The sequence below is a fragment of the Medicago truncatula genome, chromosome 6 (assembly GCF_003473485.1).
Source record: "Medicago truncatula cultivar Jemalong A17 chromosome 6, MtrunA17r5.0-ANR, whole genome shotgun sequence".
NCBI lineage: Eukaryota > Viridiplantae > Streptophyta > Magnoliopsida > Fabales > Fabaceae > Medicago > Medicago truncatula.
The window spans coordinates 4,153,076-4,220,981 of NC_053047.1; the positions used below are offsets into that span (position 1 = coordinate 4,153,076).

Sequence of the window (67,906 nt, forward strand, 5' to 3'; positions counted from 1 at the left end):
ATTTTTTTAATAAAAAAACGGAAATAACTAAAGCATACACATATTTAATTTATTTTCAATTTTATACACAGTTCATAGCATCCCTATATATTACTCTTATACACATTTCTTCTCTTTTTTTTTTCTTTGAAAAAAGCACCGTTTCCTAAATGCTATTTTATAATTTTAAAATTTTGTCAAAAACTTCTCTCAATTTGGTTAACTAACTTCAATGCTTTATTCAATTTCTACAAAACAGCACATGTATCACATTAATTATATTTGTTGGGTTCAAATCATGTTTTAAAGGCAAATCATTAACATGATCAATCTATTTAAAATGCAATCAAACTGTACTTCATTTGTTCCGTCGTACTAAACAAGTCAATTTAAAATACAGATCAATTGTACTTGCATTATGAACCATATTTTATAGACCAACATCCTATATACAGGCTTGATGTTTTAGTGTAATTCATCATCTGAATGTCAGGTTGATATACATTCAAAGCATATTGTTGGCCCTGATTTTTAATTTTTAATTTGAATAAGAACAATTACTGGTTTTATTTTCGATGTGTACATTCATTTCTATTCTTGCTTCTGTGGTTTTCAGAGATTCCCATGTAAATTAATTTGAGGGGATAAAGTTAGGATTCATGGAACAAAATATATGCTAATTTTATGCTATTGTTTGGTGTCATTATTCATGAAACATTGAAAGGTCCATTTCTTTTCCAATACTACTTGATCAGTAAGAAGTTACCTTGCACATCCATCATCTACGCCAATTATTGAGAATGATTCTCATCTACCACTGCTCATAATGATTTTATTTTTTTTTAGAAATATTCATAATGAACTTGTGGACAATTGTCATGTGTAGACATTCAAGGATTTATTAGTAAATCATATGTATATTGGCCACAATAATATGGTGTATACCATTCTTATCGTGTTGTGTTGTTGGTGTAAATATTTATTCTTTGGAAAAGCATTTTAAGAATCTCAAGTTCTATATATGGTCTTCGTTGTTCACCATCAAACAATAATGATTTGTTTTCAAACTGATGAAGAAATACAAATATTCAAAAGGACCATAAAAAAAACTAATGATATTAATGTAATAAAAAATTTCTAAATCATTAATCACATTTTAATATTTTAAATGAATGTTAGTTTTAATGAAGATGTTCTCCTTAGTGAGAGGGCTGTGTTGCAAGATAATATATATATATGCTTATGAAAGTAATAGTTTCCTATAAGGGAAATGTTAACCGGTGCCCCCGGGGCACTGGTTAAGAGTATGAAAAAGGAAATTATATAATAGTTAATGCATTGAAATTGTGTAATTAATTTATAATAATGTCAAAAACAGTTTCCTTTTATGGTAATAATTTCCTTTTATGGTATGCTTAACCAGTGCCCCGGGGGCATCGGTTAGCAGGACCCTTCTTATAATTATAGAGAATTAAATTTTTGCTTATATGCTTTAGCAAATTTAGGTCTGACTCTTGATGATTATACTAACTACAATAGCATCTCTTCCCAAATTAATGAGTATTTTGTTGGAAACAAGTTTGGTTTATCAAACTTTAGATTCTTAAATTTCTGAGAGAGTTTTGGTTTGGTCTCTCCTCTTTTTCTATTGTATGTATTTTTTATTTAATATATTTTGGTGAGGTGATACTCTAATTGCCCACTTTTGGTTTAAAAATAAAAATTATTGAAGACGGTATAAATCCCATTAATATTCTTGATATACTAAATAACATATTTCATTTTTCAAACAATGTATAAAAAATACAGCCTAGCAAAATCAATGCAAATATTTTGCTACCACAATATAGCCGTTTAAAATTGGTCTTCCAACTATCAATGATAATTTTCGATAAACCATCATACGCATAAACGACCCATGGTTTGGGCAAAATGTATGTTTTTTGTATCATCTTCATTTTGAGATGTAATATGGACCTCTAAAGATGATGTGTGGATAAAGAAGTCAGCACAAGAGAGTATGATCCATTTTGGATCATGGAATATAGGCACTCTTATAGAAAAATATATTGAAATAGTTGATATACTATGTTATCATGGTTTTTGGGTGCCAAGCCATTAATTGGACTTGAACCTTTTGACCGTTGATATCTCTCTTTTTTCTTGGGAAGGGTAAAAGGAGAAAAACCCTTGATTTTCCGAATTCGGGGGTCGTTTTCGCTACGGGAAGGTGTTAGGCACCCGGAGCGATTATGGTATTCCATAAGAACCGTTCTCCTATGTTTATTTCTACGCTTTATTTTTAGAGACTATTTGTAAAAAGATGAAGGTGTGATTAGTGAAGAATGGGGGTGAGAAGAAGTAGAATTTGATTTTATTTCGGCTTGGAGGGGTTAAAGTCCCTTGCCTACGTACCGTTTTACGGGATCAAAACCGGCGTAGTTCTTGCTAAAAAGACTTGTTGTTTTTGTGTTTTAATTGTTTGATTTTAAATTTTGAAAATGATTTGAAGAAGGGGATTGAGAGGCTTCATGAGCATTAGAGTATGAAAAAGTGAGGGTTTGTTTAGTGATTTTGCAAAAAAGTCTAAATGATTAGATTTATTTGAGAATTTTATTAAGAAAATAAAAGGTGAAAAATTGTTGGAGTTTTGACTCCATTTTTATGAAAAATATTTGAAGCGAACTTGTTTGCATATTTTTTGGAAAAAATTGGATTTTCTCTAAGTGTTTAAACCTAAGCATTCATCTAACCATGCAATCCTAGCCATACATCTACACATGCAATCCTAGGCATACATCTAGGGTGAGTGTGTGCGTGCCGGTGCGCCATAGTGTCCATAGTCCATATTACAAAAATTGCCTAAATACATTCTATGGCCTCTTTGCCAAGCTACAAACCAATGATAACAAATTACATCACCGAATGAATTAAAATTTGCAAAAATAAATGCTAAGCTAAAGAAAGTGGAGGAGATAGTGAAATGCTATGAGTGAAGTCACATAAGGAACAAAATGTTAGTGAAACAAGGAAAAATATAATGGAAATGATGAAAAATGCACCAAATGAATATGCAATAAAAAGGGGTAAAAACATGAGAATTTATCAATCACAATATGTAAAAATGCATCAAGAACATATATGGAATTTTAATGAGCAAAAATTAAAGAACGAAGTAAAGGAAATAAATGCAAAAATAAGCAAATAAATTCTAATACTTAGAGGAAAAATTAAAATGATAGGGAAATATTTTTAGAAAATTTTTTAGAAGCATAAAACACCAAGAAAGTGTAAAAAAGGTATTTTAAACGCAGTTAAAAAAAAAAAACTCAGCAGGATTTAATCTGGACCGTTGGATGAATCCAGAGGTCCAGATCAAGCCCTCAAGATCACATCACAGCCATTTGATCAAAGATCAAAGGGTCCAGAAAAAAGCATAAAAGATAGTGTAAAATGCAGAAAGCACAGTGATCGTTAGATCAAAGATCTAACGGTTCAAACAGAAGATATACCATATTTCACACAAAAAGTCATGTATAGGATTCAAAATCAAACACACAGCAGCCATCAGATCTTGGAACAATCCAGATCTGATGGTTCACAGAGCGAGGGAACACAACAATAGCACGCACGCGCGCGCGTGGGATCGGAGGGAGTATAAAAAGGATTTTCTTCACAAAAAAATCACAAAACCTTTTCCTCTTCTCTCTCTAAGTTAAACTTAGAGAGAGAAGCTCTCCCTTCTCTCTAAAATACGGCGGCCGGAGTTGATGGTGGTGGGGGCGGCCGGAGCTTTTCCGGCGCGGTGGCCGGCCGGTTTCCGGCGGCGGCGCCACCGCGTCGGAATTTTTTTTCTTTTTTCTTTTTCAAAATTTTTATACCAAAAGCTTCGTCTCCTCCTCCTCTACTCAAATCCGGTGCTAGTTTTAAAAAGGGGTGAGAGATTCGTCGTAGATCTACGTTTGAACTTTCGGAATTTTTCACTCTTTTTGTAAAAAAGCTTACGGATCTAGATATCCTTTTCGCTCTAGAGTCCGAATCCGGCCTCAAAATTTCAAAAATCCGAACGTACAAGCTTAGATCTACAAATCTTGATTCGTAACAAACTTTTCACATGTGTATATGCGCGAAAACGAGGGAAAAAAGTGTTACCGTCGTCGTGAAACGGAAGAAAAATCCGAGCCTCCTCTTCTCTCCGCCGTGCGCGCGCGCGTTATGCTCCGGTGGTGCCGCTTTTGCTCGAAAATCCGGTACGGATTTGGTGTTGGTGTGGTGGTTCGCGGTGGTTTTGAATGATTCCGGTTCGGATTTGTTGATTTTGTGATGATTTGAGTTGGTTTTGAGTGAATCCGGTTCGGATTTGTTGATTTTGTGAAGATTTGTTCTTGGTGTTCTTGGAGAATTTTTGGTGATTTTCTGTTTTGGATCTAACTGATTTTGGAGAGAGAAAGAAATTTCTGTTTTTGTGATGTGACTGATTCTTTTTTTTTTTATTTGGATCTGACACATCTATTTATAGCCTGCCATGTGTATTTGTGGGCCAATGAGGAAATGCCATCTGGACTGGGACTGAAGTGTGCGAAAATTCTGGACAAAAATGCCCCTTGGACCTTTTCTGCAAAAAAAATAATAAAAAAGGACTGGACAGCAATTAAAAATGGACAAAAATGAAAATTAAAAAGTTTTGGACTAAATTGTGATTTAAAAATAAAATTGAACTAAAAAAAGTAATTTTGACAAACGTAAAGTGAAACTAAAATTAAAATCAACAAAAGGACTAAAACGAACCAATTACTGACATGAGGTATTTTAAAATACCTCCCTGTCGAAATTTTGTGTGAAATGACCAAAATGCCCCTAGGGCTAAAAATGACCTAAACAGATTCAAATTGACTTGACACTGACTCAGATGCAAGTTTGAAATGAATTTAACAAGGTTTACTGATGAAATGTTAAAAATCAATTTGAAAAGACTCAGAGACAGTCACAAGGATGAAAATGGATCCCACTGCAGGAAATGACCAAAATACCCTTCTGTACGACTTTTGCAAATTTTGAAATAAACTGTAGAAAAAAGCAATGTAATGATTCAGAGACACTTTTGAATGACTTACAAGACAAGTAAAGACATTTCGAAAGGTTTTATGCAAGAAAAACATAGGTAAAATTGTGATTGAAAATACTGCGAGGCAGAGACAATTTGAACTGTGCAGTTGAAATTTGATAATTGACAAAGTTTGAAATGAAATTGGGCCCAGTATTTTTAGGTCCAAAAACAGGGTATAACATACTAGAAGGAAGATTATTGTAGGTGCCTATAGGAAATTAAGTGGGTGGATTAAAGGGTGAAAGAATTAGATAGTTCAAGGTTTAAGAATTGGTACACTAACAAAGTTAGATTGAGAAATTAATGAGGTAGACATTATAGTGAATACGAAATCAAAGAAGGATATTGTATATGTAAAAAGGATAGGATATCATATCATATCTATACAATTTATAGTGTAACAATACGTCTTTAGTGTTATAAGTTAGACAGACAAATAGGGTAGACATTATTGTTGATGAGGAATGAAATAAGGATATTATAGATGTGAAAAGGATAGGAGATCATATCATATTCCTAAAAATTGTTGTGGAACAATACATCTTTAATATCATGAAATTAAGTGGGTGGATGAAAGGGCGAAAGAATTAGATAGTTCAAGGTTTAAAAATTGGTACACTAACAAAGTTAGAATGAGAAATGAGGTAGATATCATAGTGAATACGGAATCAAAGAAGGATATTTAGGGTCAATTTCCATTGACGCTTTGTTTTGCAATGACAATAAAAAAAAGTTAGGGTCAATCTTTATCTCGAGTGGGAGTTTATCTTCCTAAGCTCGTGTTCACGCATGGACAACTCTATGTCGCTGTCTCTCGAGTTACTTCTATAAAAGGTTTGAAGCTGCTCATCTTGGATGAAGATAATGATAATGTTTGCAAGTAGACCATAAATGTTGTGTATCGTGAAGTTTTTCAAAAAGTATGATCATTGGTACGGGTGTGGGGGAAATTTGGAGTTTTAGTACAGGGGGCGGGGGCGGGTGTGGGGGATGCTTACCCCCACCCCGCACCCGCTTTTTAAAACTTTCTTTCTTAAATTTTATAATCTTATTTCCATAAGCACCAACCTATTTTAATATATTAGAAAAAATGAAAACGTTCTTTCTTAAATTTTATGAAAAAAAGAAAAAATATGCATTTTTTAAATATTAATAATGTTTTCGCGGGTGGGGGTGGTGGTGGAGCCGGGAGACCCGTCCCCATTGAGGGCGGGGGTTGGGTGTTCAATTTTTACCCCCGATGTGGTTTGGGGACGGGGGCGGGTGCATGGAAGCGGAGACGGGACGGGGATACTCAAACCTGCCTCCGGTCCGCCCCGTTGCCATGTCTACGTATTGGTCATTACAAGACATGCAATTTCTATATAAGCAGATCCTCCTGCCATTGACTTTTAATTGATGCACTTTTTAGGTATAACAGTACGCGAAACTTTTTTTTTTACATCATTGTTACCCCAAAATACAATATTTACATTAGACCATTGGTTTTGTAAAAAATAAAAACAAATAACAATCGACGTTTCTGTAGCCCAAACTATATTTATACACACCCGTAAAACGTTTGCATTCACAGACTAGGTGTATACATCTGACACTTACTATTATATAAAAAAATACAAAATTTTTAGTTTTTATGATTAATAAAATACATTATGTCAACAAATAATAATATACAGTATGTCGGAGTATTTTTGCAAAAATATTACATATGCTAAGTTTAACAATGAGTACATTTTATACTACAAATAATTAGTATAAGTATAAATACAAATACTTTAATCGTTATGTGCAATGTTTAGATATTTCAAAATATATACAAAATTAACAAAACTAAGATGATATTTTTTTCCATATCAAATTTAAATTATAACCACACTTATAACTTTAAGATAACATAATATAAAATCTATACATTTGATCAAAAAAGTATTTTATTTCCCGTGCTAATGTCACTATACTAGTTGTTGTTAATTTTCTCAATGACACGTGCTTTTTTGTGATTTATGTTGCCGCATATATGTGGAGCAAACTCAGCAGTAAATCAAGTGATAATTATTCAAGAAGATTGCTTTTCTAACCTTCAAAATGTCATATTGACACATGAAAATGACGTTTTTACTCCAGCGGTAGTTAGTTGCCGCTAGATTTATCCGGCGGTAGTTAACTATCGTTTTAAGTATACAACACAAAAAAAAAAAAATTTGCTCCAGCGGCACTTAACTGCATCTGGCTTTGCTGCACTTAAGTGCAGTTCTACTTGTGATTTTACGCGTTTCGATCGAAAAATCAAAATAAATCGAAACTTATTCAGAATTCTACGAAACTTTACAGACCCTCTCTATATATTTTATTAGAGCTGTCCGCAAAAAACCAACTCAAAATTCAATTTCTTGGTCCACGTTTTGATGTTTTGGTTTCTTGAGTTATTGGCGCATTAAAAATCCATATTTAATCCATCCGTTGTTGAAAAATTCTAATTTTTTGCGGGAAATGTTTTTTTTATGTTCTTAATATGTGTGAAAAAAATAATGAAAAAATTCAACCTCTATATAACTTTTTTGGGCGCGCTGTTGGAAAAATATTGCAATTTTACACGTTTCAGTAAAAAATTCAAAATAAATTGAGGATTATCAAAATACTACGAAAATTTTCAAATCCTCTATATGTATTTTTATAGATGCGTCTACAAACAAACAGCTCAAAATTCAATTTTTAGGTTGATGTTTTTGTGTCTTAAATTTTAGGCGCGTTAAAAATTCATATTTAATCTGTCCATTGTCAAAAAATTCAAAAAATTTGTGGGAGATGTTATGTTTTGGTTCTAAACATGATTGCAAAAAATCGTGAAAAAGTTCAACCTCTAGGAAACTCTTTCGGACTCGCACTTGGAAAGAAATTGCGATTTTGCATGGTTCGGTCGAAAAATCAAAATAAATCGAGACTTAGTCGAAATGGTACAAAACTTTATAGACACCTCTATAAAAATACATATATGATGTGCAAAGTTTCTTAACATTCCGAATAAGTGTCGATTTTTTTATAGAGGTGTCTGTAAAGTTTCATAGAATTCTGAATAAGTTTCGATTTATTTTGATTTTTCGACCGAAACGTGTAAAATCACAACTGAAACTGCACTTAAGTGCAGCAAAGTCAGAGGCAGTTAACTACCACTGGAGCAATTTCTTTTTTTGTGCTGTATACTTGAAACGGTAGTTAACTACCTCCAGATAAATCCCACGGCAGTTAACTACCGCTGGGGTAAAAACGTCATTTTCATGTGTCAATATGACGTTTTGAAGGTCAGAAAGCGATCTTCATTATGCAATGGTTGTTCTATAATGTGTATAAAATTTGAATTCAATCACAACAATAATGGTAGTTCTCGCCATTATAATTAAAATAACTAAAAAGATAGTAAATACTATAATTCATATCAAAATAAATTATACAATGTTTATCGCAATGAATTAACTGATGATAACAGTATAATAAATAAAATAACACTGGGGCATCAGCCCTCTTTTATTACCAAAAATAAATAAATAACCCTACAAAATTATAAGTTGGCATTGTTCATCTACTTCATCTGTAAGCACCTCATGAATAAGGTTACGATCATAGCAACAATATTTTGAGGTTTTAGTCCATCTTTCGGCACCTATATAGAATTTGTCACAAGAACTGAAAGTAATTTGCTTGAGCGAATTCACATTCCTCAATAGATGACTGGCTAACTCAATCACGTCCATGGTGCAAACACAACCACGTAACTCGACATATTTCAAATAATTATGAAAAAACTTTCCATGTTCTCTTCTTTGCCTATGAGATCCATCCACATGTGAATTTCTAATCTGAAAATTGAAAATACAGATATCATGATTTTACATATATAAATTTTTTAAAATACCATCAGACATATACCAACTCTTAGAAATCGTGGTTGGGCCTAACACAACCCCACAAAACTGGATTGTGTGGTGAAGATTCCCCCCGACTTAGAAACACATGTTCAGGTCATCGTTTATCCGAAGTAGAACTCTTTAAAGTAAATAAGTTTTAATTTGTAAATTTCTTGATATATGTAAACACCACATTGTGAACATTAAATAAGGTAAACAAAATTTATAATTTCATAATATTTAGATATAACTATTGAAAAAAACTAATATCCATCAAAAAATAGGTTATAACTTTTTATAAAATGAAAATCCTAAAAAATAAAAGGTTGAATAACTTACTGTCAGAGAAAGTTTTCTGAGATGCTGAGAAGCCATTATAATATCTAAAATCCAAAAGTAGTCCATATTAGGATCACATGCTCCCTCGATTAATAACTCCAATTGTTGAAGGTTTTGAAATTGAACCAAGACCTTCGTTAAGTTCGCTATCTGTTTACACCAGTAATATTTAAAGTAAATTAAAAATAAAAATAAAAACTAATGAGACGATTAATTAAAAGAAACCAAGGCAACCAATAGCAGGAAAAAAAAAAAAAAAAAGCTTGTGGCGAAAGTTGCAACATGACTTCTGAGTGTGTTGAATGCAATGCAATGAAAACAAGAGAAAACTAAGAACGCGAATAAAAGAGCATTAGAGCATTAGAAGAAACATAAAAACAAAAACACATCATTCTCTTAAAACCCAGTATCATCGCCCTAGACATTGCCACTCGGTTGTATTGCCATGTTGGGATTGAGAATTTCAGTTCTCACCAAAATCCATCACTTTGTTGCAGCAATGAAACAGTAATGTGAAGCCTCATTGCAAGACCCAAATTTGAAGGGGAAAAAAAAAATTCTAAAAAAACTCAACTCCAGACTTCCGATTCTCTCTTTCCCTGTGTGTTTGTTAGGCGTTTGTAGGTAATGGATGCATCACTACAATCAAAACAATTTCATCATGAATCAATTCTTATCCACAACCAGAAGAATATTATTCCAAAAAATTTGCATCTGGATTGGGGGTTTAGGTTTGTGTTTTTTCAGATTTAGTTTTTTTTAGGTTCAAGAGAAGTTGATATAAATTTGTGGGTTTCAAAAAAAATTATGGGTTTTTATAATTATGGAGGACTAAAACTTCTTTTATATTTTTACAAAAAAAAAAAAAAAAACAAGGATTCCAAAAGAGCATTAAAACATGTATGTTTGGATAAACAGTATGCAGCTTATAGCACAGGCACTTATCATGATAAACACTTACACATAAGCTATTTTTATAGAAATAGATAAAATAAAGTTAAATTGTTTGTGTATATGTTATAAGCTATTTTTATAAGTTATATTAAAGAAAGCTCATAAAAATTGTCATAAGTTGTTTTCATAGGTTCTCACGAACAGTCTCGTAAAACTTATGCCAGTAGATAAGCTCAAATAAGCCAATCCAAACATGCCTATATTTTCGAATGGCAGCAGTGCCACAATGCAATATACCACTATGTCGATTTTGGGACAAAATGTTACGCGCCACTATCAAAGGTTGACAACATACATATAAATAAACATCATAATTAGGTTTTGACTGACTCACCTGTGAAGGCATCATGATCATAGCTAAATTCTGAACATGACGTGATCTTGGAATTGCACCAAAGAGATGATGTGGATATCTCTCTTCCTTAGTTGCATTCCAAAAAACCTTCAATAACCTTGGAGCTTTAACATGAAGTTCCCTTGTGTAGCCACTATATTCAAAGGATGAGAGATTCAATGCAACAACAGTTATCTCATCTGGAGTGAGATGTTTATAGCCACAGTCAATTATTTTCAAATGACGCAGCTTTCGGCTTGTAATAGTCAAATCATACATGATACGACAATTCTTGAAGGTGACATCCTCAAGTTGGCAACATTTAGAAAACAACTTAGGCACGATGAATTCACATAAACATTCAAGAAGTCCATCCAACACAATAGTTGTCACATTTTTTAATCCAGAAAATCCAACTGGTTTAAAAATTCTAAATATTTCACCACCGGTGAAGCTAAACTTGGACAACATATGAGCCTCAATTTTTATTGGGTGTACTTGACAATCAATACAAGAAGAATACTGAAAAGATGAGAGATTTGGCGCAGAGATGTCTATTTTCTTCCTCTCTTGAATGCTAATCCCACAGTTAACAATGTTCAAATGAAACAATGTTGAACTGGTTATTTGTATGTCAGAGATGAAGTTACAGTTATCAAGGGTGAAGTCTACAAGATGGATGCAGTTGGAAAATAGGCCCCGAAACATATCTTGACTCACATCAATTATATGCAACACAAGAGTTCTCAAATTCTTGAATCCAGAGAAGTCCATTGGTGCTACTAGGAGGCATTTCTCTAGGTGCAGATGTGTGAGAGAGTATGTGTCAGATAAGAGAGTAAAGGGAAATTTGTATGGCTCCCCTTCAAAAATAAAATCAGTAGTATAATTAGTTTCGTTCGAGAATAGCAGTTCAATACGTTTGGCACCCTTAGCAATTCCTTTGGAAATCAATTTGTCAATGACATCCCTATGTTGGTCACCTAATGGAAAATTTACTCGGATTGAATGGATCATGGCACCTTGGTAATGCATCATGAATTGATCCAATATTGTGGCAAATTGAGATTGGAGAAGTGGAAAGTTTTTTGGCAACTCTTGAATTGTATTATAGTGAAACATGTTTTGGAGATCAAAGTTGAGGTCTGTACGGAAACCCCATTCGTGAAGCCATTGTTTCGACAATGTGCTAGTTTTTACCAAATCTTTCATACTTAACTTGGAAAAGATGTAAGATACAATACAATCAGGCAACTTGCTCTTGAGATTTTCACACCTCTTCATTGCTGCTGCACACGAAGCACAAGCATTAGAATTAGAATTAATAGCATTTGAAAAGGATTACAAAACAACAGATCCAGGCACTTACCAGGTAGATGAACGGACTTTAGAGAAAACGCTGATTGTGAAGTGAAGCTTCGTTCTGAGACGGCTTTGGATGGAGAGTTAGGTTTTCTTTCTTCTATATTTGTCGTCAGAGAGAGGCGATTGTACAATCTATTTGAGATTTCACATGTGTTTTTTTTAAAACACAAGGAAAATACATTTTTGTCCCCAATGATAGTTAACCGGTTGGCTCAACTGAACTTGAGTGTAGTTTCCAAGCATCAATTGTGATTTTTTGCATTTCAATCGAAAAATCAAAATAATTTTAAGCTTATTCAGAATGTTACGGAACTTGATCCACTATATGTATTTGAGATTAATTATAATGGACTGACAATGACAATGTAAACCAACTTTACACTATCATCCAATTAAAATCGTTTAATTAGACACATCAGCTTAATTAAAAATAGAAAAAATCAAATAAAATATTTCTCAATAAATACATTCTACCCATGTTTCTTATTTTCGACATTTCATGTAGCTGAAGAAGAAAAAATAATGTCCTGAGCATCTCTCTCTTCCCAAACCACCCGCTCCATTACATAAGGGAAATGTCTCTTCGTTAGAAAACCAAATTATAGACAATGAACTTGGAGACTTTCACCAATATATGTCCATCATTGGTTCTATGTTCAATTTTACACATTCTTACGGTTTTATTTGGATTTATCATATTTGGTGGCTCAATTCTTAATGATGTACTTGCCAACTTTGATACTGATCCGGTCATCCTGGCATACCTTATAGAAATCTACTCTACATCATTGTTTGAATCAGCTACACCTTTTATCTCATGTTTGTTTTCCCGGTTATCATCAACATGGGTAAAAGGCATTTATTGACAAAGATTTTATTTGATTTTACATCAACATGTGTTGTTTTTGTAAGAGATGAATTGTTGTTGTTGAAAACTTTGGTGTTTTAAGAAAACCTTTTCAATTATTTCAAAAACTATTTTCAAGTGTCGGAAAGTGAGGGTATTCGACGTGTTTGAGCCTCGAGTTGAGCCTCTAATAATTTTGGATTAATAGGAAACTTAATTGGATGTTTTTGGGCGAAAAGTGGCGAAACCCATGGCCGGAAAACACGCGAAAACGCGCATTTTCGCGGCGCTGCGTCTGAGGTAGGGCGCTGGGCGCCCACTCACAGAGCCAACACTGCACTTTTGGCGTCCTGGACAGGACAACATGCTTGTTGTTACGTGTTCGGGTGCGTCGGGGCCGGTGTGTAGGGGTCTTATGCGCTTGTTTAAGTGTGTTCTTTTGCTGTTTTCATAGACATTGCTACTGGAACATATCTAGCTCTTTCAAACTTTGGATTTTATAAATGGTTTGAAACTTGGATTTGTGTTGTTTCGGTTTTCGGAAATAATTGGAAAAGGGACTTTTTGTGAACAAAGATGATTACATACTTGTTCTACAGTTCCAGTGGACTTAGGAGGAGTATGTAAGGTTGGTGCAAAACAATGGTTGTTTTGGAGCTTGATTTCGGTAATATGGTGGCATAGACGAACTTAGGATTTTTCTTAAGTGAACTTGAGACTCCATAATTTGTAAGTAGACTATGTTTATGATTATACGACTCTTTAAAATTAGTTGTGAGTGGTCTTAATGAGTTTTTAACTTGTTTTGCTTTGAAAATGGAATTCTTTGTGAAAAAGGATAATGAGAGACGAACTTTGAGATTTTTAGAAATTCGACATAGTTGGCCGGTGATACGCACATGTATACTTAACTACACTCATAAGTGATCTAAGATATACAAAGTTGAGGCACTTAACTTGGTTTATTTAGTTTTGGTTCAATTGTCTCAATTGTGTTAAAGTTGTAAAATGATAGACGAACTTTGTCGAAAATGATCTTTAAGACCGAATATCTTGCAAATCTTTTGTGAATAGTTTGACATGATTATATGAATATGTATGAATGATTGATAGGTGTTGAATATGATGTTTATCATAGTATAATAAATTTATCATTTACTTGGATTGTGAGAATTGTATGAAATTGTTGAGTTGTAAGATGTAATTATTGTTGGTGAATGCATATATGTTAAATGATGGTGATATTGTTGGTGAATGCATATACGTTAATTATGATGATGATGATGTTGATGTTTTTTGATAATTGTGATGATGATTATGTTGATGATAATACGGTGATGACTCTTATTTGAATTGTGACTTGTTGATTGTGTGTACGTAAATAGTTGATAATGCAATTGTTGGTGAACTAATCAATGTAAAATGATGTGTACTTTTACATTGTTGTTGGTGAATGTATATGTGAGGTGATTTTGCATTGTTGATACTTGTATGTCCATGCATCATAGTCATATTGAGTCATATGAGAAGTGTAAAAGGAGGTGTACTTTTACATAGGTGAATTGTAAGAGGAGGTGTACTCTTACATATGATGTTCTATTGGCATCACGGGGTGACGGCCTAGACGTTGTTGGTGTCGGTACAGCATGCATCTAGAAGTGTCTAGAATATTGCATGCATTTAAATAGTTAATGAGTTGTGTCATAATTGAATATGTGACTTGGTGAATTTGGTGAATGTTGTGATTATGTAGATTGGTGTATATGTGCATTGGTGGATTTTGTTGATGGTTGTGAATAATTGAACTAGCTCTAATTGCATGTCTTACTTGCTTGTGCTTATACACTTGGTGAATCTATTTGATGAATATTATTTTGGTAACAATAATGAGGTGAGAATTGTATATGTTTATGTATATGATGTGGTGACTCCTTTGATGATGATTATTTTGGTAATAGTAATGAGGTGAGAATTGTATATGTTTATGTATATGATGTGGTGACTCCTTCGATGATGATGATTACTTGCTTATAACTTTGAAATGATGAATTGTACTTGTTGAGTTAAGTATGCTAAATGAAGAATAAGGTGAGTAGGGTTGGGAATAGGCCAGGCCGGCCTACATGGGCCTACGGCCTGGCCTGTTTTGGCCTGGCCTGACCTGGATTGTTTAGTAGATAGGCCTAGGCTTAGGCTTTTTAGAAAGCCTGTTTAGTTAAATAGGTCAAGCTTAGGCTTCAAAAAAATACTGTTAAGCCTAATAGGCCGACCTATTAATACTTATTTATTAAAAAAAAAATTATATTAAAATAATTGCATATATTAAAAATATAAACATCTCTTTCTCTATCTATTAGTCCCTTAATAGACTTTGTTGTTATAGGCTTTTATGTAGGCTTTAATCTAGTTGAAATTTACTTGTAGTGAAATAGACTTTTAAGTAGGATTTAAGGCATGTTTAACCTATTTAGTAGGCCAAATGAACTATTTGATGGCCTTAATGTGAAGTAGGTCTGTAAGTAGGATTTCAGGCCAGTCCATGCTTTTAAATAGGCCAGGTCAGGCCTAGAAAAACGGCCTATGATAGGCCATAGACCAGGCTCAGGCTTGTGATTTATTTCGTAGGCCAGGCTCAGGCCTATCAAAGCCTGGCCTGGCCTGGCCTGGCCTATTCCCACCCCTAAAGGTGAGTAATCCTTTCATTGATTGATGTTGATAAATGATGAGCTTATGTTGATGACTTGATTAGAGATTGAATATGCTCGCTATGCTATGTTAGTATTGTGATAGCTTGATGGTGTGGAATGGGGGATAATAATCATGTGATGTTAGTTTTATAGAAGGGATGAGTATGTATATGTGATATACATGAAATCCTTGAATGCTTATCTTTAAAATTGTTTATGTTGATTATGATTGATGTGAAGCTAACCCCCAGTGGTCTTTGACCGCCTACCTGTTTGTATGGATGGGTAGACGGCGTGCAGAAGTAGTTATTGATTGCTTGAGGATAGCGGTAACTACCTCCATTTTCTGTCTTTTGGAGTCTTAGATTAGACTCTGATCTAGGATGTCAGTCTTTTGTTTATTCTGGATTGGATTATGTTGTTGTGTTTTATTTGGAGAATTGATATGTTGATGTGGTTATGACATGTATATTTTGGAGATGTATGCTATATATCTGCTGTGACGTTGTTGTGAAATTTTTATGCATGTTATATTCGGTGAATTTTTGGAGACGTGACGTCTATTTCTTGAATAATTCTATTATTCGCGTGTTTTATTGCTTTAATAGAAGTAGGACATTACAAGTTGGTATCAGAGTCGTGGTCAGTCTTGTCCGGACTAGAACTCGGTGAAATTTCATGTTTGAATGCGACATGTACGGAAGTACTGTCGGTACTAGTTGTGTTGTTCCGTTCTTTTAAGAGGGTTTTAGCGTAGTGGGAGAGTTAAAATGATAATTTGAAGTAGTCAGAGAAACACTAAACATGAAATCAACTCAATTCAATCAATCAATCATGAACAAAAGCACTACAAAAATGAATTCAACTCAATTTCATTGTTATTAAAAATTAAAAAAATGAAATTATAGATACTCTCAAACTGAACATGAAATCATCGCAATTCAATCAAATATGAACAAAAACACAATTTGAGTAAAAAGAAGTTTAAAAAAAGTTATATTCAAACTGAAAACACCGAAACAACTCAGTTTTCATGAACAAAGCATTGCATCTTCAAGCATTGAAGCATATCATATCATATATTGATAAAAATCAAAACTTTGGAAACACCCAAATGAACAAAGCATAGCATATTCAAGCAAACCATATATTGATAAAAATCAAAACATTGAAAACAACCAAATGAACAAAGCATAGATATTCAAGCAAACCATATATTGATAAAAATCAAAACTTTGGAAACACCCAAATGAACAAAGCATAGCATATTTAAGCAAACCATATGGCATATATCGATAAAAATCAAAACTTTAAAAACACCCAAATGAACAAAGCATAGCATATTCAAGCAAACCATATGGCATATATTGATAAAAATCAAAACTTTGAAAACACCCAAATGAACAAAGCATAATTGGTTTGATTTGGCAAAATGACTATTATAAAAAAAATATACTTACTTATTATAAAAAATAATAATTGGTTTGATTTTTGTTATTTTTCACATCAAATCTCAACCAATTATAGAGCCAGAAATTCTTGTGTGCGCGCGTGTGAAAATATTGAGTTTGCCCAATTTTTTTGAGTTATGATTCATAAACATCATTAGGTGGCAATACACCCCTTGCCACCCACACAAAAATCTGACACGTGGCCATATGGACCCCGCACAAGTACACTTTCTCTTTCTTCTTCTCTTCTCTCTTCCTAATACATGGGGTGTACAAGGGTGTATGCAATTAAAAGGTGTCTATGTAACATTTTCCAATTTTTTTCAAGTGGATTAATGGACTATTTGGTTGGGCCAAATATAAAGAAAGTATCGATTGAGTTCGGGCGAGTGCCGGAGGTCGCCGGGTGGTGGCTCCGCCCCTGTATAGATGTAATGACAATATCATCAGAAACTCGAATGTATGACTACAAGATTTTGAGTTTGAACCTGAGTGAAAGTGTTCAATTTAACTATATCGGTATTTGTGAGTTGAACTAAATCTTACAAACAATTGGTTCTAATTCCATCAACATGGCTTGATGAGCAAGATTAGGAATAGAAAAACAATTTGATATTCATCTCTAAATTTAATGTCAAACTTGGCAAAACGGTTGATTGACCTTGAAATCCAAGGAGAAACATAGATGTCTTTGATGACAACTACCATTAATCAAAGTTTTTTTTTTTTTTTGGTTACATAATCAAAGATACAAGGAACTCATGAAATCAATTTCAACATGAACATTTGAGAATCCTTTGAAAATAGAGAATTTCAACCTCTTCAAGATACCTCATGTAACGCCCACTTTCGTTTAATCGTTATTTAATCGAGTTTAGACAATTATATTATAATTATATAATATATGCATGATTTTGATATGTTTTGATGATTTGTAGTGAATTTAGTGATTTGATTGATGACGTGATAAGTTATGAGTTTTGGAGGATTTGATTATGATATGAGATTTATTTTATTGTTAAATAGAATAAAGATTTGAAAATAATATAAAATATTTAGTTGAGGGCTGTTTTGATATTTTAGATAGTTTTTGGGGAGAAAGTGAGATAAGATAAGTATTTTAAGAGGAGATATAAAAGGTTAGACCTAGTTTAGAAAAACATAACGTACGTACGACTGTTTTTGGAGAAAAGGGAGAAAAAGCCAAGAGAAGAGGAACCTAGAGAGAGGGCTGCGATTTCTTCATACAAGGTAAGGGTGAGACTAATAATTCAATAATGTTAATTGCTGTAATTCTAATGATTAGTTGACAAAGTTAGGATTGATTTAGAGAAGTTTTGGAATTAGGTCAAAACCCTAAAAATTGATGATCAACCGGTAAAACTTGTTAGATTGATGAAAGAACCGTCCTTTAACCTTAGAATATGTTTAGGATGAATTCTGGAATCAAAACCACGCTTTGAACCATGTTGTATGATGGATTTTTGAGAAAAACCCTAGTCTGCCCGAGCTTCTGTTCATCGCTCGCCTTGGCGAGGGATGATCCTCGCCTCGCGAGTGATGAACTTCATCGCTCGCCACGCAAGCCCTTCCTTTTCGCCTCGCGAGTTGTTTGGTTCAACTCGCCATGGCGAGCAATCCCCTTTGCCTCGCGAGTTGTGTGACGCAGCTCGCCACTGCGAGCCACCTTACTCGCCATAGCGAGTTAAGGCAGAGTGCATGTTAGATTTCATGTTTCGACCTTTTTAGTTGAATCTTGTATGTCTTTGAGTACCTGAACATACCTAGTATTGATTAGGAATGAATGTAGGATCAGAGGGAACCCAGAACAACCTTATTTTGGGAGTTGAGTGGTACTCGTCATGGCGAGTAAGTACTCTCGCCTCGCGAGTACAACCAGAATGAACTTGTTTGTGTGTTTGTGCGATCTGTGTCGCACTTGTTGATCAAGAGTGAACCCCTAACTGGTAATGAGACCTAGTGATGTTGTTAAATGCAGTCTGTAGAGTTGTTTAAGTCATGATAATATTAATTGAACATGAGTTAATGTAATGTATATTTATGCAAGATATGAAGATTTGATAATGATACAATTTATGTGCTAGTGATATAATGATATCATCTTGTTATGTGACCTGTTTATGCTGCTTCCGTTGTTTAACTAAGTGCATAAGTATATGATGAAGTTTAGCTCCAAATTATTGGATGCATGTTGATAAGTTGATTACGATGTTTTGTTCATATGTGTCCATGCATAGCATCTCATTGAGCTTAGTCCTCACCACAAATATTAGGAGCTTTGTCCTCCGCACGATTAAAGTATATTAATACTTATGATGACGATTGGTACCACATGCATATAAGGAGTCTAAGAGCATTGTCACATTGTCATGATTAAGATGCCTTGTTGATAATGATTGAATATGTGATTATGTGATAAGTGTTTATTGATTATGTTATGTTATTCATAATGATTGGATATATGATTACGTGATAACTGTTTAACATTTATGCAAAGTTATTAATGGAATGATTATGATGTTAATTTATGATTCACAATTACATTGATTAATGTTATTTTATTATGAAATCTCACCCCTTCTGCTTGAAAATGTTGCCCTTCGTATGGGTAACTTGCAGGTGATCGTGCTTAGTGTGCAGTTGCCGTCGTGAGTGGCCTTGCCTTCACTGTGTCGTCTAGGTCGCTCTGATACGTAACGGGATGGGGTTTTATGCTATAACATGCTTCATTCTCTTACGTGAACTGCTATGATAATTTCTGTTTGATAAACTCTTTTGAGATACTTTTTGGGCCTGCGTGCCAAAACGTTTATGAATTATGTTTATGATTTTCTGCTGCAATATTTAAGATATTGGTTAAATTATTATTTAACTGTTGGATTACGTCATATGTGATATCCCGTTGTTTTGATGCTTACTCTGATAAATGTTATGTTTTTAAAGAAATTTTGATATTGGGAAACGGGGTGTTACACCTCACATCTCTGCTATAATAACATTGCATGGACCGATGTTATGAGAGTAACCAAACAAGAATTTTCATTGCAATCGTGACCAACATAACTGCAAACCTATTTCACCCATTCTATGAAATTGTTCCATAACTGTTAATTTTTAACAAATTCACCTCTAGTGGAAAACCAAAACATGTTAACCTCGTCAACCACCATTGAACTCAAATCTAGCCATTTCTTCTCAACAAAGAATGTTAACTCCAACTCAATTGTTTGCTCTCGAACTCTCTAAATAATTACATTTCGAGCCCTCCATAATCCGTCAAACACTTCAACAAAAACATAGCTCAATGATCAGCCTCCACAAGACCCAACACCTTTCAAATTCGCAATGATCTAGTGAACATCAGCCTCCAAAAAGAATGAGGCAAAACGCCTTCAATCATCACCCAAATCTTTGACGCCGGAGCACCATCACAAAAAGCACAACATATAGTTTCCATCGACACACTGCACATTAAATACGACGCATCAATTGTCACCTCCAATAGCTTCTTCTGTCATTCGTCGTGATACAACCACTAAAAGAAACACACCCAGCATTTCTGGATTAGTTCAACTTGACGAGAAATCTTATAAGAAGAAGATCAGTACTACATAGAGATGTAGAAACACACGAACTTATAATCTTGTTGATAATGTCAACATGAATTGTTGGCGGGACTCTATCCAAGTCTCAAATACAAAATACAATTTTCAGTCACATATTGTCTAACCAACTTAATTAACAACCGGACACTTAATTTGTTTATTGTTTACGAGATTACACCCAAAAGCCAACTTCATAGGAAAAATTAACATACATGATCAAATTATACGATGTAACTATTAGAGCAGGACACTATTTTTGTAGTGAATTGAATTTCACACATGAGAAATGCAATTTTTAAAATTAAAATTATCATACATTCCAACAATAACACAATTTTTTATTTAATCTCACATCCCAATAATATATATCATTATAAGTATTCAATATAAAACATGCACACAAATTAACATTATAGTAATATGAAACTAATATTTATATTTATAAATGGAACATGTGTCACAATAACACGTGATATGGAATAAAAAAAAATTGAAGCATTGTATTGAAAAGACAAAATTTCACACACACAAGTTCAAAACCTAATAACCACACAAAATGTCCGATCTAATAACAGTTTCAGCATTGCTAGCCAAGGAACCATATAAATTATTGGAAGAAGACTGTCACATGAGCCATTCATAAAAGCTTGCAATTTCTTTAACAAGCACCAAGGGACCATAATAAATCTCAAGCCTTATCTGAAAGCTATTTTGGATCTCAATTAACAAGTGATGATGTACTGATAGCTTATAATTTTTGGATTTGATATGTCCAAATCCACAACCTGCAATAACAGTTTGAGCCTTCAACTCATTTGCATTATTTCATGCATGAAACAGGAGTGAACCTGCAATTAACTCTCTAATATTCCATCACATAAGCGTGACAATCTTACCTAACAATCATAAGCATTTGCATAATCATATCAAAGTAACCAAGAACACCAAACATAATATAAAGTCAAACCAAAATCTTTACTCAAAACTCAGCCAAATAAAAGGTCTAGTAATAATAAATAGGTCATAGGTGCAAAATGAAAGTCAATACAGAAACAATTTTCATAAGCTAGCAACCACAAAACCAGCATTGCTTTATTATATCTTGCACCAAACCATTGAGAAAAGCTACTCTTCTATCGGAGTCTTCTTGCTTCTCTCTCAGACTCAAGTAGGGCAATGACATCTCCTTTTCTAATGGGCCCCTTCACATTCCTCATGATATAGCGATTCTCATGCAGAATCTTGACTCTAACCTGAGTGACCTGTCCTCTGGATCCAGTACGACCCATAACTTTCTCAACTTGAGCGTGCTTAATCTGTGATTCCATCCTGCTTAAACACAAACACATTCGCAATTGTTAAGAGAGTAATCAAAGAAGCATATAACATATAATCTACGTGACAGAATAAGGAGTGAAACAACATAACAACTCATAAACAAATCTAAAATCATAGCATTTGACACTCATGGTTGAGTGAGAATTAAATCAATACTAACCCAACAAAACTGATATCATAGTTGTAATTGAGGCTGAAAACAAAAGTAATTTAAGGACACAACAATATCCAATGGAACCCAACAAGGGTTAAGCATTTTCATAAAGTTGTTGTCATATGGAAGTTTATAGCATTTTCGGATAAAGCTGAAAACAGTTTATGGACGTAGTAAATGGTTTCCGGTCAATTTGAACATTCACTTAAAACTTGTTAACATCGGCACATCACACATCGAACATGACAATGGTAATATATTAATCTAATATAAATGATTGAATACATCATGTCATAGTCTGACACTCACGCATGGGACATCAGAAACACCTTCAACCTAAAGTGTCGGTGCTACAAAGACTTAAAATAATTGAATCCAAAGAACATTTGCAAAAAAGGACCAATTGAAACCAAAAGCATGTAAATCACACAACAACATCCAATTGAAATCAACAATATGAAGCGTTTTAACCACAATTTTTTTTTTTTTTTGCAATTGGGTAAAAAAAAAAAGATCCTAAATATCACAAATGCATAATTCTAATGATCTGAAACATCAAACATAAACAATATTCATATTTCATCAAACTGACAAAAACACAACAAGAACAAACATGAAAGACATCAAAATGAAGAGGATAATTAGAACATCAATAATCAATTGAAAGAAGAAAAAGAAAAAGAGAAACGAACTTGATGTTGGTGAAGGGAGCGAAGAACCCTAATATCTTGCAGCTGCGGTTACAATTGTCAAAAACCTTTCTTCCTTGTTATTTGGTTTGTGTTCTAATATTTATATTATTCAACTAGGGTTATCAATAGATATCCATGAATACGGATAATATGATATCCTTCTTCGCTCCGTTGGTCCATTCAACAAAAACAAAAAGTACTAGCTACACCCCTCATCTTACTAGTTACACTCATTTCACCCAATTTAATTAACAAAATGACTAAAGTACCATTATAATCATATTAAATTGGTTCATGAAATTGTAGAATTGTATGAACATAATTCCCTATACATAAAATCACTTGGTCATAGTGAACTTAGGGAGATTGCATAATATATGTAGCGATCGGTGTTTGAACATAGACATTCAATTTATTCATCTTATAAAGGTGAATTTCTAGCAACTAGACTACCTAACTATACATAAAATCACTTGGTTCTAGTGAACTTACTTCAATTGATGGAAACATTGCATAATATATGTAGCGATCGGTGTTTGAATATCGGACATTCCACTTATTCATCTTATAAAGGTGAATTTCTAGCAACTATACTACCTAATAAAAAAAAACAACTCACTCAGCATATGTGCGACCGACCGAGTTTTTAGATTTTACACAAACTTTGTTAGCGTATATTTTTTTTGGGTTACATAAGAAAAATACGTCCAAACCTTTGTTCGCGTATATATAAATAAACTTGTTTTAAATATATTTAAACCGCAATATATTTCTAGATTTATTGAAAGATGAATGCTAGCAACACTCAAATCGAAAACTCAGTTCAAGTGCATCTAGGCAAATTTGGGGTGTACTTCCATTAGAACAATGAGTGCTCGTAATTTTAGAAGAAAACTCAAGTGGTTAATAACTTAATGTTGGGTTTACAAACCCATAAAAACTTATTGACGAGTTTTGATTGAATGTTGTCATCAATATCATTGGTAGAAAGTCATTACGTAACAACTTTGAGTTAGTTTTGAAATAGCTCAAACTATAATGCTTTTATTTTCAAATACCACTATATTTCTCTTGTAAAAATTTAAGTACATCGTCCCTGTGTCCTACGATAATTGAGCCATTTGTAAGAAAAAAGTGTCCTAAAATAATTGAGTCATTTTATCTTTCAATACAATATTAATTATTTTTTTCTCTTTATAACTTTAATTAATACTACTTCACAACTTTCAATTCAATAGATTTCACTTTACATTTATGATAGTGAAGAATGCACCAATACTTAACAAGAGCACTTAAAACTATATTTCTCTCTTTCATTTATACATTTATCTTGATATGTGTGAAATGAAAAAATGACTCAGCTAATTCAGGACGGAGGGAGAGTAGTATTTAAGGTATTTCAAAATAAACTAGGAATATATATATACACACAACACATGTCACATGACGTTTAGTTCGATGCTAAGATAGTTGATATAAAATTGAATAGTTATAAATGTGTTGAATTTTTTAGTATCTTTGAAGACAAGTTTTGAACTCCAACGGTTGATTTTGAGTGTCCTATTCTTTTGTTTCATTTTACAAGTTTCAAAATTGATGAATGTTTTTTACACAAATAAAAAATTGGAGAAAATTTAGATACAATTCTTTATGTGCTTTTTGTATGGTTCTCAATTAAAAATACATATTTTTTTTGGATATAACAAACTTTGAGAAAATTAAGGATTTGAGAAAATCATGGTGAATTTAATTAAGAACCATACAAAAAGCACAGAAGGAATTGTACCTAAGTTTCTCCATAAAAATTTATGAATGTTTTAAAAACAGAACAAACAAAAAACTGGTTTAGGGGATGACAAGAAAACCTATGGTTTTTTTTTTGAAAGATAAAAAAAAAAAGAGAAATATTTATGGTTGATTGCTAGTAATTTTGTTGTCAAAAAATGAGAAGGAAATTCAACATAATTTTAATATATTTTTTTACTAAAATACATTTTTTTAAAAAATATTTATGAAATAAGAGGATATCTAAAAATTGTGGCCCGTGGCAGATATTATCAACGTGGGTATAGATAGGGTACATGTATATTTTTAATCCACGTGGACATCTATTGACATCCCTAGACCGATTAGACCTAGGGATCAACCTAAAATGAAGCCTTGATCAAACTACATATTCAAATAATAGACCATAGTATCAAAAAATGAATTTAGGCTTAAGAAACAAGAAAATTGATGGAAAGCAACTAGTGTTCCACCAACATGGACAAGAAGGACCTACTTGTAGTCCAAAAGCATACAACAACATTTCCATAATTTCCGCATTTGATTTCTCCAATAAATTAAACAAGTTTTTGTCACATATTTCTGAACAAACAGAAATATATTACATTACATTTTGAAAATCAACACCAAAAACTACCTAAAAACTACAAACACCACACCACCCTTTAACCTCATTTGAGGTCAATAACAATTACCACCAATGCAAAATATTATAAATGAATACAACACAACATGAACAAATGTAACACCATTTGGCATTGTTTAAGGATGTTAATTTTTTAAATATCATTGCAAAGTTACCATAAATAAATGAATGAATCCCATGCTGCACCAATAGCAAAAACAATAGGCATGAGAAAGATTTGTCCTTTAGATGAAAGGAATGTTGCAGCGGCTCTTTCAGGTGCAGCTTTTGGTGGTGGTGGTAGATTTTCAACATGAACGGCTAGTTTCATACCGCCAAAGCAAAATCCTTTGCCACTAATGAAGTAGTAATGGCGAGTCACGTTCAATGGAACAACGTCTCTTCCAGCTCCGGTTGTCCAATTGTGAAGTGGATGGTCTGAGTTGCAAGTTTCATAATCTGTTTTGTTCACTTCTAGTACATTCATTTGGTTCCTATCATACACAAAAACTGAAAAATGAAATCAAGGTTAGTAACATTGTATATTATCATGTGATGAAAACAATAACATGGCAATATTTAATCTTCCAAGCAAATTCATGGATTGGATTGGAACTAGAAATTAACACAGACTCACAAGAGAATCCAAATGTGTACTTAGGACATTAGTAGCAAAATTGAGCGTGATTTGTTACAGTTTTTCTCTTAAAAAAATAATCACTTTTATAATATATCAAACATATGACGTGTTTGATCCATGTAGCGATCTTACTTAGTGGGATAAGGCTTGGATGTTGATGTAGTAGTTTTTTAGAACGTGATGTTTATTTTAGCAAACAAGCACAAAATAGCTTCAGCTTATCTTAAAAATCTCTAAAAGATAATGCTAAAATCACCTTTTTTTAACAAATAGGCCCTAAAGAAGAAAATGTTTAATTAAATAATCTTGCTTATTTTAAGACTATGACCAAAATTAGGACCTTAAGAGTAATGATAAATCACTAAAGAAGAAGTAAAGAAAGTCAACAATCTGGTAATTTGATTTTTATTTGCAAATTAAGCCATGGATTGAGGAGGAAAATTGGATTATTTTACTTCATTTTGGTTGAAATATGGGTGGGAACATTGCATAACTTGTTAATCAATAGATTGACTTTAGATGAATTATTGAGTTCATAAACAGTGGCAGTGTAGTCCTAAAATAGCTAAACTTGCTTAAAAGTTTTAAAAAGCCAAACATAGAAACACAAGTAAAACTTGATATTAAAGTCGTGTCTGACACTGACACATGCGATTACATTTCATCACTTTCATTTTCTTAAATTATTAACGGTATCCACGTATCAGTGTCAATGTCGTGATTGTGTCGGTGTCAATAATTCATAGATTGTGACAAGCACAAATTAAGTTACAGTCACAAATTAAGTAGTTGAAAAAAGACAAAAAAAAAAACAAAAAAACACTAAACAGGGAGAAAAAAGAGGGCATTTGGTTTATCTGAAACATGAATAAGCAATAAAATATACACATCATTAGTCAAAAGAAGCCAAAAATTATGGATCTGAGAATACATAACAAACTATTTTTAAATATACACATCATAACAAAATTATTTTTAAATTTACAGTCCCTATTGAAAGAAAATAGTAAATAAACAATCAAAATGAAATTTTGAAGAGAAATCTCAATGACATTGCCCTCAAATCTATACTTTTGGATAAAAACTAACAATATTCTTCAAGAACACTAACAAGTTCTTCACTTTCTTTTTCAAGAACTATATATTTATCCACCATGAAATTGACACAAAAAGCTCAAAGATTAATCAAATAAACCCAAGAGATCTAACATTAATCAATTCAAACCCATTTGCCTATTAGTCCATAAAATAGAAAATTAAGCATCAAAAACATGAAAATGCTATCAACTTTAAAGATTAATGAAATAATCCCAAAAGATCTAAAACTAATCAATTCAATTTATTTAAACCCTTTTTTCTGTTGGTCCATTAAATATCAAATTAATTTTCAAAAACATGAAAAAAGCTAGTAACATTAAAGATTAATTAAATAAACCCAAAAGATCTAAGATTAATCAATTCAATTTATTCAAACCCTTTTGCTTATTACACCACAAAATTGCAAATTAAGCATCAAAAACATGAAAAACCCATCAACTTTAAAGATTAACCAAATAATCCCAAAAGATCTAAGATGAACTAATTCAAACCATTTTACATAATAGTCTATAAAATAGCAAATTAAGTATCAAAAACATGAAAAAGTTACAATTTTTTAGCTTAGTCTATACTCAAACAAGTTCAGATCCAATCTAAACAAAGTACACAAACCAAAGTAACTTACAAAGATTCGAACTTTAGAGAGAGAGAGAGAGAGAGAGAGAACTTACAAAGCCAATCACCATTGTAGAAATGCTTGCCCTTAGCCCAAGTAGTGTAGTTGAAATTTGTGTTCCAACCCATTCTACCACCAACCATAAACCTCGTAGCTGAGACCATGGGTAACATGACAAGAACAGCAAAACCAAGTAACAGAAACACCATTGTTGGTGAAATTGTTGAAGCAAACACTCTCTTCTTTCTTCCTTCCATTACTGTTTCTGAAAATTGAACAATTTTCACTGTTTTTTGTAAACTCTGGAACACTCTTTTGTGTCCTTTGTTTGTTCTATGATGTTCTGTTTTTTTGGCCCTTTTAAGGAACCTTTTGTCTTCTTTTTTGGGGTTTTGAAAAAAATAATATTATTTTCTGTCATTAGATTATTTTATTTTATTTTATTGAAGGTAGTTGTTTGTTGCTTATTAGATCTACCATTGATTGTTTATCTAGGCTGGTTCTAATATTTAAAAATAAAATTTTTGGACTACAATTTTTTTAATGTACTAGTAGCCAATAATGGAAAAATTTTCCAATTATTTTAGAGAAATAATAATAAGATATGTAAGTGTTTTCCCTATAAAAAAAAGATATGTAAGTGTTTATTCTTTCAGATTTTGAATATTTTGAAATAATAATAAGAATTTTTTTAAAATATTTGTTCAGGCTTTGTGAATATAGTAAATTTTAGTTTTAGTTTCTGTGAATATTTTTAAGTTCATCTTATCTTATAAAATTAGAAATCATTATTTTTGTTTTTTGTTTTTGTGGTCACTTACTTTTGAGATGATGATATAATAGATAGCTATGATGTGGCATATTTATTTGATGTGATATTAATTTCAGTATTTTACTTTCGTTTTTTTAGTAAATGAAGGTGTTAAAATTTAGGCAAAATTACACAATTAGTCCTTTAATTTTATTTTAGGTAACACTTTCGTCCTTTATCTTTTTTTTGTCACGATTTAGTCCTTTATGTTATAAAATGACAATATCTTATCATTTTTTATGAGATTTTTTTCAAAGAAATTTGATTTTCTAGATTTGTATGATGAAGATTTACGTTTGCCTATGAGTTTGATGATTTTTTTTTGGAGTTTTTGATTATTCTTTTCATAAAAAAGGATAACTATGTTGTTATTTTATAACATAAAGGACTAAATCGTGACAAAAAAAAGATAAAGGACAAAAGTGTTACCTAAAATAAAGTTAAGGGACTAATTGTGTAATTTTGCCTAAAATTTATTATCTTATTTATTTAATGTGGCCTTTTCATAATGGAGATTTTGAGAGAAATCGATGAAAATCATGTTGAGATCGTTGAGAGAATTCTAATGTAATCGTCGATCATTTTTTCATGTTTATCATGTAGTTATTCTTCGTAAAAGGGTAATGAACGTGTGTGCACACACTAATAGAACAACATATATTAGTCGATCTTTTGAGTGGATTCTTTTCTTTATGGTTAAGGACTAGTTGAAAACAATATAAAACATAAAAATATTATTGATTTTTTTTTTTTTTAAGAATATTATTGAGTTTTTGGTTAGTATAGATGATAGGCATTGATCATTCTCATCTAAGAACTTGAAACTATGATTCAAACACCATAAATGATAAATCTATCTAAAACATGACCATTCTTAAATTGATAATAAACTTTTATTTGAAAAATTTTAAAAAATTATTAGAGAAGCCTAGAATTCCAGCTCAGCTAAACTTTATACTTTATGATAAAAAAATGTTAAAATTTACTTTTCATGTTGGTTGATACTTTGACCAGATCCATGTGCTGCTTCTTCCCCTTTACAAGAGAGCGTTATAGTTGTTGTTGATATGAAAAGAAGGACCAAAAATGTTTTTTAAATATATATTCCTTTTTCTTGTTTATCATTGTGACCTGTGAGTGGTCCAGATTATTTTTTTCCCTAAAATCACGATCATGCAACATGTACGTCAAATAAGACATAAACTTTCACTATCTCACACCTAATTTTTAAATTTTAACACAAAAAGTGTGAATATTCTTTTCCAATCTGTTTAGATTTTGCTGTAATATTCTACATTTAAACCTGTGAATATTAATCTATCATTTATTGATTTTGGTTTTTTTTTTTCTTACAAGACAAAAAATATTGATTTTGGTTGTTTTTTCTTACAAGAAAAAAATGTAGTTACACAAAAAAAATAAATGTTTTCATATTAAGTGTCAAAAAATAGATTAGTCTCCAATGTTGAATTGAAAATGATATATATGATAAATGTGTTCATATTTAATGTCAAAAATGTCTCAATTATGATTAGTTTTAGTGGAACATTATGAATTGATACTAGCCTTCAAGTCTTAGATTTTAACACTCTTAATTTATTTGTAATTATTTAGAATGTTAAATTAAACAATCCAACTATTCAATTGTTTTTTTTAATCAACCATCCAATTGTTTAACCATTCTATGGGGTCATATTATCTTTCTAATTATGATGTTAGATCAAGTTTGGCCACAACACAATCATCAGGGATTTTGTTTTTTTTTTGAAGTAGGGATTGTTTAACCATTCTATGGGGTCATATTTTAAAAAAAAAAAATATATATTTTATTGATCCTTATGTGCATTTGTTTAGAACCATAAGCTGCATGTTCCTTATATGCATTTTTAAAAAGTTATCTTGCACAAGCACTTTCAAAAGTATACATCTAAAGGGAGAAAAATAGTTTTTCTTAGTCCCAATATGCATTTTCAAACAAAGCACTATTTTTTCCGTCTGAAAGTGTATTTCCAAAATCATACGCAGTTTTAAAAAATTGTGGGGCAAGTAAACTTGGACCCGCGATATATATATTCGAGTCACTGCACATTGTAGTGAATCCGATGACGATATTCTAGACTTAATATACTCATGAATCATGAATTGTATAAGAAAATAATATCAACATCCTCACATGTTAATTACATAGAATTTATAGTCACAGTTCAAATAAATTCATCAATTGTGTACTTCATACACATTCACAGCAAGTACCATTATTTGGAAAAGATAATGTATGAACATTGTAATTGAAAAGAAGAAAGGTGTATGTTCAATCTAGCTTCCTTAATAAATATGCCACTTGAACTTCTTTTGTCAAGGGCATGATCCAATCACTGTACAAATCAGCAACCAAGCTTGGATTGATTTTGTAGACAGGCTCGGTTTTTTGATCTTTCAGATTTACAGCTACTTCCTGTCCATAAGTTTTGGCCTTCACCGCCACTCTCCTCTTAATCGATTCTTCAACTTCAGGATAAGTTAGCAATTCCATCAACCTATCCTTGTCCTGCAAAATCATCGCGGTAAAAGAAAGTTGAGTTGATTTTGCGAAAAATCCAGGTTACAACCTTACATCATAAATATGAAACGAGAAATAATGTTATCAACGCTGATTGAAGAAAATAGCAGTTAGTTTGAATTCTGCTAATTTACACTAATATAGTACCGCTATAGCCGCTATTTGATAACACACTTTGTACTAACTACAACAGTGATTAGTTCAAATTCTACTTTGCTATAGCGTCACCATTTGACAACACTGACCAGAAAATGTCCCTTCGCAATCTACAACGGTTGGAAACTGCTAAAACTTAGAAAGCATGTCCATCCAAATCAATACCATTTTACCGGTTACAAAATAGATTTATAAAGGACAAAAAATCGCATGAAAGTTAGCATTCTAAGATCAGTTATGCAGACAGTTAAGGACATTTTTAGTGGAAAATAGAACCTATGGTACTATAGGTAAAGTTTTATCTATTTATAAACAGAACAAAGCAATTTATACCACAAAAAATAGCATACAACAACAAAAACAACCAAGCCTTATCCCACTAAGTGGGGTCGGCTACTTGGATCAAACGATGTCATAATGTTCTATCAAATACCATATTTTTATCCAACAAAAAGTAGCATGATGAGTTAATTACCACTTGGATCATGTGTTTGCACAATTCGATGCGGAATTGCCCTTTATAAATCTAATGAATTTTGTAGAACGTAGAAAAATAAAAAGGATTGAATTGAAGTAAGGCCTTCTTGAGAGGTATTTGTACCTGAGCTATAATAGCAGCTTTGTAAGAATCAGGAGCAGCTTGAAATTTGGCCTCAGCAACAAATTTGCCATAATGGATTCTCTTTGAGAGAGCCTGCAGTCACAACAAATCATACGTTTTCAGGAATGTAAGTACCAAAATTTGCAATTACAATGCCAACTTAAGGAAGAGACATAGCCTTTCCAAAACATATACAGGCCTTGTTTGGATAAAAATCTTAATTAAGTGGTTATCATATAAGTTGTTTCTATAATAAAAGATAAATTGAAGTCAGTATGTTTTCATATAATCTATAAGCTGTTTTCATAAGCTATTATGGAGAGCATATAAAAATAAGTTGAAAACAGCTTATGGACATGTCATGAGTTGTTTCCAAAAGCTCACTCAAAACATGCTTATATCAATAGAAAATCTCAAATAAATCAATCCAAACAGGCTTATAATATAGTCCATGAAAAGTTGCAATAGTTTGTATCAAGTCTAGCTCATAAAACACTTAACTTTAACAGACATTATGGCACAATTGGATACATGTAGCTAAAAGGCTTTAGTGGTGGTTGTATCATGGGAGGAAGTGCATATAACACGAGGACTAAAGAATTTCTTGTTGTGTAGAATGAATGAGAAAATTCAAATGTTGCCACATGGCACAGATTTTAATTTCTTTTAAGAAACATCCCATTAACATGATCCTGTTATAATGATGGAACTACTACTGTTTACTGTTCATCAAAGTGTAATATTGACACTGCACATGTAAAAAAGTTAAGAATCAAAGAGGAAAGGAGAATGATATGAAATGACTGCATAGCTATAACCATATATAAGAGATTCTCACATTTTATGCTTTGAGAACTCTTAATATGGAGTAGATTTAGGGTCTATATGGATTCACTTACTTAAGCTTATCTACTGTTTAGGAGAGGTTAAGGAAATAGTTTATGACATGTTCATAATCTGTTTTCAGCTTGTTTTCATAAGCCTTCTAGGACAACTTATGAAAACAGCTTATAACTTATATGAAAACAGACCAACTCTATTTTATCTTTTGTTATAGAAATAGCTTACACATGAAACAGCTTATAACTTATATGAAAGCACTTATATGATAAGTACTTATGCTATAAGCACTTAATTAAGTTGTTTATCCAAATACAAGGTGATACAAGCCCAGATTATCATTTCAATTTAAACATGAATATAATTAAAAGGAAACTAATAATATGTACCTGCAAGCACATTACATCACAAACTGCGGAGGATCCATAATTACCATCATCTCCTTCCTTGACCAATTGTGGGATAAGAACTCTGAAGTATACACTCCACACATTATCATTTATATTTATTGATTCAGCAATAGGGTGCAGCACCTATTCAGACATTACAAAGAAAATTCAATGAAGAAGCAATTAGTACAATACCAAATCACTCTGCAAAGAAGCAATCGGCAGAGAAAAGCCTTGCAGTACAAACAGAGAGACTTTATCTTTAATAGCCTACTTGGATCGACTTATTTGAGTTTATTTACTGGCATAATCACTCATGAGACTATATGAGAGAGCTTATAGAAACAAACAGCTTATTACTTTTATGACAACAGTTTGAATTTTTTTATCTTTTGTTATAGAAATAGCTTATACATAAGCACTTACATGATAAACACTCAATCGAACTGTTTATCCAAACAGGGCCTAAAATCATCTTTTTGTGTGTGTTACAATGCTTAAACCAGTTTCCACTTGATTTTTGAAATATGAAAAGAAAGAGTCTTATGAAACTCCTTAACCTCTTTTCAAGTTATAAACTCTTAAAAAAATGCCTGCCATCGTTCTGTACATGTGACTAAATAATAATTTAGCGGAGAAACAAAATCCTCAGGGAACAACCTTTACTTTGGTTAAAGAATATTATTTACCTGAGGGTATTGCAAAGGCGGTAACAATTGTTCAGGAAGACCAGTAGGAAAAAATGGATGTTCATCAGGGCTCTTGTATCTACCAACCTTCAATGTAATGGAAACCAGTCAGGGAAATTAACATCTATATAAAACTTTCCTTCACTTCATCGTTTTTTCAATACAAAACTTTCATTTTGATCATTGCAGCGTCGTAAATCACAGATAACAGAAAATAACAGTTTGTTCAAATTTTGCGACGCTACAGTGCTATAGCAATGCTATTGTTGCTATTTTAAAACACTCTATGAAATCACGTATTGCAAAACAATAGCGGTTTGTTAAAATTCCGCAACGTTATAGCGCAATAGCAACACTGATATCTGCTATTTGACAACGCTAGATCATTGTTTGTCAGGCATAAGGGCATAAGTCCATACCTTGGCATGAAGCTTCTCAGTTTCCCTGACCATGTATTCTACCAAAGAGCCATGAAATCCATCAATGGAGAAGGTATCAGGGTCATAAGTATCTTCATTGTAACAATATTGAGCTCGCTCCAAGAGACAATAGATTATGCTATCCTCTTGACGAATCAAAGAACTTCTTATATGATCAAGGGTCAAATTTTCGCTCCCATCAATCCTTTTCTTTGTAGGCACCGATCTACACAAAAGAAATAGGATAATTATAAAATTTGATTTGACCGATATAGAATGCCAAAATGATAGTCTTTCACACAACACACAAATTTGCATATGTAAATTTAAGGATGAAACATTCAATTCAAGTAAAGGAAACTGTGAATGCAAAACTTAAGGCATGAGTGAAAAAACATCTTCATTGAGCACTTCTAGCATAAGCGCTTGTCATATAAGTGCTTATATATAAGCTATTTCAATAACAAAAGATAAAATAAAGTCAAATTGATTTTGTATAAACAATAAGGTGTTTTCCTAAGCTATCTCGGAGAGCTTATGGACATGCCATAAGGTGTTTTCATAAGCTCTTCAAAACAATTTCACAAGTGCTTACATCAGTAAATCAGCTCAAATATGTGGAACCAAACAGGCCCTGAATCATTTAAAAATATAAATATCTTGTCTTAATCTGTTAAGAATTATAACATATAGTATAAAATATAACAAGTATCATCTCTACTAGAGACAAGTATGAACAAAACATTAGGTAAGTACACTTGGAATAGTATAAACAATTAAAGAAAGAAATCTATGCATATGAATCTGCTATAATCCCATTTAAAAAATAGGTTAAAATTGAAGGCAGAACAGAATCTAACTAAATTGGAAAAATGGCTACAATAGGTTAAAATTGAAGGAAGGCTGTGATCCTGACCACAAAAACAAGGTTTTTCATGTCTAAGCCATCCTAACACAATTGACGCCGCAACAGCCACATTTGACTACAAATCTCGACAACATATAAAATTAAAGGAAGACCACGATCTGGACCGTGACATCGAGGTTTTTCATGTCTCAGTCACCATAACACAATTGAGGCCGCATCAGCCACATTTGACCACAATTCTCGACAAAATATAAAATTATGACACAACTGCGATTCTCTGTCATATCTAGAACCACGATCGCAATTTTAAACCTCGATAGTAATTATAATCAAATTTTTTAATAAATATCCGCGATCGCGATCTGGGCCGTGACATAACTGTTTTTTATGTAGCGAAAACCATAACGCCACCACGATTGAGCCTCGACCGGCCAAATTTCACCGCGATTGAGCCTCTATCGGCCAAATTTCACCGCAAATGAGCCTCCATCGGCCAAATTTCACCCGATTCTATACAATATGTAAAATCCCGACACGGCCGCAACCACTATCTAAAACCATGATTATAACTTTATAACCACTGTTCATCAAAATAACATACAATCATTCAATCAAAGAAAAAAAATTCATAAAACTAAGAAAACATGAAGCTAACCCTATGTTACAAAAATGTTAACATCACAATCACATTAAGTCAAATTTAACAAACATGAAGAAGAAAAAAAATGAAGAATTGAAACAGTGAAAAACCCAAAAACACAAAAATAGCAAAATTGAAGAATTCTTAATATTTGTAGTCCTCACCCAATAGAAGCAGCTTGAGCCTTAACAGAAAGATTGAATTTTTGAGGAAAATAAGAAATGGGCTTGAAAGAAAAAGAAGACCCTCCATTTTTTTGATGAAAAGAAGAAGAGGGTGAAGGTGGGGTGCAAATAGTAGAAGCTTGAAGAAGCTTAGCAGCCTCCATTGTTATTGAAACAAGAGAGAAAGAACAAAAATTAGGAAAGAAACAAGACCAAGAAACATTAACAATGAAGAGAGAAAGAGTTTTAAAGAGAATTATTGAAACATTAAAAAAAGCAACAAAGTGAAACAAAGTAAGAGGGTTGTTGTGTTTGGTTTGGCGGCTGTTGTTTTTGTGTGGTGTGGTAACGGTTGTTGGTGGAATGAAAATTCAACTTTGAATAAATTTTTATAGAGATGTTTTTTAGTTGGCCGGGGTTTGGTCAGGCCTTCCATATATTATGTATTATTCCTAACAACTGAATTAAATTTACGATGATTTTACAAAGATGTTTATAATATTATACTCACTCCGCCCTTATATCTAAGCATCCATTTTATTTTAATTTTGTCCATAAATGTAAAGGACAACTTCGTAATATTAACACACAAAACAGACACATTAATTACACTGACAATTTTTCTTAAGAAATGTAAAAAAGACAATAAATACCTACATTAAGGGACAGAGGGAGTAATAAGATGACGTTTAGGGTGAACCATCAATTAAAATAATTTGTTCTGCAAAAAATTTAAATTTTTAAAAAGATATGAATCAAATATGATCATAAATAATAATAGAAAATTTTAAAGAATATATATGATTTTACTTATGTTTTGGACCGGTCAGAAGATCAATCTCACATTAACATGTGGTCTGAGCTTGCACCACCTTAAGATCCCGCGTCTGAAGGAATGCGATGACTTTGCTTCACCCTCAAGATATGATTTACTTTTCACAACACTCTCTCCACACTCTTTCTCATTTTCATTACTGACTTGAACGTTGGAGTGTTATCGTGCCTGAAAACATTTTCCGTCACCGTTGCTCTCATCCATTTACCGTCATTTAAATATGATTAATTTTAATAGAAAATATGTGATGCATATATGATAAATTTTATCCTCTCAACCGAATTTTTTCAATACACAAAGGTCGAATGTATGATCCATTTAAAAATTGAAGTCTCTTATCACTAATTACTATCTTCGATCCTATTTACAAGAGAAATTTGAGTCAACAAAAGTTAACGTACTTGATCCAAATTCTTAACTAGATACATCACATTTTATTGACCTAAATGTTTCTTATAAATGACGTCGAGTAAATATTTTTTTTTAATCTCTTATCATCTGAACTAGTTTAATCTAGGTGAAACTCTTAGGCGATGAAATGTTTCATTATAAAAGTAGTTGTAATAGGAACCAAAAAACAAAGTGGTTGGCATGATAATGTTGTAGGTTGGTGGATAGAGCTATCTGTTACCATATCAAACCGAACCAAACCCTTTCCCCACTTTACCTTAATGACCATTTTTATCAATTGTAAAAGAACCAAATTGTTTTTTTAATTAATTAAAGTATAATTATTTATTGGATGAAGTTTTTCTTTAGACTTTTTAAAAGGAAAACAAAGAAAACTTAGATGAATACTTAGATGATTTTTTTTTCTATGCTCTTAAAACTCATCATGGTTTACCTAATTTTTTTATTTTCATTCGAAATATATATTTCATATTTAGTTATTATAGATGTTTACTTTACTTAGTTGGTCCATAAAAAAAACTTGACTTAATTGGTCAACACTTGGATCCAGGGTATCTTGATTTATTTTATGCCAAGAGATAAAGTTTCAATACTAAGAGTGTTAGTCAACAATTCATCATGACTAAGGCTATGTTTGGTTTGGAGAAGAAAGTTAAAGGAAAGAAAGTGAAAGGATAGATAGTAGAAGGAAAGAAAGATAGAAGAAAGTGAGATGATTTGTTTAGTTGTTTGGTATAAAAAATAGTGAATAGATTCAGAGAGGAAAGAAAGATATGTATATTTGTAAAATGACAATTATAACCTTAAAAAGTTTTAGTTAAATGTGTTTATTTCAAAATAATTATGCTATCAACACATTTGAATATATTTTATTAATAATTTTTAATTTATATAACATTTTTTAAATGTTTTGTTAGTGTCTTTCTTGTTAAAAACATCGAACCGATAAAAAAAATTGTTGGGCTCGATTCAAAAGCATACCATTGCTTGGTTCAACAAATTTATATTAATAATTATAGCAAGGGTATTTTTGACATTTTTGCAAAAAGTTAGTGCTCCTTCCTGTTTTCGTCCAAAACATTGAGGAAAGGTTTTGAACATGAGTCCCACCTCAAACTTTTTAAAAACAGCCTAAGAATTAAATAGTTTTATTCAATAGATGCAGTTTTTCCTTCAAGTTTACTAAAATTCAAATTTCAGCCAAATCAACTCATAATTGATATTTAAATTCGCAAAATCGTACAATTTCATAAATTAACTAGCAATTTTAACAATACACTAAAATATGGTTGAACTTATTTAGTGACGCTAGGATGCACTTTTCAACCCCATCCCAAAACAATAAGGACAACTCATTTTTCCACCCATAATGTAAAATGTAAAACACTTTGCCTAATTTGAACACACCACCTCCCTAAAATATATGTACTACATAAAAATTTCTTTAGCTTTTAGTCCTTCAAAAGTTTTCCATCTTTATTTTCGGTCTTTCTTTTAAAGTAAGTTCATATGCAGAATTTATATTTTTGAATAAACTTTTGCAAAATAATTTATAATATTATACGAATCTCTCTAAAAAAAATTAGAATTTTTTAACAAAGCATGATTTAAATATCAATTTGACTATTTAATTTATGTTTTGTTAAAAAATTATAATTTTTTGGGACAAATTTTTACAATATTCTACACATTTTATTAAAAAAAAAATACAAAAATTAACTTAAAGATAGGGACGATAGTAGTGATTGAAATTTTATAGGGACAAAAAGTTGATGGAAAATTTTAGAGGGACCAAAACAAAAATTTGGTATATTTATAGGGACAAAAAACATATTTAACCCCATCAAAATATAAATATCTATTATTTTCCTTGACAAAAAAAAGGTATTTATTATTTCCTCAACATAAAAGAGATTAAGATTGACAAATCAATAATTAGGATGTGAATGTTATTGTTCCGAAGAGATAAATATTTTGATAATTTTTATTTTATTTTTTGTTGTTTTAGGTATTTTCGCATATTATGCTAGTAATATGTTTGTCGTAAGTTTGTTTATAAATTTATCATTTTTATTTTTAACGATTTTAAATTTGTTTTTATATATTCTATGAAATTAATTTTGGTCATCCAATATATATACTCTATAAAATTACAAACAAAAGAAACGTTTGAAATATATTTAAAATTTTGTTCTATTCAATAACAATAATGATAGCTTGACAATGTCTCGAACATTCAAAAATTAAGATGATAGTTTATCCATAAATATTTGAGAATTGTTCTTCTCCCATATGCTTTTGCTCATCGCATCTGATAATACATATGCGTGAGTGAGTTAACTCATACTCGATTATTTTGACGGAAACAAACAAAAACAGATCGGAGAAGAGTAGCACTCTAAATATTTCATAGTATGCATTTTTTTTATCTTAGCCCTTAAGAATCCAATAGAAGACGAACAACACATTCAAAGCATACAGGTCCCACTACAAAATTGGAAACACATTAGTTCTGAAAAAGAACAAGCTTGTAGTTAAATACATTTGTGTAGTAAGAATGTTGCCAAGTTTCCTGTGAAGCCAAATGGTTGTAAGGTCACTCTTCAACTTTAAGGTACACAGTTCGAGACTAGCACCAAGAGAAAGAAGAAAGGGAAATTGAAGTCTTTATGAGGTATTTCAAAATACCTCTCTTTTTAATTATATTTTCATTGTTACTCATTCTTTCAATTTTTATTTTATTTTTAGACATTGTCATGATATTTCTTTACCTTGCAAATCGTAAAATAATACCAATTCCCAATATTTTAAATTAATAAGAAAAGTTATTTAAATGTATTTTTGGTCCCTTAATTTCAAATAATATGTAATTTTTGTCTCTAATTTCAAATAATATGTAATTTTTGTCTCTAATTTTAAATTCTTTAATTTAGTCCTACTATTCCACAAGTTTTAATTTTATTTTGGCACAACTCAATTTGAAGTTTATTTTTCATGACTTGTCATTTTTGTTAATGATGTGAAAATATATTTGATTATAACTTTAAGGATTTGATTCAATGGTAAAAACATAGGGTTAAATATTTTTTAATCCGTATAAAATTACAAGCTTTTAAGTTTAGTCTTCACAAAATTTTATTTACTTTTAATCCTTATTTTCATTTTACAAGGACTATTTTGGAGGGTTAAAAGTGTCCATTTTTTGTAAACAGTTTTTAAAATAGGGATTATTTTTACAAACTACAGTATTTTTGAGGACTAAACCATAGTCTAAGAGTGAAATATTGTTCCAGTATGTAGTATGTAAGTAAATACTGGAACAGCTTCATCATCGGGGGCAACAAGTTTCATGGTAGTGACCACTGCATGTTTGAAAATTCGTATGAAAATGACCGACATGTTTTTCCGGGTGTAATAAGCTAGAACCGGTGTGGAGCACAGCAGGTCTTTGGCACATTAACCACGATGTTGAAGCTCATCCGCGCTTGTCAGTTCACACGAAGTAGAATGTGTTGCTGCAAATTGCAATGGCAGCAGATCCATGACAGCAAAAAATGAGCAGCAAGGGGAGAGCAAGGCAGTAGCGCAACAACCAATCAATTTCTGATCCGATGGTGCAAGCGGGCAGCAGGGGAGATAAAATGCAATGTGGATGCGACTATTTTAAATGGTACCAGTTTATAAATTTCAATGTCAAACTATTTTCAATTTATAATTTTTTTACCATAGTTATTACCACTAATGCAACATGAGATCAAAATTTTCGGTAAAAATTGAGATTTAACAAATGTCATTAGGATAATGACATTTCTCAACCTTGCAAATGTCATTCTCACTTTTTAGAAGTTGGTAACTACCATCCGTTGCAAGTTGTCTGGTCTCATGTACTTCGACCAATTCTCTCTATAATAGCACATAGTTCTTTCCCTTGTTTTTCAAACACTTCATTAAAAACATAGTTATATTATTATACACATTACAAGTTTCATCAAAGATGAGTTATTTTACTGATAATAAAATGCCACATGCTGTGTTGATTCCATATCCAGTTCAAGGCCATATCAATCTATTATTCAAACTAGCAAAATTACTTCATCTTAAAGGCTTTGTCAACACCGAATACAATCACAAACGCTTGCTCGAATCAAGAGGTCCAAAAGCCTTTGATGGTTCCACTAGTTACTTGCTTAGTTTCTGATTGTTACATGTCATTTACCATACAAGCTGCTGAAGAGCATGCACTCCCAATTGTTCTCCTTTCCCCAGATATTGCATGTATGTTCTTCTCTGCTTTACACTTCCGTACACTGTTTAAGAAAGGTCTAATACCATTCAATGGTAAAAATTTGTGATAATTTTTATGAGGAGACAAAAAGTTACTTATAATTTGATAATATATATATACACACACACTTTTGTAATTACCTGACTTTTGTAATTATGACAAGCAGATAAGAGCTACCTGACGAATGGATATCTGGATACCAAAGTAGATTGTGTTCCTGGATTGAAGAACTTCCGGCTAAAGGATTTACCTGACTTTATAAGGATTACAGACCAAAATGATTCTATGGTAGAATTTTTCATTGAAGCGGCAAATCATTTTCATAGAGCCTCTGCTATTGTTTTTAACACTTATAATGAACTTGAGAGCGATGTATTGAATGCTCTCTATTATTCTATGTTCTCTTGTTTGTATACCATTGGACCTTTACCTTCATTATTAAATCAAACTCCACATAGTCACTTGGCATCGTTAGGTTCCAATCTTTGGAAAGAAGATACCAAGTGTCTTGAATGGCTTGAATCCAAGGAACCTGAGTCTGTTGTTTACGTGAATTTTGGCAGCATTACAGTTATGACTCCAGATCAACTGTTAGAGTTTGCTTGGGGATTGGCCAATAGCAAGAAACCATTTTTGTGTATCATTAGGCCTGACCTCGTCATTGGTGGCTCCTTTATTTTGTCATCTGAGTTTCGGATAGAGGACTAATCGAGAGTTGGTGTCCGCAAGAGCAAGTACTGAACCACTCTTCAGTTGGTGGATTCTTGACTCATTGAGGATGGAACTCAACCATTGAAAGCATTTGTGCCGGAGTTCCAATGTTGTGTTGGCCATTTTTTGCTGATCAGACCAACAAACTGTAGATTTATTTGTAGCGAATGGGAGATTGGAATTGAAATCAATACTAATGTGAAGAGAGATGAGGTGGAGAATCTGATCAATGAATTGATGTCGGGAGAAAAAGGAAAGAAGATGAGGCAAAAGGTCATGGAATTGAAGAAGAAGACAGAGAAGAACACCAGCCCAGCTGGTCATTCATTGATGAACTTGGACAAAGTTATTAAGGAGGTCATGCTTAAACAATACTAGATTATAGTAATTTATTCTATGAAATGTGGTTGTGTAATCTCCTCTTGAATTTGTTTTATTGTCAAAAAATATGATGCATTTAGTGTGAGGTGCTTGTTATATTTAAATTAAAGCCATTTAGTATGACTTATTATGTGATTTTGGTTCAATATAAATAATGTTTCATATAATTGTATGAAATTCAGTTACTAGTGTTATTTTTCTTTCATTTGCATATATACAAATGGAATATGATGGTATTTGTTGGCCTGAAAGCTGTGATTAATAGGAGCCATCATATGTTAAAGGTTTTGGTAGTTTAAGAATCTGCATAGGGGTACATAATAGTGGCAGAAACATGCACATTATTTTATGTAGTACTAGTGATGATCATAACCAGCAGCAAGATTGTTTACTTTACTTGGAAAAGGGGAATTAATTCAAGAAAAATGTACAAAAGAGAAGGGGTATTTTTTTATTAATATTTCGAATTAATAAAAAAAGATATTTAATCTGTCAAAAAAAAGATATTTAAATGTATTTTTGGTTCCCTAATTTCAAATAAAATATAATTTTTGTCTCTAATTTTAAATTTTTTAATTTAGTCTTACTATTCCACAAGTTTTAATTTCTTTTCGCACAACTCGATTTGAAGTTTATTATTCATAACTTGTCATTTTTGTTAATGATGTGAAAATATATTTTATTATAATTTCAAGGATTTGGTTTAATGGTAAAACAATATTTGTAAATTAATGAGTTTGACCGAAAATATGGTGTATGATAGAACATTATGACGTGATTTTCTCTATGTAGTTGTCCTCAATGAGTGAAAAATGACTTGGTTGTTGTTGCATAACTTCAAGAATTGGTTAGGTGGTAAGAAATCTGGGTCTGGACAATGCATATCTTATGCAAGGTCTGGGGTTCAAACCCCGGCCACCACCAAACAAAAACCTGGGCCTGGATCTTGAAGTCTCGAGTTCAAGCCTTGTCGATGTCTTTGGAAGGAGGTATATGTATATATATTTGTAAGTATTCTTTGAGCACTAAGGTCTTTCTTCACTTTTTCTTAATGACATGCTATTGATAAGACTTTGAAATATCATTAGTTTAGTAGTTTAACTAGCTTCTGTTATAGTATGTAGTGGCAAAATAGAAATGGAAATTAACATGTTAAAATGCAATAAAGGAAAATAGCAAAGCAAAATAAACCATAGTCTAAGAGTAAAATATTGTTGCAGTATGTAGTATATAAATACTGTAACAGCTTCATCATCAGTAGAATCAACATTCTTTCGACATGGTAATCTTAGGGGCAACAGGTTTCATTGTAGTGACCACTGCATGTTCTGTGAAAATTCGTATGAAAATTACTGACATGTTTTTCCGGGTGTAATAAGCTAGAACCGGTGTGGAGCACAGCGTGTCTTTGGCACATTATCCGCGATGTTGAAGCTCATCCCTGCATGTCAGTTCACACAACGCGGGATGTGCTGATGCAATGGCAGCAGATCCGTGACAGCAAAAAGTGAGCATCAAGACGCGAGCAAAGCAGTAGCGCAACAACCAATCAAGGTCTGATTCCAATGGTGCAAGCGGGCAGCATGGGAGATAAAATGCAATGTGGATGCAACTATTTTCAAGGAGCAAAGCTGATATGGTGTATGAGTGTGCTCAGAGGGGACACCATTTAAATTTCAATGTCAAACTCTTACCACTAATCTAACACCTAATGAACACAAAAAAAAGTTAAAATAACCTTGAAAGGACTGAAACCACAAAAGAAATTTTAACATTTTTGATAAGGACTGAAACTAACATTTTTGATAAGGACTGAAACTAATACTAATATATCATGCCTTATTATCATTCTTGGATAGCATGGACATTACTCATCTGTAAAAGCACATACTTCTTTCCCTTTTTTTTCAAACACATATTTAAAAACATAGTTATTATTATACAATTCTCTCTATTACAAGTTTCCTCAAAGATGAGTTATTTTGCTGATAATAAAAAGCCACATGCTGTGTTGATTCCATATCCAGCTCAAGGCCATATCAATCCATTGTTCAAACTAGCTAAGCTTCTTCACTTTAAAGGTTTTCACATAACCTTTGTCAACACTGAATATAATCACAAACGTTTGCTCAAATCAAGAGGTGAAAATGCCGTTGATGGTTTCATTGATTTTACCTTTGAGACTATTCAAGATGGTCTGACTCCAGTGGAAGGTGATGGCGATGTTACTCAAGACGTACCCTCCCTTTCTCAATCTATAAGAAAGAACTTCCTTCAGCCCTTTGGTGAACTTCTTGCTAAACTTCAAGACTCAGCCACTACTGGTATTGTTCCACCTGTTACTTGCTTAGTTTCTGATTGTTACATGTCATTTAGTATACAAGCTGCTGAAGAGCATGCACTCCCAATTGTTTTCTTCTCTCCAGCTAGTGCAAGTACCTTCTTGTCTGTTTTACACTTTCGTACACTGTTTGAAAAAGGTCTAATACCACTCAAAGGTAACAATTTCTGATCATTTTTATGAGGAGACAAAAAGTTACTTATATTATGATAGTAAATATATATTTGAAGCTCCAAGCTATTGACTTTTGTAATTATGACAAGCAGATAAGAGCTATCTAACAAATGGATATCTGGATACCAAAGTAGACTGTGTTCCTGGATTGAAGAACTTTCAGCTAAAGCATTTGCCCGACTTTATAAGGATTACAGATCCAAATGATGTCATGGTAGATTTTTTCATGGAAGCGGCAGATGGATTTTGTAGAGCATCAGCTATCGTTTTTAACACTTATGATGAACTTGAGAGTGATGTAATGAATGTGCTCTATTCTATGTTCCCTTCTTTATATGCTATTGGACCTTTACCTTCATTATTAAATCAAACTCCACATAATCACCTGGCATCGTTAGGTTCCAATCTTTGGAAAGAAGATACCAAATGTCTTGAATGGCTTGAATTTAAGGAACCTGAGTCTGTTGTTTACGTGAATTTTGGCAGCATTACAGTTATGACTCCAGATCAATTTTTAGAGTTTGCTTGGGGATTGGCCAATAGCAAGAAACCCTTTTTGTGGATCATTAGGCCTGACCTCATTATTGGTGGCTCCTTTATTTTGTCATCTGAGTTTGAGAGTGAAATTTCGGATAGAGGCCTAATCGCGAGCTGGTGTCCGCAAGAGCAAGTACTGAACCACTCTTCAGTTGGTGGATTCTTAACTCATTGCGGATGGAACTCAACCATTGAAAGCATTTGTGCCGAAGTTCCAATGTTGTGTTGGCCATTTTTTGCTGATCAGCCAACAAACTGTAGATTTATTTGTAACGAATGGGAGATTGGAATTGAAATTAATACTAATGTGAAAAGAGATGAGGTGGCGAAGCTGATCAATGAAATTATGTCAGGAGAAGAAGGAAAGAAGATGAGGCAAAAGGTCATGGAGTTGAAGAGGAAGGCAGAGGAGAACACCAGTCCATCTGGTTATTCATTGATGAACTTGGACAAAGTTATTAAGCAGGTCATGCTCAAACAATACTAGATTAAAGTGTAATCTCCTCTTGAATTTGTTTTATTGTAAAAAAATAAGATGCATTTAGTTGAGGTGCTTGTTATATTTAAAATGTAAACCATATAAATAATGTCTCATATAATTGTATGAAATTCAGTTACTAGTGTTATTTTTATTTCATTTGCATATATACAAATGACATATATCATAAAGCTGTGATTAATAGGAGCCATCATATCTTAAAGGTTTTGGTTGTTTAAGAATCTGCACAGGGGTACATAATTGTGGCAGAAACATGCACATTATTTACTATGGACCTGGTACTTATTAATCCTTACAAGTGGATGAAGGTTAATAGTTAAATTGAGAGTTAAAAAATATAATGGTTTGGGATCTCAATTTGAACGGCAACAATATTCTTTGCAACATTAAAGATTGCAAGGCGAGTGTTACTACAAATGCAGTTGAAAACTATTGAGACTGTGAACAAACAAGGCTGTTAACTACAATATTTATAGGCTAATATTTGTATAGTTAATTTTGTAATATTTGTTCTGGTGGATCTCGTTTGGTTTATCTGATATCACAGCGAGCGATTTCATTACTGATATTAATTCAAGAAAACTGTCCAACTTTTTGATGTAGTACATTGACACAAAAGAGAAGGTATTTTATGTGTCATAGAGCCAAAATGTACAAGGTTAATTTGTTGGCTTGTATTGTTAATAAAATCTGTAGCAGGCTATGAAATAATGTACTATGCAATATGATAGAGGCCAATCAATCAAAATTACTTTAAATTTCTGTCTGATGACCATTTCAAATATCTAAACATTACTTTAAAATTTCCAATCAATCAACATCTAACTTTAAGTGCATAGTACGAATCCATATTTCGTTTGCGAAGTTAGGAAAATACTATATTCCTAATCAATCAACATTTCTGCGGTATCTATGGTTTGAATGGTGGCCTTAGAACTGTTTATGCTTAGGCCTTCACCTTGTTTCTTCCTTTCAGATCAACATCAGCAATCAGCATATCAGCAGTAAATGAGAACAGTTGAATGAGTCAATCTGCACAAATGACCAAATAAAAAAGCATATGATCTTTTATGATCTACTCTTATTCTATTCTTCTTTGTCATTTGGTCCAAGGCATCAAAAAAGATGTTAAGACAATACTTTATATCTGTTATTAGTAAAAACAACTAAGTAAAGACAACAAGAATGGCCTAAACCTATGGGCTATTAGCAGGAAATAGACTGCTTAACTAGCTACATTTCATGTTTGGTTTACACTTGGTATAAACTAAACTTGTTGGCACTTTATAGATTTATTCTAGGGAAAAGAACGAAAGTAAAAAACAAAAAGTACATGAAAGATTCTTGCTACTGCTCATATTCACATAAACCTAGAGAATACATCCATTGTATACATTAATTTTATAACAGTCATTTTGTAGTTGAAGACATAGACACAATCGATCAAACTTCGTGATCAATCATGAGTTTTTAATTATTTGCGTTTATTTATCTGTTTTCCTTAGAGTGCTTATTTTCTAATAGATTAAAGATATTTATCTGTTTTCCTTCGTGCTTTTTAATTATTTGTATTGATTTAGTTCATATATTAATGGAATTTAACCATTTTATTGTCTAACAATTTAAATAATACAAAAAAAAAAAAAGGATAAAATAGCAAATAAAATGCTTTAAACTAAAAGTGAAAAACAATCAAAATGTATGATCTTAGAAAAGTAGCAAATAAAATATTTTAATATTTTAAATTAAAAGTAAAAAACACTATAAATCCATGATTATGTCAAAGTAAGTCTTTTGCAAGTATGTTTAAAGATACTAAAGTTGAAAATACTAAAAAAACAATTTCGTGTATACTTCAAAAGTTGAAAATAAACTGAAAAAAGTTTTATTAACATCATGCCAACAAAACAAATCTTTAAAATTATTAAGGAATAGAGAAGTCACTTTTCACCCTAAAACAAGCACATACACACAGCAAATGTAATTGCATAATGAAGATTGAGCATTTTTAGAAATTTTGAAAATGTCAAAACACCATTTCCACTGTATCTGGAAAGTTATGATAATTAAGTCAAAATAACGTGAGAAAAAAAGAAAATTGTCCCTCGGCACATGCACTTAGTTTGACGTATTTTGCACTTAGTCAAAACACTATGTGGTAGATATGAAGAATGATATAGATAGATGGAAGGTGACAAGGGGGAGGCTGTTCCATTTTGGTTGACCTATGGGCTGCAGATGCTGGTAATATACCGACGAGTTTTTTGGCTTATTGCCCAGAAGGCAGTCTTTCTGAAATCCTTGGATGCAACCGAGATATCAACTTCCGCGGAATTTTTATACAAGCTAAGCTGATAAAACAAGTAGTATAAGTTGGAGTTGGGCAAGTTGTGCAAGTGATCACATCCTTGTGTTGTGATGATCATATTAATATTCTGCTGCAACAATATATTTTGAGTTGAGTTTACTCCTTGTTCTCAGCAACATGCTGAAGCTCCACAATTAGAGCTAGTTTACATTGGCATTATGTTTACAATTTTAGAAGTATTCTATCTATGTAGTGGTTCACACTTTGTATGTTGTAATGGCTTTTGATTATTGCCACTCATTGAAACTCTAGTTTTATTATTCAACTATCAATGACAGAGGAATTGGGAGTTTATGCTTTGCACCAGGCTTTGATGAGAAACTCTTGTGTTAACTATATTGTTAATAATTTGTTGGCACTTTATAGATTTACTCTAGGGAAAATAATGAAAGTAAAAAAAATAAAAGTGCATAGAAGATATTTATTATGGTTCATTTTTTATCAAATTACTAAAATATAAAAACAGGAGATGCCTAACCAATACAAGAAAGTCACATAGTGGAAAACATGTGAAAAGAAAAATCAGAGCTACCCCTAGCAAGGAAAGGTCCTAAGGAAAGAGGTGGCTTAATCCAACCTTGTACATAAAAGCTAGACAGATTATGACCATTCATGACCATAACAACTACTACAATACTACCCTCTCTGATAAAGATTGTACAAAAGCATTAATATTCCTTGCAATTCTAATGCAATTGAACCAACTATTCCGTATCTGCCAAGACAATTTTGGAGGAACCCTTTTGAGCACGGGTCCTCATTCCGGCTGAGTTAAAACTAGCAGGCTTCATTTTGTTTACATGCTTCTTCTTTTTCTCTGCCTTAGTGCTCTTAGAAAGGTTTGGATAGTGCCGCTCAAAGTCTGATACGATGGCATCAACACCGTCCTCTTCCACTTCAGGACTCTTGTCATGGCTGAGAGTTTTCTTCAACACTGTTACCGGCATAGCCATAGGAGTGAGCACCGGAGTGTTAGCCCACTTTTGAATAACCTTTGGATCCGCAATCTTTTTAGAAGACACTAGTGCCTCATTTGTCCCGATAATTGTCTGCTTTTGTGCCACATTGGAGGTTAAAGGCATTGCTTCTGATGGGGTAGGAGTGTTTCCATGTTTAGCAAACAGATTCACAGTAGTATGATTTGGAGCCTGAGGTTTAAACACCCTTCTGTTACGTTGTTCAAAAGGTTCCTTGACCTTTCCAACACCTAGTTTCTTACACTGCTGAATGCTATGTCCCAATATCTTGCAATGAGAACAAAAGAGGGGGCATAGCCTTCTCTTTCAACAAGCACGGAGTCAAAGAGTTTTCCTGACATGTCTACATCTATTTATTATGGTTCATACTCACATCAAGTGTAACAGAGCCAAGGGGTAAATTTGTAATATGTTATGTGGTATTTAATCATAGTTTGTATACGGAAATTCTAATTATTGCATAATATAAAAGTTATAGCAGCCACAACTGACGAAACTTCATAATAAATCACGAGTTCTTATTTGTGTTTATTTATCTGTTTTCCTGGACTTATTTTCTAATAGATCGAAGATATAGTAATGACCTAATTGATTGTCTTTAAACTTATGATAGTTATTTAGTCAAAATTAGCTTGTTTTACTTAACTTAAAAATAGTCCATGAAAGTTTGTAGAAGCGTTTAATGAGAGTTGCTGAAAAAGTCTATTTACCGTAATTATAAGAAGAAGAAAAAAATAAACAGAAAAATTAACTTTATCCTCCTGAAGAAGTTTCCTCTTTAATGATTGTACACTACTTTCTATTGCTCATTTATATATAAAAACTCAAAGACTCTCTAAACTATTCTATGTGGGACTTCCTAACTTTTAAAATATAAGAAAAACGCTTAGAAACATAATGAAGGTTAAGAAATGTCATTCCTCTACTTAAAACTTTAAATAATAATTTATAGGATTTTCGTAATGAATCAAACATGGATCATGACATTTCTGGACAAACGTAACAAACAATATTTAGATTAGAGTTTTGTGATTTATGTCATTTTTACATAGAAGCAAGAATAATTATCAAAGAAATGTTTACAATGTTTATATGTCAAATAAGTTTTTAGAATAAGGTAAACTAAAATGACCAAATTGTTGAGTGAGTGACAATTTATTTAAATAGTTAAGGACTAAATTGACTCAACAAACGTGATTGAAGCCCTCAACAGGTCAATACTAGTCATACAGCTCCCAAATTAATGACCGTTACTAATTTCAAGTTTTAATAGTATTATTTTTTCACATGCTAGAATAAAAACCAAACAAGTGGCTCACTGCTATATTTAAAATTTCTAGTTCTAATCTTTTTAACAATGCAAATGTTAAAAAGTGGCTCAATGCAAAATTTCAAGTTTACGTTTGTGTTTTCAAGTCTCTGCTGCCATTATAAGAAAAAAAACTAATCAAGATGAGATCAAATCTTCATTAGCATTTTTAGGGTATTACTCAAAAGCAACTTTTATCGAAAATGTAAAAACTAAGATGAAAACATAAAAAAGTTTTGTTCAAAATTTCCTGCGAGTTTATTATATGTCATTTTAAACTCATTTAGGTTAGTCTGGTGGTATTGACTTGGAATCTGTGTGTGCTCCTCCACAAGATGTTAGATTTGATTATTTTCCAGACAAATTAAGGTGAACTAATTTAGCTTCTTAAAAAAAAAGTTTATATGTCATTCTATTTTCAATTTTCAATTTTTAAAATAATAAAAAGTAAATAAGTGTGAATTAGACAATATTTAGTCAAAAATATATAATGAATTAGACAATAATTTGAATGACTCAAAAGAGAAACGTGGCTTTTTTTCTTTCCATTTTTCAAAAAAAATTTACATTATTATAATAGATAAGCAACATTACTTATTCCATGTTATAGTGGCCTCATACACCCTTCAACATTGGTAAGAAAAATCAGATATGAGTAATTTTGCAAAGCCAAAGCCACATGCTGTGTTGATTCCAGCTCCATTTCAAGGCCATATCAATGCATTGTTCAATCTAGGAAAGCTTCTTCACCTTAGAGGCTTTCACATAACCTTTGTCAACACTGAATACAATCACAAACGCTTGCTCAAATCAAGAGGTCCAAATTCTCTTGATGGTTTCAGTGACTTTAAGTTTGAGACCATACCAGATGGTCTAACTCCAATGGAAGGCAATGGTGATGCTACTCAAGACATATACCCTCTTGTGCAATCAATCATGACGAACTTCCTTCAACCCTTTGATGAACTTCTTACTAGACTTCATCAATCTGCCAATGATGGTTTTATTCCACCAATTACTTGCTTGGTTTCCGATTGTTACATGCCTTTTACAATAGATGCTGCGGAAGAACATGCACTCCCAATCCTTTTCTTTTCTCCATGCAATGCATCTACGTTCTTGTGTACTTTTCAATTTCCTACTCTGATTCGAAAAGGTCTACTACCACTCAAAGGTAACAATTATGATCCTTTTTTCTTTTTAAGAGAAATGTGCATGAATCTATATATGTGATCACGTTTAGGGCTGCATCAGTCGCATTGCGATTATGTGCATCATCAAAATGACAACACAACCACAATTATTACTGGGAACATGATTTAAAATCTTGATGTGTGTGTGTGTGTGAGTGTGCGCGTCTGTGTGTGTAAAGTTTCAACTATTGACATACTTTTGCAATTGCGATATGCAGATGAGAGTTATCTAACAAATGGATATTTAGATAATAAAGTTGGTGACTGGATTCAAGGTTTGCAAAACTTTAGGTTGAAGGACCTTCCTGATTTTACAAGGATTACAGATCCTAATGATTTGATGATAAAATTTATTACCGAAGTGGCGGATAGATGTCACCGAGCCTCTTCTATTGTTATCAATACTTCATATGAACTTGAGAGTGATGTTATGAATGCTCTCTACTCTATGTTCCCTTCTATATACACCATTGGCCCATTTGCTTCATTTTTAAATCAAAGTCCACAAAATCACTTGGCATCTTTAAATTCCAATCTTTGGAAAGAAGATACTAAATGTCTTGAGTGGCTTGAATCAAAAGAACCAAGATCTGTTGTTTATGTAAATTTTGGTAGCATCACAGTTATGTCACGAGAGAAGCTCTTAGAGTTTGCTTGGGGTTTGGCCAACAGCAAGAACCCTTTTTTGTGGATAATTAGGCCTGATCTTGTCATTGGGGGCTCAGTTGTTTTGTCATCTGATTTTTTTAAAGAAATTTCAGATAGAGGACTAATAGCAAGTTGGTGTCCACAAGATAAAGTGTTGAACCACCCTTCGATTGGTGGATTCTTGACTCATTGCGGATGGAATTCAACCACTGAAAGCATATGTGCTGGAGTGCCAATGTTGTGTTGGCCATTCTTTGGTGATCAGCCAACAAACTGTAGATTTATTTGCTATGAATGGGAGATTGGACTCGAAATCAATACAAATGTGAAGAGAGATGACGTCGAGAAGTTAGTCAATGAATTGATGGTGGGAGAGAAAGGAAATATGATGAAGCAAAATGTCTTGGAGTTGAAGAGGAAGGCAGAAGAGAACACAAGACCTGGTGGTTTTTCATACATGAACTTGGACAAAGTTATTAAGGAGGTCATGCTTAAACAATACTAGATTGAAGTCATTTATTCTAGGAATTGTAGTTGTGTAATCTCCTCTTGAATTTGTTTTATTGTCAAAAAATATGATGCATTTAGTGTGAGGTGCTTGTTATATTTAAAATAAAAGCCATTTAGTATGATTTATTATGTGATTTTGGTTCAATATAAATAATGTTTCATATAATTGTATGAAATTCAGTTACTAGTGTTATTTTTCTTTCATTTTCATATATACAAATAGCATATAATTGTATTTTAAGAATCTGTATAGGGGTACATAACAGTGGCAGAAACATGCACATTATTTACCATGGACCTGGTTTATCTGATATCATAGTGAGTGATTTCATTACTATTGATGATCATAACCAGCAGCAATATTGTTCAGCTAGTAGAGAACTAATTGTGGCATACTTTACTTGGAAAAGGGGGAATTAATTCAAGAAAAATGTCCAACTTTTTGATGTAGTACATTGACACAAAAGAGAAGGTATTTTATGTGTGATAGAGCCAAAATGTACTAGGTTAATCTGTTGGCATGTATTGTTAATAAAATGTGTAGCAGGCTATGAAATTAATGTACTATGCAATATGATAGAGGCAAAATGGTTGAGTAGCAAATGTTGCCAATCAATCAACATCCAACTGTTTCAAATTTTCTAACATTACTTTAAATTTCTGTCTGATGACCATTTCCAATCAATCAACATCTAAATTTAAGTGCATAGTACGAATCCATATTTCGTTTGCGAAGTTAGGAAAATATTATATTTCTAATCAATCAACATTGCCGCGGTATCTATTGTTTGAATGGTGGCCTTAGAACTTTGTATGTTTAGGCTTTGAGTTCAACAACATCAGCAATAAGCTGAGAATGGTTGAATGGGGGGTCAGTCTGCACAAAATACCAAATAGAAAAGAATAAGCAGTAATCTTATTCTATTCTTGTTTGTCATTTGATCCAAGGCATCAAAATTCAAAGAAGATGTTAATATCTGTTATTAGTAAAGACACCAAATAAAACAACAAGAATGGCTTAAAACTATGGGCTATTAGCAGTTCAAGTTTGGATTATAGCTTGTATAAATTATGATTGGCTATATTAAACTTGTTGGCACTTTATAGATTTATTTTAGGGAAAAGAATGAAAGTAAAAAACAAAAAGTATATGAAAGATATTTACTACTGCTCATATTCACATAAAACTAGCGAATATATCCAAGTGTAACAAAGTGTAAATTGTAATAATCTATGCTATAAGTATAATTTGTTATAATACTAGTGTAACGCCCCGTGCCAAGCACGGGATACATTTTATTTAAAAAAATTTAATATGATTTAAATTTTAACATATTTTTTAAATATTATTGTTTTTGTTTCTTTTCATCCATAATTTTGGCGTTATGTGATATTTTATCTTCGTATTTAAAATTGAACAATAAATAATCATTTATTGAGATCAAAAAGTTAAATTTTATACATGACTATTTTTGTGAGAGTGATAAAATAATCAACAAAAGTACAATTAAATTCAAAAGATAAAAACACTATAAATAATTAATATATTTCTAAAAAAATTAACTAATTAGTAAGAGTTTGTATTAGCTTTGGTTTGTCAGTCATTCAATATATCAAATTGATATGATTACCTATGTTTTAATTTTTCACTCTTAATAAAAATATTAATTTTTTACTTAATCACAATGATCTCTATGATCGCAATTATAAATAAGAAAACCTAAATTCAAAATTTTAGTTACATCTATTATTTTTATTGGTTTCATAAATAATATTCATTGACATTATTTTTTTAATTTATGAAAATAAGCACATTTTTGAATAAAATTTACCTCATAAATATATGTATATTTTGTACTTCATTAAAAAAAATGAATTTTTATGTTAAATTTTGAATATAAAAAAAGCATTAACAAATCATGTTTGGTTTTATATTTGTGAACAAAAAATAAGTTTATAACACAAAAACAATATTTTTAAAATAATAGGTTATCGCTAATTATTCACACTTAGTGAAACTTAATTTTTGTATTTACTTTAGAATTTGTGTAAAGTTTAAGACATAAGTAAATTGAAAATATGGAAACTGTTTTTTTTTTTTTTTATTGAAGTGTCAATACATGCAACAAAAACGCTTTGTTTAATTGAAAATTGAAATTCCCAAGATAATAAAAGAGGTGCCCTGCATCACCATACAAAATAACATTATACCAAAAGGTGTGCAATCTTTACCAAAATAGAGCTGTAATAAAATAAAATAAAAAAAAACTTATTAACATTCTTCAACTCCTCAATAGTGGTCCTAGGAGTAAGTAAGAGAAACTCCTCATGTACAGATATGCAAGATGAATTTGGTAACTGGATCAATTCCGATGCAGGAGAATTTGTATTTGCACTAAGAAAACTATAATAAAAAGTATCAATCAATAATATTATAACTTAAGAAAAAAAATGTTATATTAAAAAAAATATATATACATTTTCCTTAGTTCCTTTGTTTCACCAATTTCAGGATTGAATGAGATTCTAGTGGAAGAAAATGCATTTTGCAATGCTGGTTTTCCTATCATTAAGATTCAAAAGTATATGAATCAAGTATATATATTCGTATAAACAAACAATCACAATTGCTAGTCATAAATTATTACCTTGAAACAATTTAACTTTTGTCAACATAATGGCTACAACAGCATTTTGAGATTCCCCGGAAGATAGGAAAGAGTTCAGCTCTTCAACATACTCTCCAAAAAGAGAGTACATTTAAAACGGTACGTACCTATTTAAAATTGTCAAAGATTATACAAATATTAATAAAAATATTATAATACAGGTCTTGAAAAATTACAATTACAAAAAAAAAAAAAAAAAATCAAACCTACCCATTTGAATCCAATTCAATGACATTCATATTTTAGTTTTTACACCATCTCTTTCGTACTCTCTTTCAACTCCAACTCCAATCATGACTCCAATTACATCTGCATATATAATACACATTAAAATATCGATCAAATTACTATTTATTATTAAAAGAATATAACGTACAATTGAATCATATTAAACAAAACATTATTAAAATAATATTTAAAAAAATCTACATGAAGAAAATTATAGTCACTTACCAACTAAGTAGTTGTTGTCGTAAAATTCATTGAAAACATCAGGTGCAGGTGTAAACGAATACACGTTTGTTGGGACCAAAACAGTTATAGATAGTTTGACTTTTGTGTTGATTGTGAAATTCAGTTTGTATTCTTTGCGTGATGGTCGATACAAATCATGTTGCTAGCAACATTAAATGAGGAAATCGTGAACACCATTCCCTCTTGGAGTTGATTCTTGAACTTGTAGATCAATGTTCTTCGTATAGACGCACCAATTTGATCACCCTAGATAAAAAAGATGAGAACACTATACTTTAAACAAAAAAATACTAAAAAAAAAACAAAAAGAAAAACAATATGAAAAAGGTACCTTTCGATCCATTAGAACCAACTCCATGGAAAATGGTAGTTTTTTATTTTTGTAGTCTTGACCAAACTAAGCACGAACAACCTTCACAACCAATGTCCACGATTGTTTTCTTGGCGAAACATTAGAGATGAAGTTGTGTTTCGTTGACATTTTCCTTTGCAATAGAAAAATTATAGAAATAGTTTAAAATATAGATATCAGAGCACCAAAGAACAGAAAACAAAGAACTATATTTTGTGATTGTTGTGTACTCATACCCAAAATCTCTACTATTTATATAGAAAAATAGTATCATAACGGTTAATATAAATTAATTATTAATTTAACCGTTTTAAAATTAATATTATCAACGTCTTTAATATTATAAAACGTGCATTAAACGATTAAATTATATTTCATGTAACGTACAAAAAATTAACTTCATAACATTTTAAATTTAATTTAATATTTAATAATATCTTATAAATAATTATGTAATATAGTTTTGTAACAAACAAAAATTAATTATATAACCTTAAAAACTAATTAATACAATGAATTTTTTAATTAGTAAGTTAATGCCTTAGTGTAACGTCCCAAAATTCAAAATATAATTTATTCAGTTTATTTATTATAATTTTGTAACCAACCAAATTTTGAATGTTACATATAAATGTTAATTGAATACTAATTAGATTAATAATTATTTGATTTGTAACATTCAAATTTTTATTGTAAAATATAAATTTTAATCGAAACAGTAATTATATTAATCATTATCTGATTGTAACGAACTATTTACTTTATGTACAATTTAATGTTAAATAAAAAACGGTTTTTAATAATAATTAAAATTATTAAGCTTGTATTAAAAATTAGGAGGAATTTTAGGAACATATGCCAAGTAGGCTTTTGATGAGGTGGACATCCTTAGAGGAAAGGAATTTGAATTAGGCTATTTCTAAGAACTCTAAATTGTTAGTATAAAGATATGAAAGTGCAAAATATATATACCTATAATTTTAATCAATCTCAAAATAATTTTCTAAAAATTTCTATTTATAATTATACATATTAGCGATATTAAAAGAATGAACAGACGAACACAGAGTGTGAATGCTAGTGAGAGTAAAAAAAAGAAGTTTGAAAGAGAAATCTTCTGGAATAAACCAAGACTTGATTGCATACAAATATGCAAATTAAATCCTAGTTCCCAAGAAGTTTCCTCTTTCTTACCGATTTTGTGTGAATGTTAATATTCAACACTAGTGCATAAACACTTAAAACCTCTATAAACTATCTATGCGGCACTTCTTAACTTTTGAAACATAAGAAAAACACTATAAAAACATTACATTCTCGCATACTTATTAAAAAGTTCTCAAGAAGCTGAAAAGTTTATTTTGTGAATTAGCATGATGCCAACAAAACAAATCTTCACATTTACAACCCATTAGAGAAGTCGCTTTTCACCCCAAAACAATTCATAATCAACCACAAACCCCAAAGCAATTATAGTGACACAATACCACTATAGTGTTGCGGAATTCGGTCTTACTATGAGCCCGTTTGGATTAGATTTATTGAGTTTATACAAAACAATTTATGCAAATAAATAACTTTTTATGTATTATACATAAGTTTATAAATGTAGTTTATAAAAAAACAATTTATAAAGAAACAATTTTCGTTAATGAAAACTTATAATTTAACATAAAAGTTTTATTTATTTATTTAAGTTATTTTGCTTAACCTTAAAATAAGCTTGATCCAAACAGGTCCTATGTCCCTCAAAGAGAAAATAAACACAACACACAGTCAAACATACATCCATGTCCTCCCAGCTCCACAAACTCAACACTTTCAAATCCCTCATTCTCTCCATCATCACCAAACCTTCCACAATAATAAACCTGGTTCCTTCAACACATTTACCTTCACCACTTTTCTATCCTTCTCCACCAACACAAAAACCTCCATTTAGGTCAAACAATTCACATTAGATAATTATGAAAAAGTTAAATGAGAGTTGCTGAAAGAGTTGAGATGTATTTGAACTTATCCAAAATGTTTACATCATAGCCATTTTTGTTAAGATCAAGAAAGTTTATATCAAATAACACTACTCTATACTAAATTCCGCTTATCTACTGAGCCACTTAATCCTACGTAGAAAGATGTATAAATTAAATATTTGTGAAAAAGATTAAAATATGTTTTTTATAATGTATAATATTTTATAGGGGATATTCTTTCAAAAAAAAAATTATAGATGACATAAATTGTTTCTATTTCTATAGGAGTAGTGTAGTTCCTATTTTAATGGGATTCAACCGTCTTTTTACTTAACAATTTAAACGCAGGATAAAATTTGAAACGGGAAAATCCAACTAAAATTCATGTATTCTATTTATACTAACGGAAAGACGGTGTTTGTCAATTCATTTTTCTACCGCATTTAATTATAAAAAAAAAAAAAAAATATCAATATCCACATATACTATAATCAAATATATTTTTGGCATATAAAATTAAAATAAGCTTCTTATTTTTAAAGCTCAAAAGTCTCTGTAAGCTTAACTCAGTTGGTAAGAACAATGCATAATAAATGCAAGGTCCGGAGTTTGAATCTTAGCCACCACAAAAAAAAAGTTAGTTTCAAAATTTTTTTGAAAGATTAATAGGTTCAATTTTTTTTTATTTTGAGGAAAGATTCAAATATTGTTATGTACCTTTTTTCAAAAAAAATAATATTGTTATGCACCTCTACAAAAAATCTTAATGTAATGGTGTTTCTATTTTAATGGATTTAAATATTTTTAATTAATAAGTTGCTCCTATTTTAAAGGGATTTAACATTTTTTTATGATCGTATTGTGTTATCATAAAACAACACAATCATACCTTGCGATTCTGAAGAATTTTCCTCTTTAATGTTTGTACACTATTTTAGATGGCACATTTTTATATAAAGACTAAAAACTCTCTAAAGTATTCTGTGTAGGTTAAGAAATAAAAGCTGAAATCTTTTTACTCTTCAGAGACAATCCATAGTCAACCACAAACATACACACAAAAAAATAAAAGCTGAAATCTTTTTACTCTTCGTTGATGATGAAGGTTAAGAAATGTCATTCCTCTACTTAAAACTTTAAATAATATCATATTTTGAACATTTTTTTTTTTTTTTGCATTATCATCATCAAGCTTTCATTGATGAATAAGTCATGGTTATAGAATTCTTTAAAAATAAGTTATGGTTATAGAATAATTTAATGTGCAAACCTTTTATCATTTTATGGGTTTTTCGTCATGAATCAAACACGGATCATGACATATTTGGACAAACGTAACAAAAAATATTTAGATTAGAGTTTCGTGATTTATGTCAACAATAATCATACAGCTCCCAAATTAATGACCGTTACTAATTTCAAGTTTTATTAGTATTGGCTCACTGATATGTTTTAAATTTCAAGTCTCTCTGCCGCCATTATAAGAAAAAACCAAACAAGATGAGATCAAATTTCCTGCGAGTTTATCGATTTCACTCCAAGTTTTGTCGAGTATATTCGATTTTTTTTTTTCTGAGTACTAAAATTAAAGTTTACATCCAAATAAACTCAAATAGATATCTAGCTAAACTCGTAGAATTCATACAATTCCATAAGTTAACTCACAATTTTAACAACCTTAACGTGGACTACAAGATGGTTGAACTCGTTTCGTTGACATGTAGTTTTCAATCCTAGTACATAGGAATGACAATCCAATAAAGAAAACTCATTTTAAATCTTTTGGCCAACCTCACCCCAAAAATGTAAAACACTTTACTAGCTTAATTAGAGTTAGAACAGGCCACCATGTGATCTCTTGGTTAGTGGTTTATGTCACAAACTTTTGCCTCATTTGTTTACATTTTGTAAGGATACTAGAGTTGTAGCAATATCATTACTGATGATGATGATCATATTCATATCCAGCTGCAAGATTGTTTACTAGTGAAAGGTAGATGGTAGAGAACTAGTTGTGTATAAATGTTGCGAGTTTCCTGAGATGTTGCTTGCTTGTAAGATTCTCTCTTCAACCTTATGGTACTCAGTTCAAAACTTGGCACGCCTTGGGATTGAGAAAGAACGAAGATTAGAAACTTGTATATTATATATTGTCATTTGGCCTAAAGAGAAGAAAAAAAAATGGAGACATATTGCTTGTTTAGGCTTTCACCATGTTTCTTCATTTCCTGAGACCTAGTAAACTCTTCAATTCTTGCTGAGTTCAACAACGAGTACAGATCCTCTCCATTTAGGTAGAAAATGGCAATCTCAATTTCCATTCATAAAAACATGACACGTGGAAAAATAAATATCAATGGCTCACATTAATTTCTAACACATACTCCTATCAATTAATTTAAGAAATAAAAAATAGTAATACTCCCATCGTCTTCAACCTCTACCCCCTATGACGACGAAACAGTTATGAGTCGGAACAGTGACAGTAACACGAATTCGAGTGGTAACAATGACGTGAACTTCATATTTGGAAACACGACTATGGCGAGTACGATGAGGTGTGGTCGATGAGGACACCATTGATAAATTGAGTTTTGACACTTATTTTATATCTCCTTTAAATATGATTTTTTTTTGTTACTTAAGACACAAAAGGGTAAAAATATATTGAAATATCAAATGATTAGGATGAAACATGTTTTTTCTGGTCATTATGTTTCATAATTACATATAGATAAGTTGCTCCTATTTTATAAGGATTTAACATTTATTAATCAATAACTTAAATAATAAGTTAAAATGGATAAAAATGTAAATATAATAGTTTAAACGAATGATAAAGTTCGAAGTTAAAAAGTTACCAGAAAATCATACATTTCTTTTATACATGGTGGGTGTCTATAGATTTAAATAATACTCGGTATTAAAAAAAAAAGATAAAATAGTAAATAAAAATACTTTAAAATTAGAGTAAAATTGAAAAAAACAATTCAACTAGAATATGTTCTTTCGCAATTATGTGTAAAGAACTTACACTAGTTGAACTATCAAGTTGTTTGTATTATACATTATTATATTATTATATAAAGACTCAAAAAGTCTCCTAACCATCCTATGTGGGACTTTTAAGTTTTGAAATATAAGAAAACTTTTTAAGTTTTGGAATATAAGAAAACTATTAAAAAAACTAAATAATTTCTTGTGTATATCAAAAGTTCAAAAGAAACTGAAAAAATAAATTCTCATTTAACCGTTAGAGAAATCACTTTTGACTGCTATTCGTGATTGATGCCATTGATTTGTACTTTTGTAGTGATTTTTTAGAAACTAACATAGTAAAGTGATTTTAGGGTATGATTTGATTAAACAAATGTTTAAAAAGTTTACATATAATCAATGAACTTATGGTTTGATCTTATGGTATGGTTTGTGATTTGTTGTGCTTTTCCATAGTCTATGGATGTATAAGCAATCAAAAGTTATAAGGGTGGATCTATCATTTATAATATGATACAATAAAACACCAGAAGAAAATCAGCCTTCAGCAGATGCATCTGTCGTTGGAAAAACATAATCAAATTCGAATACACTACCTACCAAAGGGATTGTATTTGGTCCGACTGATCTTCAAGAAAGACTTCAACAAAATGGCATATCTTTTGATGTCATTTCTAGACTATTTCTATGCAGAACAAAATGGTGGGACTTGAAAAATAGAAAATAAACCAAGCAAGTTCTAAAGTTAATGAAAACCTTCTTATTTCTCGGATTTGATCTAAGACATGGTTTTAGCATTAAGGGTTTTCTTGCTTCAAAAGGAAACTTGAAACTCATCCGCGCATGTAAGTTCACACGACGCAGGATATGTTGCTGTAAGGGAAGCAGTACTGTGACAGAAAAAAGCGAGCATAAAGGGGCGAGCAAGGAAGTAGAACAACAACCAAAATCAAGGTCTGGTTCGATGGTGCAAGCCGGCAACAGGGGAGATAAAATGCTAAAAAATAAACTATGATTAACAATACTAAACTTGTTGGCACTTTATACATTTATTCTAGGGTAAAGAAAGAAAGTAAAAAATAAAAAATACATGAAAGATATTTACTACTGCTCATAAAACTAGAGAATACGTCTAAATGTAAAAGAGCGGAGGGGTAAATTTGTAATATGTACTGTATAATTTAATCACAAATTGGACTATATATGGAGTAACACTACCTTCAGTAGATGCAACTGTTGTTCGAAAAACCTTTTCGATTCTTACAGAAAACCACGAGGGTCTCCCATGATTGAATGAGAATCCCGATAGGCATTTTCAAATACATCACATTTGCAATAATCATAAGTATTTTAGGAAGTACCTACCAGTTTTGGAAACGAGCTTGTGCCTTGTTAGAATACTGATTTGTAATCAAGTAGGGAAAAGTCCAACATTTGGGTTAATATGGATTAGCTTTTATCTTATGAGAGCTTTTCAATCATATTAGCTTATGATACTTAACTTACAAATTAGTCCTTCAAATTAATTTTTTTACAATTAAGATAAGAAAGTTTATACTTTTGTGTAGCTATGAGAATAAAAAAAATCAAAAGAAGCTTTGAAAGAGAAATCTCCATGTGAATGAAGAGACTAGAGTCACTGGATACAAATATTGCAAATCAAATCTCAACGCACATGAAGTTTCCTCTTACTATACTAATATGTAAACTCTTATTACTCATTAATTGTATATAAAGACTCAAAAATTCTATAAACTATACTATGTGAGACTTTTTAACCATTGAAATACAAGAAAAACACAACAAAAAAAAAAAAAAAAATAATATTCTCTCACATATTTCAAAAGATCTAAAGAAACTGAAAAATTTATTTTGTCAATTAACATCATGCCAACAAAACAAATCTCCACACTTACCAAGTCACTTTTAATCCCAAAACGATCCATAATCAACCACAAACACACACAATCCATAATCAACCAGAAACCCCAAAGCAATTATAGAGACATTATACCACTATAGTGTTGTGGAATTTGGTCTTACTATGTCCCTCCAAAAAAAACGAAACACAACACACAATCAAACATACATCCGTATCCTCCCAGCTCCACAAATTCAACCCTTATTCTCTCCATCATCACCAAACCTTCTTGTACTTGTTGTAAGTACGATCATTCCCACCCCAGCTAATATGGCTCCAGCAAGGGTGATGATGTTTTTCTATTTTGTGAAAGTTCCTTTTATATAAGTGGGACCCACCCCCCCCCCCCCAAAAAAAAAAAAGCAATTAGAGCTAGTAGTAGAGAACTAATTGTGATAGAGACCAAACTGTTTGAATTGAGTATACTCTTTGTTCTCATGATGCTGAAATAAAGCAATTAGAGCTTGTTCACATTATTAGAAATCACCTATGTTGCATAGGTATGGGTACGGTATCTCTGGTAAGATACGGATACTAGTACGAGAATACAATAATTTTTGAAAAATTAAAATACTGAAGTAAAAGTAGTTAATGTTGAAAGCTAATAAATTTTGATTTAAGTATCAAACCAGAAGTTCTTCAATTGTTAGCTTTCAACGTAAGTAGTTCTTCAATAAAATTATGAGTAAAAGTATTTCTCTTTAGAACAAAACGGTGGACTTGTAATATAGTAAATTTCATTAGTTATAAAAATATCAATTTATTAAAAAGAATTTTAAACCAAGCAAGTTCTAAAGTCAATGAAAAGCTTTCGAATTCTCAAATTTGATCTAGGACTGAAGTCATTTGTTATACTACATTGTTGAAATGCAATGTCAACTTTTTAATCAATATTGTTTTAAACTAAACAAATATAATATCGTATTTATAAATAATTATTACATTATTTTGTATTTTTAAATTCAACATTTTAACTCCCTTTTCAAAGTACATCAAGATTTGAACTTATTTCAATTATTATTGTCAGATTATTTTTCATAATGCCAACAGGTGGCTCTTGACTTAGTGTTGTTTGTTAATAAATCCTTTCTTTTCAATTTTAAAGACTTTAAACTTGTTTATTTTTTACACATATTTTACCGATTTGAATGGGTGATTGTAATTTTTAGTCATACAAAATATTTTTATTTTTTATTTTTTTGGATCTATAGAAAGGTGTCAGACATCACATGAAACTTACACATCTCACATTCAGACTTAAGTGAAGGTATTCAATCTAACAATATCGTTATTGTCAATTGAGCTTACGAAGAAAACAAACTTCTATTCAAAGAAAGTTAGATAGATATACATATTATAGAATGGAGGGTGTTTCAAATGAGAGGACTTTTTAAATGAGAGGGTGAGAGGATGAAACATGAGCCTTTAGATTAAATACACAGTTTATATTAGATTTTAATTTGACAGAAAATCACGTGACTCTCTCTTTCATTCTCTCTCCCACATTAACTATGACTCTCACTCTTCCATCTCCTCTTCTGGTGAAACGAGCTCCCCCTCTCAATTTCCTACCTCACCTTCTCTTCTTGTTGCAACAAACAGAAATCAGTGAAAATTTGTTCGCCGTTGCCGTAACCTTCTTGTTCTTAAATCTTAATTTTATTTTCCCGGTCATCTCTTCAACTCTGCTCCTAGATTCGCTTAAATCTCTACAATTCTACACATCACTTCTGTACTTGCAGAAAAAGTACGGTAAGGATTCTAGGGCTAAGAATCGTAGATTAGGGTTCTAAACTAGGGTTTTTAGACTGAATATCGGATGCCCTGAGAATGATCTCAAGAGGGTTATTTATAGCCTGCTAATGGGCTTTTTCCTGCGTGACTTAAGCTCTAAGAAAGCAGGGTTTTTAGTCTTTTTAGCTCATTTAGGCGGTTTGGGGCGACTTCTAGAGGTTTCTAGAAGCCGAGGTGGGCGGCGTCCTGAGGAGGACGCGCCTAGACCTCCAAAGTCCCTTCTATAGGGCGCCTAAACCCTTCTGGAGGGCTTTTAAGTCCTTAGGAATATTATGACGGTCCACAGCCCCCCAAGCACGAGGCTTGGAACAAGACGAAGTGATGAATAATGTGGATTTGGTCCTTCTGGAGGGCTTTTAGCCCTTTAGGAATATTATGACGGTCCAGTTTGCTATGATAATAAGTCTTTGCCTATCAGCTCTTGACAGTACAATTCTTTGATTTCTTTTTATGAATCATCTTCTTTTCTCCCTTTCACGGGGTCGCCGAGTTAGAGCCCTAAAAAAGAATTAACCCTTTCAAGGGCGCTCTGTTGGTTTAAAAATATCAGGCCGCCTTTAACAGGTCAGACTTATTGATTTGAATATCAGCCTTTAACAGGTCGGACTTATTGATTTGAATATCAGCCGCCTTTAACAGGTCGGACTTATTGATTTGAATATCAGGCCGCCTTTAACAGGTCGGACTTATTGATTTGAATATTAGCCGCCTTTAACAGGTCGGACTTATTGATTTGAATATCAGGCCGCCTTTAACAGGTCGGACTTATTGATTTGAATATCAACCGCCTTTAACAGGTTGGACTTATTGATTTGAATATCAGCCGCCTTTAACAGGTCGGACTTATTGATTTGAATATCAGGCCGCCTCTAATAGGCGAACTGTCGATACTTCTTCTTATAAAAAACCTGCAAAACAAATCTCAAAGGTCGAAAAGGTTATTTTAGAATATAACTCCGTGTTTCATCTTTATGTTTTCCATGGCGGGACTATTGCTTCCATGCTCGTTTAATCATGGCGTGTTGATTGGCGAGTTCTACCCTTTCATTCATCTAGCCCTTGGCGGGCTTGTTAGTATCCCAACCTTGCTTTATCTGAAATATAACAATTCTTCTAAACTTCCATAGTAATCATTTAACATAAATAAACGAGTCCTTTAATCATATGCAATCATATTAAATGGAAACTAACTATTCTTAGTCTTCTTTTAGCTCGCCTATACTTTGTATTTCTCTTCCTTTTCCTCTTAATTCTTCTAAAATGAGATTAAACATCTTATGCAGCTTTTCCTTCTTCTTTTTGTTCTTCTACTAACTCATGACTATCTTGCCCGTTAACTTGCCATGCTCCTATTACATCTGAACTAACTTACTCTCTCAGTTACTCTTCTACTAACTCATGACTATCTTGCCCGTTAACTTGCCATGCTCCTATTACATCTGAACTAACTTACTCTCTCAGTTACTCTTTATGTCTTTATTTCATCCTATGAAGTTGGAACTATGTTTTATGCCCAACTTTATTCTTTTATACGGGTATACGTGTTCCTTTTTTATTGTGTACATAATGCAAGGTTGACTACATAATATATATACACAATTTATAGTAGTATATATGCACCGAAAAAACATGTGAGGGTGAAGATAACACCATAAAGTGACGTGTAGTGTCTATGCTCCGAGAGGAACGTATGATAACCAAACCAAGCAAGTGCTATGAATTAATTGAGGAAATATAGAACCTGGATGGTTTTCTTTAATATGCACATATGCGCCAGAAAAATAGTTGGAAGATATTTAAAGACAAATTATGAAGTCCTGAGTTGTTACTAATTACTTTTGAAGTATTTGAAGACATATATCAGCCCTATACATAAAAGATCAAGAATATAGAACCTTGTCGTTAATTTTCTTTTGAATGATGCCGCCTCGGTCCTTGCTGCTTTGAGCATTTATCCGAGCTCCTTTCTCGTGATATGATTGTATATGATATCCACCTGTTAATAAGGATGACTATGATGGTGACGAATTGACCTCCACTGTCGGTCGGATCTTCGTGACGTCGTTGGCGTTGAGAGAAAGCCACACACTACACTTCATTTACCGATAACCGGGCTGATGGAGATGAGAAATTGAGTTCGTTTGTTGAATCTTGAGGCCCTGAAAATTACGTAGGAAGTACAACACCCTTGCTGTAGTATTAATGAAATCAGGGATGAAGGTCCAACCTATTGTCTCCAAAATATCCATTATCATACTAGATTATTGCCAAAAAACTATAAGCCAATTGCAGCACAGTGCATATATATATCTACCGAAAAACCAATGCAGATATGAAAACTAGTAGTAGATTAAATATTGGGCATTGTATATCACGTAAATAATAATCTTGCTTTAGTTGAGTGAGTTAAAAACTAGTAGCGTAACTTAAACTTTATGACACATGTGCAATTAAAAAACCCAAGCATGCGATGAATAAATTACGAAAGCATCTGTATATGCATATAGTCAAATAAATGCCAGAGAACACTATGTTTGTCAATTAAGAATTTCACTCCAATAGAGGGATAAGAAAGTCTAATATGACTATATCCATATGTTGGGAAATAGAAGTTAGAAACAAGTAATAGCACGGTTCTTACTCTTATGGATTTTAACAAGAATTAAATAACTAAAGATACGTATCTCCATATATATCAAACCGAATCGTATCACAGAAAACAACATTATGTCGGCTTGCTTTAGTCTACCAAAACTGAATTCCAATCAGATAAATCAACAATCGAACATATGATAAAACCGAAAACACGTATATCGAAGCTAGCCAAATTATATACATGTCGCACAAACGACGGACATAAAGTATAGTAAT

The 67,906-nt window shown here is 31.9% G+C and overlaps 7 protein-coding genes across 8 annotated transcripts; 3 read left to right on the forward strand and 4 right to left on the reverse strand.

Moving 5' to 3' along the window:
• Window positions 1–8,619: 8,619 nt before the first annotated feature.
• Window positions 8,620–12,066, reverse strand: LOC11417491 (putative F-box/LRR-repeat protein At5g41840). 2 transcript variants are annotated; one of them, XM_039826709.1, is made up of 4 exons: window positions 11,985–12,066; window positions 10,616–11,904; window positions 9,328–9,477; window positions 8,620–8,940 (listed from the first exon to the last, which is right to left on the reverse strand). In XM_039826709.1, exons 2-4 carry the CDS (start codon window positions 11,897–11,899, stop codon window positions 8,635–8,637), a joined length of 1,740 nt encoding a protein of 579 aa, XP_039682643.1. In that variant the 5' UTR covers window positions 11,900–11,904; window positions 11,985–12,066; the 3' UTR covers window positions 8,620–8,634. The 2 variants fall into 2 exon arrangements, with proteins under 2 accessions (XP_039682643.1, XP_024642057.1); XM_024786289.2 differs by having other exon boundaries at window positions 10,616–11,901; window positions 11,985–12,035.
• Window positions 12,067–21,523: 9,457 nt separating this feature from the next.
• Window positions 21,524–22,877, reverse strand: LOC11414922 (40S ribosomal protein S28-1). Its single transcript, XM_024785513.2, has 2 exons — window positions 22,776–22,877; window positions 21,524–21,920 (listed from the first exon to the last, which is right to left on the reverse strand). Exon 2 carries the CDS (start codon window positions 21,917–21,919, stop codon window positions 21,725–21,727), a length of 195 nt encoding a protein of 64 aa, XP_024641281.1. The 5' UTR covers window position 21,920; window positions 22,776–22,877; the 3' UTR covers window positions 21,524–21,724.
• Window positions 22,878–25,082: 2,205 nt separating this feature from the next.
• LOC11412511 (lamin-like protein) lies at window positions 25,083–27,907 on the reverse strand. The gene is made up of 2 exons (XM_003618546.4): window positions 27,595–27,907; window positions 25,083–25,695 (listed from the first exon to the last, which is right to left on the reverse strand). The coding sequence occupies exons 1-2, from the start codon at window positions 27,794–27,796 to the stop codon at window positions 25,358–25,360; spliced, it is 540 nt and encodes a 179-aa protein (XP_003618594.1). The 5' UTR covers window positions 27,797–27,907; the 3' UTR covers window positions 25,083–25,357.
• A 2,568-nt stretch (window positions 27,908–30,475) lies between these two features.
• On the reverse strand, window positions 30,476–36,037 carry LOC25495318 (chorismate mutase 1, chloroplastic). Its single transcript, XM_013595532.3, has 6 exons — window positions 35,677–36,037; window positions 34,005–34,230; window positions 33,586–33,672; window positions 32,897–33,040; window positions 31,668–31,760; window positions 30,476–30,898 (listed from the first exon to the last, which is right to left on the reverse strand). The coding sequence occupies exons 1-6, from the start codon at window positions 35,838–35,840 to the stop codon at window positions 30,662–30,664; spliced, it is 951 nt and encodes a 316-aa protein (XP_013450986.1). The 5' UTR covers window positions 35,841–36,037; the 3' UTR covers window positions 30,476–30,661.
• A 5,051-nt stretch (window positions 36,038–41,088) lies between these two features.
• On the forward strand, window positions 41,089–41,915 carry LOC25495319 (7-deoxyloganetin glucosyltransferase). The gene is made up of 2 exons (XM_024786020.1): window positions 41,089–41,197; window positions 41,374–41,915. The coding sequence occupies exons 1-2, from the start codon at window positions 41,089–41,091 to the stop codon at window positions 41,913–41,915; spliced, it is 651 nt and encodes a 216-aa protein (XP_024641788.1).
• A 2,272-nt stretch (window positions 41,916–44,187) lies between these two features.
• Window positions 44,188–45,966, forward strand: LOC25495320 (7-deoxyloganetin glucosyltransferase). The gene is made up of 2 exons (XM_013595534.3): window positions 44,188–44,797; window positions 44,907–45,966. Exons 1-2 carry the CDS (start codon window positions 44,272–44,274, stop codon window positions 45,836–45,838), a joined length of 1,458 nt encoding a protein of 485 aa, XP_013450988.3. The 5' UTR covers window positions 44,188–44,271; the 3' UTR covers window positions 45,839–45,966.
• A 5,183-nt stretch (window positions 45,967–51,149) lies between these two features.
• LOC25495321 (7-deoxyloganetin glucosyltransferase) lies at window positions 51,150–52,934 on the forward strand. The gene is made up of 2 exons (XM_013595535.3): window positions 51,150–51,678; window positions 51,916–52,934. The coding sequence occupies exons 1-2, from the start codon at window positions 51,156–51,158 to the stop codon at window positions 52,848–52,850; spliced, it is 1,458 nt and encodes a 485-aa protein (XP_013450989.1). The 5' UTR covers window positions 51,150–51,155; the 3' UTR covers window positions 52,851–52,934.
• The last annotated feature ends 14,972 nt before the right edge of the window (window positions 52,935–67,906 follow it).

Bases quoted from the DNA above. Each gene is read 5' to 3' on its own strand.
- LOC11414922 (XM_024785513.2), bottom strand. From the start codon at position 21,919: ATGGAATCACAGATTAAGCACGCTCAAGTTGAGAAAGTTATGGGTCGT.
- LOC25495318 (XM_013595532.3), bottom strand. From the start codon at position 35,840: ATGGAGGCTGCTAAGCTTCTTCAAGCTTCTACTATTTGCACCCCACCT. The intron at 34,231-35,676 runs GTGAGGACTACA...TCTTTTGTGTAG, and splicing joins GCTCAAGCTGCTTCTATTGG to ATCGGTGCCTACAAAGAAAA. The intron at 31,761-32,896 runs GTACATATTATT...TTGTGACTGCAG, and splicing joins GTGATGTAATGTGCTTGCAG to GCTCTCTCAAAGAGAATCCA.
- LOC11412511 (XM_003618546.4), bottom strand. From the start codon at position 27,796: ATGGAAGGAAGAAAGAAGAGAGTGTTTGCTTCAACAATTTCACCAACA. The intron at 25,696-27,594 runs GTAAGTTCTCTC...TTCATTTTTCAG, and splicing joins CTACAATGGTGATTGGCTTT to TTTTTGTGTATGATAGGAAC.
- LOC25495320 (XM_013595534.3), top strand. From the start codon at position 44,272: ATGAGTTATTTTGCTGATAATAAAAAGCCACATGCTGTGTTGATTCCA. The intron at 44,798-44,906 runs GTAACAATTTCT...TATGACAAGCAG, and splicing joins AGGTCTAATACCACTCAAAG to ATAAGAGCTATCTAACAAAT.
- LOC25495321 (XM_013595535.3), top strand. From the start codon at position 51,156: ATGAGTAATTTTGCAAAGCCAAAGCCACATGCTGTGTTGATTCCAGCT. The intron at 51,679-51,915 runs GTAACAATTATG...TGCGATATGCAG, and splicing joins AGGTCTACTACCACTCAAAG to ATGAGAGTTATCTAACAAAT.
- LOC11417491 (XM_039826709.1), bottom strand. From the start codon at position 11,899: ATGAAGAGGTGTGAAAATCTCAAGAGCAAGTTGCCTGATTGTATTGTA. The intron at 9,478-10,615 runs GTGAGTCAGTCA...TGGTGTAAACAG, and splicing joins TGATCATGATGCCTTCACAG to ATAGCGAACTTAACGAAGGT. The intron at 8,941-9,327 runs GTAAGTTATTCA...TTCAATTTTCAG, and splicing joins TCAGAAAACTTTCTCTGACA to ATTAGAAATTCACATGTGGA.
- LOC25495319 (XM_024786020.1), top strand. From the start codon at position 41,089: ATGGTTCCACTAGTTACTTGCTTAGTTTCTGATTGTTACATGTCATTT. The intron at 41,198-41,373 runs GTATGTTCTTCT...TATGACAAGCAG, and splicing joins CCTTTCCCCAGATATTGCAT to ATAAGAGCTACCTGACGAAT.